The following is a 68,993-nucleotide window of genomic DNA, read 5'->3' on the forward strand; positions in this document are numbered from 1 at the left end:
GTGTTTTTAACTGTTTTAGTAATTTAAGAAAAAATATTTGCACAGTATCAACAACACTGGCAGCAGAAAATCTGAACTCGAGGATGGGCTCATTGCTCGCTGACTGTTATTTACAGAATACATCTTACAGACACGTGAATACCTTGTCAGGAGAATAATGTCCCTGATTTGTAATTAGGAAAAACAGTGGAGCAGGTGAATATCATTAATTCCCTTGCTAAGAAAAGGAGGTGGGTCAGCTAATAAATTAAATAATTTATCAAAGTGGTTTTTTTTAAATTCAAATCCAGATATTGGCATTTTAACGTTTAAGAGCCATTCCAGAGGGACAGTCACTGCATGCTCCCGCTAATGTGTGTTTCAACTACAGCAGTGTGTGGTTTCTGTCTTTTGAAGCCCTATCATTGCACTAACAAAAACTCTGACCCTTCAAGCATTTGGCCTCCATTGTGAAAAAAAAACACGATTTATCTATTATCGCCTCTGCTTCATAAAATAACTCAAGAATTATACAAATACAGAATTCAAATGACTAATGGGAAGAGGGTGATTTATATAAAATGGCAAAGATAATGATCTAAAACGGGAAAAAAGGTTAGATTTTTGGACCTTTTCATCTACTCAAAGTTCTTTTAATGTAATGTGGAGGAGTATCGGTCTTTGCTTTCCACCACAGTATAATTAGATGAATAGATTTTCCCCTCTTCGCACTTAAACAACAAGGCTGAAAAGACTTGAACTTGCAAAGGTTATTGGCAACATCTGTTTTGATTTAAAGGTGACCAATAGGTTTTCAGATTTCGCCGTCTGAATACTTGCCAGCGTGAGTCTGAGCTGCTTTACATCTGTGCATAAAAAAAAGTCCAACAAGTGTGACATAGTGTGACAAACGGCTCAAAACTCACACAATCCCTGCTCTGCCACATTTTATGTAGTTGCCATGTGTGCTGCTGACCTAGAGGGATGAAAACAGCTGGACACGTCTTCAGTCTGTATAATAAACCTTCTCCTTAGTCTGTTTTCTTTAAAAACGACTTTAAAACTCCAGGAATGCATGTCAGTGTGTATGTTGGGCTCGGAGAGTGGGTCTTGGGTATGAATGAGCCACAGGGGAAGCAACACTCACAAAGAACGACGCGCTGGAGAAAAACCCAGCAGATACAGAGACTTCTGTGGCTCTGCTACTATACAGGGTTATACAGTGGGTAACATGAACATTGAATGTTCCTGCTGCTATATGCAAATCAACGTCAGTTGTTTCAAAATATTATTCAAAAGATTAATCAAAAGTGTTGTCCAAAGGCCAAGGAGCACCAAAAAGGCTGTAAAATAACAGGCACAGTTTTACACTTGAAAGCAATGAGCAATGAACACACCACCACGAATAGTCCACCGACTATGGTTACTGATAGAAGGAGGAATGAAAAAATGTATCGGGACATTCTGGATAAGAATCAGAACCTACAATGAGTGAGGATTTTCTAAATTATTAATAGCCTCAAACACACAGTAAAGGATACTCTGTATCCAATAAAGAACCCAACACCGGGGTGCACAGAAGGACCCCCAGAACCTTCAAGATCTGAGGACAGTTTGTCTGGAAAGAAAGAAAAATAAGGACTCGAATTACAACAGAACAATTCAGTTTCTCCATGCAGGAGATGTCTTGAAGTTGTAATTACAAAAAAAAAGGCTTTTCCACAAAGTCATCAGTACGTTTCTGTTAATGCATTCACTAATTATTCCCTGTGTCATTCCAGTTTTATATATAGCTTCATATCTGGAGTGATTGGCCTTGTTTTCCTAGTCTTGTTTATGTATGTTCTTGTCGACATTTGATGTGAATATTGTGTCAGCATCAGTATTAGAAACATATTGTCTAAGAAAAACATTGATAGGTTCAATGATTATTTCACCCGCTATATGTAACAATGACCAGAACTCAGATTCAGGTCCTGTTTAACCAACCAACCAACCAACTCTGCTCTTAGTCAGTAAAGAAGCAAGAGGAACAAAGGGGAGACAATATCTATTAACTCCAATGGACAATAATGGCCCTGTCATCTCAAAACACAAATAAACTACAATTTACAAATAAACTTATTAAGAATGCCCCAAATAATTTGTAGATTATTCCTGATTTAAATTCTGAGCGTGATCCGCTCCATTAGCAGATGAGATGTGTTCCTACTCTGGACTGTTCTCAGGCTTCTGGTGATTTTGACATGACGGTGCCAGTGTCTGTTTCAGTGAGGCGTAGCCTTTGAAGAACTGAACCTACTCCTGGTGCCTTTGGAGGCCAGGCATACCAAAGAGAGCAGAGCTATAACAACTTTAGTCAGCGATATATCTCTTTCAACCAGAACAGGGCTGGCTGGAAGTGGTGGTTTATGTTAATCAGGACGGTTGCATTGGAAATAACTGTAGTGAATAGAGTGAGCTGCATGAACCCCCGATTTGAATTTCACCTGTTAGCTTTAATGCCACTGAGTAGGCTTTTTTGTGAACTAATAAACTAAACCAAATTTTATGAAGTAGAACCTTCTGTAACACCCAACCTGAACCTGCCAGTCGCAACATGCAATGGACCAGTCAACTGCACAGTCATGCAAATTGTTGAACACTTTAGGTTTCAGATGAAGGGCAAGGCAAGGCAAGGCAAATTTATTTACATAGCACATTTCAGTACAGAGACAATGCAAAGTGCTTTACATGATTAAAATATAGGAATAAAGTCACCTTGGTGCAGATTTTTAGCTAAGAAACTCTAAGGTACACCATAAACAGCCAGAATCATTTCTCAGAATCTCACTTCCTTTGATCCTTTAAAATTTCTTCTTTCTTTTCGTGTTTTAAATGGATTTATTTATTTATTTTACATTGTTTGTGTGTTCATTTTAATTTGTTTGGGTAACCCCTTTTTTGGTATTTCTTTTGGTCTCTCTATTTCAATTGAAGCCAAAACCGTTTTTTTTTTGTACTTTTTCAGTAATTTCTGAAGTAATCAATTTTGTAGGAAAAAAAGAAATCACAGATTTTTTTGCAGTAATTAAAGACGGCTTTTGAATGAAACCAACGAAAGGATAGTTCAGGATTTTCAATGTTTCTGTGGAAAGGTCATGAAACGCTAACATGTTACCTGGAATGGAGCCTAGTACAAATCCTGATATGGTTTTCCTGGAGGTTGAAGCTAATGGCTTGACCAAGAGGGCATTTGATCTTGGCTCCTGTTACACTTGCCAATGGCTTTAGCCTCTAAGATCAGCTGATCTATTGTTTTTTCTTTGGAAAGGAAATTAAGGTCTTGTACTAGTTGTGCTGATTTTCCTGCATGAACTGAAGAAGTGTAAAAAAGCAAATATATCATATCAGTTTTTTTTTTTTTTTTTTTTTTTTTACTTAAACACAACCTTACTTTAGTATGAAATAGCTACTCTGACCAGAAATGCTGTACATATAACATTCTCGGTGCATGTGGAGTAGTGATCATTTCCTGTGCAAATAATCATCATCATTTTCATAAACCAGGTAAAGTTTTTTTTTAGATTCTAGTCTTTTGAAAACCATAGGAATCTGCTTTGGTCTTAGCTTCTACTGGAAGCATTTGGCTGTGACCTCCAGAAAAGACTAATATGGATTTATACTAAATGATGAAGCCACAAAAGCTATTTGTACGTTGGTATTACCTGTTCTTAACATTTTAACATAACCTTTATTTTCAGATTCTGACTGTACAATTAGACTAAAAGGTGTAGTTATCAGAACTGTCCAGGAGAGGGAGACAAAGGGCGGTTCTTGTTTCTGGAGTAAATGAAGGCAAATGATAAGAATTGTAACGTTTAGGTATCTGCAAGCGATAAAACAGCTATTTCCCATCTAATATAGTTACTTATTTACTTTCTACACAGGCTTCGATCATGCCTCCCCTCCTTGGCCCCGTTGTCGCTGTTCTGCTGCAGCTTGTGGTCTTCGCATGTGTGACTTGTGGGGCGTACTATGGACACAATCAGCACCCTCAGCCATTCCAGCATATGCAGCACCTTCAACACATGAACATGGGCAAGGGGGGTTTTCCTCAACAACAGTACCTTGGCAAAGACGTGCCGTACATGCAGTATCCACACTACAGGAAGGAGCAGCCCCAGATGCCCATGCTCAAAGGCAAAGAAAATCCTCGTAAAGGGGGACACTACAACGGTGGCAAAGACAAAGGTAAGAAATCCTTATGAACGCAGTAACACGTCTGCCACGTGCACATTCATGGACAAATACATGGCAGCACCTGCAGAAATGTGAAGAGCATGATGGGGGTGTGGTGGCCTAGTGGTTAAAGCAGGGTGCTTGACTTTAAGGAAGGCTGCAAGTTCTCAGATTTGAATCCCAGAGACGGCCTCTCTTGGTCCCTGAGCAAGAACCTTAGCCCCAGAATAGTCCTCGGGCACATCCCTCTGCAGAGCAGAAGATTTATTGCAATGACTAAAGTTGTAATGAGAAAAAAGGCAAAAATGATCAGTATTGCAAGGTTCAAGTTACATTATATCTGTACATTATACAGAGTATAATTAAACATGTTTTTTCTTACAACCTGTTGGCCTTAACCTGATCAGTTTACGGATATGGCCACTGTGAGATTGATTGAAGAATATTGCTCAGTTTTGGATGAATGTAAACTTGACACTCACTGCCTAGCTTAAATATTTAGTAAACGAGTGCTACAACTCTTCATAAAAAGCCCCTTTCAAGAGCAGACCCCTTCAGCAGGACATCTAGTCCCCAAATAAACTGATAACATCTCAAAGATCTTCACACAGATGAGTTACTATGTTTTCATGAAGGCCTAGCCATGCTCCACAAGAGTTGATTCTGTGTGTTCTCTCTCCCAGGGCTGAAATTACAGAATTATGCTTTCTGTGCTTGTGGTCCTGGTTTGGGAGTTCCTGCAGGTTATGCTTGACATGTGTTTGCTTGTGTGGTGTCCAAAAAAAGTTGCGATCAATTAGCAATTTGCCATGGCTGTGGTTGCTACACAGACCGATGCTTGCAATGGAAGGAACTCATGAGAACGTCCAATAGTTTTGCACTTGATATCTTGGTAGTTATGAAATTATCTTGCCCCCTTAGGACAATTTTTTTTTTGTTCTTGTGAAGTATGAATAGGCTTTTACTCTACAGATAGCAATCCCAATCTGGAGAGAATACTGAGCTCAAGCCACAGAGTACTACGATTATTTTCCCAATGTCCCAGAATCAGACATCTCTGGACAGCGTCAAGCGGTCACAGTTTGTTCCCTGATTGGTCATAGACGTTTTGGTCATGTGAGAAGGCTTAACCGCTTGATCATAATGTTGTTGGAGGTCAGATTGGCTCACGGTCTGTACAGCACTGTGGTCTTTCATGTGATAAATGTTTTGGTGTATTTTTTATAGATATGTACTCTCTATATCTAACATCTGTATAATTACTTACAGGTCTAACAATCCCTAGTGGTGTGGAAGGCGTTACCCAGGGAGAACAAGGCCCAGCAGGACCACCGGGACCAGAGGGACCTCAAGGACCTCCTGGACCTCCAGGAATTGGACTGCCTGGACCTGAGGGCCAACCAGGACCTCCAGGTCAACCAGGATTACCTGGAATGGGGAAACTGGGCTTGCCTGGACTGCCTGGAAAACCAGGTGTAAATGGCAAGCCTGGCCTTCAAGGAAAAATGGGAGCAAGAGGTGAAGAAGGTCCAGCTGGTCAAGCAGGTCCCCAGGGGCCCCCGGGTCCACCTGGGCTTCCTGGAATAGGCAAACCAGGAATACAGGGATTACCAGGACAACCAGGTGCCAAAGGAGAACCAGGCCACAAGGGTCTGCCCGGACTGCCGGGATTACCGGGACCAAAAGGAGACAAAGGGATGGGCCTGCCAGGACAGCCTGGTCACAAAGGACTTCCTGGGCCTCCTGGACCCTCTGGACCAAGAGGGCTGCCGGGTTTTGGAAAACCAGGGTTGAATGGTTTACCAGGACCACAGGGACCCCCAGGACATAAAGGACATCCTGGAGAACTAGGCCCCCCTGGGCCCACGGGGGAAGGAGGTAAACCTGGCCCTCCAGGTCTACCTGGCCAAGGAAAGCCAGGTCAAAATGGTCTGCCTGGACAACCAGGAAGGACAGGTGAGACGGGCCTTCCAGGACCACCAGGTTTGCCAGGAAAACCAGGTCTTCCAGGATTTGGTAAGCAAGGACTCACAGGACCAAAAGGAGATAAAGGAATGAGTGGACCACCTGGACCCCCAGGTCTCAAAGGAGATAAGGGTCATGGTGGATTGCCTGGAATGCTTGGACCCCCCGGACCAAATGGTCCACCAGGCCCTCCAGGACCAATCGGACGACCTGGAAGTATAGGTGCACCCGGTCCTAAAGGAGATTGTGGAGATGGAGGACCTAAAGGGCTCGATGGGGCCAAGGGTGAAATTGGTCCTCAAGGACTACCTGGCAAGAATGGTCTACCTGGGGAACTTGGGGAACCAGGTCCAAGAGGTCTGCCGGGACCAAGTGGTCCTAAAGGTGCTGATGGACATAAAGGTTTACCTGGTATGCCTGGTCCCTCCGGAACTCCTGGTTTAAGAGGACAGACTGGATTACCTGGAGAAAGGGGTATTCAGGGACCCCAGGGAATCCCGGGAATAGATGGTACAGCTGGACCAATTGGGCCTCCTGGTCCTACAGGGCCTAAAGGAGAAAATGGTCTTCCTGGTCCACCAGGCGTTGCAGACATTGGGAGTCCTGGCGTGCCTGGTCCCGTAGGAGCCCCAGGAAGAGAGGGACCATCTGGAGCTCCAGGGCAGCCAGGTCAACCTGGTCCCCCTGGACCACCAGGACCACCTGGTGAACCTGTTTTTTCTCCAGAAATGGCTGGAGTACTCTCTCAGATGGGCCCAGGACTAGACGGTGTTAAAGCTGGTAGTTACGGGAAAAAGAGCAAATATGGTGGAGGTGGGGCTGAAATAATGGGTTCCAGTGGGCTTGAAATGCCTGCATTTACTGCTCTAGCAACTACTCCTTTTCCTCCCGTGGGCAGTCCAGTAGTTTTTGATAAGCTCCTGTACAATGGCCGCCAAAACTACAATCCCGAGACTGGAATTTTCACCTGTGACATCCCTGGCATCTATTACTTTGCCTATCACATTCACTGCAAGGGAGAGAATGTGTGGGTGGCTTTGATGAGAAACAATGAGCCTGTGATGTATACATATGATGAATACAAGAAGGGTTTCTTAGACCAAGCATCCGGAAGTGCGGTACTACCTCTTCAAACCGGGGACACTGTGTACATTCAGATGCCATCAGATCAGGCCTCGGGACTTTATGCTGGACAGTATGTGCAGTCATCCTTCTCGGGGTATTTGCTCTATCCGATGTAAATTTGCATACTTCAGAGTGAAGGAAAGGACAAATATTTGTATAATTAATGATGGTATTATAAGTTATCTTAGACTGAGCATTCATTAATGTTCAGTCTGAAATGTTGCTGTCATCCACAGAGATGAAAGCATAAGATTTGTACTGGATAACCCAAAAGTCATTTCAAATGGAAGAACCAAGACTTCAAGAAAGCACCTGCAAAAAAGTTGTATTTCTTAAAAAAAAAAAAAAAAAACTGACACAAATGATTACAATTTGTGCAAGATGTAATATGTAAAAAGAAATACAGAAAGCTTTTTGAGTGTATTAACAAGACGTTAAGGTGAAGTGCTCTCCGTTCATTACACCGCTGCAGCAGTGTCAAATTCAGTCCTTGCACAGTGTCAAAATTGGCAGCTAACCCATTCAGCAGGTATTGGAAAACGTTAGCATAGATTTAATTTAATTTTGCATTCATACCTTATGTCTCTCAGCGTATGAATGTAAAAAAAATCTAAAATGACCTCATGAGGACGACTATGCAGGTAGTTTCCAGCATTTTGTATAAATCTTGTTTTTAAGGTTAACACATTCATTATTGTGGAGCTTGCAAATGTCTGAGCTCTGGGAAATGATTTGGATAATTAATTTCAGTGAGAAGTATACAAAGGCTAACTGAATGACTGAAAAACGATACATGGAGGAAATGCATATACTGATACAAGTGTGTTAATCATAGTACGCGTGTATAGAGGAACATAAACCTTAGATGGTAAAGACAAACATGACAACTTTTTAAGGCGTGTTGACAGCTTTCATAGGAGATGAGAAAGACAATATAATGTTATTTTTACTATAAAGTGTTTGTTGATAATTTTGTCAATTTGCTGCTGTGAAAAACCCATTAGACTCTAGACACGTTGTTGCTCTGAACCGTAAAGCCACTCAAAAGACTACATTAGACCATTTCCACACAATGAAAACATCACCACAAGCAGCACACACGTGTACTGTCCTTGTTTGCCTGCAGTCTTTTGTGCAGAATAGTATTCATTCAGTTCTTTACAGAATGTCATGTAACTATTAAAAGGCAGCGTTTTAATTGTCCCTCTACCTGATAATTCATCTCATTTGGGACTAATAACGTTAGTTGGGCTAGTTAATTTTGTTTCACTTCATGTCAAAAATGAATAAAGAAAAATGTTCCTTTGTAATTCTTTTTATTAGCTTTAATTGAAAATCCACATTCGTATTAGAAGCACATCATTTACACTCCATTTCCCATTTAATGGATTAGGATGTAAATGTCGAGAGCTTAAAGAAGAGTAACCATTGTGACAATGTTGTCCCTGTAATCACAAAGTTATTGTGTTAATGTTAAAAGTTTGTAATGACAGTTTTTTTTTCTAAATAAAGGTTGTTTACACACAAAAGAAAGCATCAGAGACATTCTTCCTTTTTACGGTTTACAGGTGTAATGTAAAGTATTTTTGTAGTTTTTGTTGATGATTTTTTTTTAAATGTAAAGAATTGGTATGCATCAGTGAAATCTAAGTGTTAGATCACTTGTTTGTCTGTTTGATTGCACTAAAAATATTCATTGTTTAGTTTTTTTTTTCTTCCCTGCTTGGTTGTTTATAGCAGCCAAAATCACATCTGAAAAGCAGAGGATGAAGAGGTCAGAAATATTCTCCAAAACAAAACAGGGGGATTTTTGCCACATTATGCGAGTGTGTTCACAGTGCATACCCAGCTGTGGCTCTTGATGTGGGCGACATGGCCCTCTGTCCAGGCAGACTCAGCATGGGAGGGGGTGGGGGGGGGGGGGGGGGGGGGGGGGGGGGGGGGCAGTGCAATGACAGACACTCACAGACAAGTCTTGTTTTTTTTTTGTCAATAGCACCAATAACAAATTCACCTTATCCAGTCCAGTCAGTGGGAAAGCGTGACTCTATGATATACATATTGTAAGAAAAACATGGGATGAAAGATTCTTGACCAATTTATGGGGCTAATTCAGCACTCTTGATCGTCTCTAGCTCAAAATCGTAAATATCTATACTGGTGAGACCACTATCGAATAAGTAAATTATATGTTTAAACAAAACTGAACATGAGATTTGGGAAACCATTATTCTGCTTGATAAAACACGGGACATTAGTTTTGTTTTTAATGCTTTCTTGGCAATAGGACCACTTTAGATGAGACGGGAATGAAAGGATGGAAGGCGAAGTGACTGTCAAAGTTACATTGACTTACTCCACCATAATTAATGATGTGTTTGATTAAATCTCAGGAAAAAAATATTTCTTAGTTTCCTCATTTAAATAGTTGAACACATTTAGCCATACTATCCATTTAAATTGATTATTACAGATTATTGTTAGATTTCAGTATTTCAGACCAGTTTATTAATAATATTAATCCATCCATGCATCAATTTTCTAACACGCTTATCCTTATTGGGGTCATGAGGGGTGCTGGTGCCTATCTCCAGCTGTCAAAAAGCCCCTCTAATAATATTAATATTGAAAATATTTTTATATATTTATTTTTTTGCCATATGAGCTTTGTCATGGTGTTTGTGTTGGTTGGGTCTATCCGGCCAGGCAGCCAGGGAAACATTAACTTGACACTAGCCAGCTGAATTTCGCTTCGCCTAGCTTGTGAGTGGAGCTAGGCGGAGCGAAATACATCTGGCTAGGGTCAGGTTAGGGAAACATCTCTATCCATGGCAATGGGCAAATTTCCCCCCACAGGCAACACAGAGGACAACTGCTTTGGAACAGATTATAAATGTTTAAGATTTTGCTCCAAAAGATGAGAAAAAAATGTGCCAATAGGAGTGTCAATCAACAGAAAAGAAAATAGCAGATGATCAGGGAATAGATCTTTCATAAAAACATCATATGAGAGAACACCAATCCAATGGAATACAATTCAGAGCTAAATTACAATAAGAAAAATTAGGATGTTGTCTTCTTTGTTAATGAATGAAGTTAAATATTTTTCCTGAACCATCTGAGGAGTGATTAGAGCAAATTAATTTAGTCTCATATAATATATCTTTTTGGGGAATGTATGTTTGGAAATGAGAGATCAGACCAAAAAGCTTGCTCATGGTAATGGGAAAGGCAGACTGGAATCTGCAAAATCCAAACTAAATTTTACCCTTACAAGTGGAAATGCCACTTCAGTTGAAAAAGATTACATATACTTTCTTCATACTGGTTTCATTTAATGAGACATAAGGACGATCCCCCTTGTCAAGACATTTTGAAACCATGTTGGGAAAAGAAAAAAAGGAATTAAATTATTTTGGCCGCACAGTAGATAATATTATAAAGTATTTTGAATTATTGCAAATAGACGTCAGTCAAACAGTTCTTGGATCAACAGTTCATCCATCTATGGTGCCTGGCATTGATACTGAGCTTACCCTGTTGGAGGATGAAAAAACAAATGCAAACATTTCAGATCTGTGTGCAGCGCAAGCATATTTACATAATAAACACTATCGGTATGTTCAAGTTTAAACCAATGCATCAAAAAACTCAAATGACAAACAAGGCGTTTCAGTCATTGTTCCACAATTCAGTTAAAAGCAGGTAAAAGAATCAGTAAAGGAGTTTCAATCTGCACAGGAGGAATGTTTGTAATTGATTTAGAATTGAGGAGCATTGTCCATTGAGAAGTTTAGTTTTCTTCGATTCTTGTTCATCATTACATTCATTGAAACGTAATCATTCAGAAAGCCGACCAGACCTATTGTTAGAAATTCAACAATTATTGTACAGAATTCAAGCAATGGGATTAATAGCTTCCTTTATATGGATACCTTCGCATGTAGGAATAAAAGGGAATGAAATGGCAGGTAAATATGCAAAACTATCCACAAAAAATTGTCAAATTAATATAATAGTACCATTCAGTAAAGGAGAAATCCAGTTGATAATTAAACAAAAGATTAAAGAAAGGTAGCAGAAACACTGCGAAGAAGAAAGTACTGGCAGGGGGCTTTATAGCATTCAAAGAAAAGTTGCCGTTATGGTGAAAAACGAAATGAACTAGAAAAGATTAAACATTCAGATCCATATTACGCTTTGGTCATACAGGATTAAACAATACATTATTTAAATTAGGGAAACATGCTACAGGGGAATGTAATCTTTGTCTTCAAGAAGAAATGGTGGAACATGCTTTTTTATTTTTCCTTTGCACTAAATATACAGTACAGAGAACTGAACTAGTGCATAATTTACAAGACAATGAGTTACGACTGGACAGAAACAACCTTTATTGACAACACTCTAGTTTGCAATGTTATTCTTATTTTGTTGAGACAACTTAAAAAGACTACTACTAGTAACTGTGGTTTAGTTACTCAAAAAATAATATAATTAAGCGTCAGTGAACAGTCCAACAAAAATTAATTCATGATATTAAAATTTAAATAATACATTTTACAAAAATCTAAATCATATAGGCTGAAGCTATAAGTGCCTATCCTTTAGTTCTTCATTTTCAATAATCATTAAAACTCTTTAAGTTTTCAGTGTTACAGATATTTACAGAATACTAAGAATAAAAAATAACAATGATAATATATTGATATATATCCTCACTATTACTATCGTCATTCAATTTTATTCTACTCTGCAATTTAATAGAGTATAATATATATATATATATATATATATATATATATATATATATATATATATATATATATATATATATATATATATATATATATAATTTTTTCAGGTATATTTTGTAGTGTTGTATTATTCTGAGCCACATTCCGCTCCAGTAGATGGCGGTAATGCATCAAACGTTGCTGGGCTACCTCCGTTAAATAAAAGAAGAAGAACGTGATGTTTGCTTTTTTTTTTTTTTTTCTTGCCCATCAGAAGAACAGACGTCAAATTATCACCTGGGAGGGGCCAGGTTGGAGATGCTGATGCTGCGATCCGACTGTACGCATGCGCATTGTTATCTCCCGTATTTCATCACATCTTTTTGTGTTACTGCACCGACATATTCAGCCACCGTGCTTGTCCAGAGAGGTAAGTATAAATGCGCGGCGGTATGATCAATCGTAACTCGACTCGTTTATGACGCATCTGTTTCCCAGCAAAATACAGGAAATAGCCAGATAGCAGCTAAATGCGCTAACAGGGCTTTAATCATCGCCCGTGTCATCGACCTTAGGTGTTCGGCCTTTAACTTAGCATGATGTCGGCTACAGTAGAGTGTGCTGCGGTTGATTCAGAGTTATTACCTAAGATTGCATCCACCAAATGATCACAGGACTGTGGAACATGCTAGATCATGCTGGTTGTCGTGGATGTTGTCCTTTAAAGCAACTAAGGCGCAACCAAAAGAAGTACTCCTTGCAGAAAGTAGTTACACCTCTTTTTCGAAGCAAACAAAATATTTTGCGTATTTTATTGGGTTACTATGTTGTAGACTAGAAAAAAAAGCTTTGCATAATTGCAAACTGGAAATAATTGATTTAATTAAAAAAAGTTACATTCAGGAAAGCTGGGCATTAATTGAGCCTCTTTTACTAAATGACCCAAGTCACCTAAATAGGAACCAGTGCCATCATCTCCCTTCCTAATACTAAATAGAGTCCATCTGTGTGTAATCTGATCTCAGTCTAAATCCAGACTAAGGAGCACATCAGACATGTCAGAAATAAAGCTGTGGAAAGGTTTAAATGAGGGTTAGGTTATAAAATAAGATGCCTTAAACATATCCCAGAGCACTGTATAGTCCCTCATCTGAATTTGGAAAGCGTATGGCTCAGCCACAAATCTGTGAGGAATTGACCGTCCTCCTAAACTGACGGGCCGGTTTAGCAAAAGCGTCAATCAGAGAAGCAGCCAAGAGGGCCATGGTGGCTTTGGAGGAGATGCAGAGATCCAAAGCTCAGGTGGGAGAATCGGTCGACCTGACAACTATTAGTCATGGCATCCACAAATCTGGCCTTCATGGAACAGTGGCAAGAAAAAAAATGTTTCATTTGCAGTTTTGCACGTATGAGGCACGGCAAATTTATGAAAGGAGGTGATCTGGTTGGATTGAGACCAACATGGAGCTGTTTGGCCGACATGCATGACGTGATGTTTAGAGAAAATCCAACATTGCTAATCACACCGAACACACCGTTCGTTCCCTGTGTGAAATGCAGTGGTGGCGGCATCAGTTTACATACAGCCTGAGTTACGATGGAACGGTTTAGATCAAAACATATTAATATAATATTAATATGTCAGAATGGCCCAGTCAAAGCCCATACCTAACTCTAACTGAGAATATATGGCAAGGCTTGAGCTGTAGGAAAGTAACGATCTGCGGCCGCCCTCACATTTTCAATCTAACCAATAACCAAGAATAGCTGCGGCTGATTTTTGTGTAACGTTGTGTATCGTTTTTTTTTCGTTTTGTTTTGTGGTACAGGATTGTGCGACCATGACATCTCGTGTCGGCCCCAGAACAGCCAGCACAAATGGAAATGACTTCAAATACAGAGAGAAGGTGGCCCCACATTACCAGATGAGGCAAGCAAATGGTTTCTATCTCCAATATCGACCTTTTTATTTTCACATCCAAAGAGCCGTCTGAATGTTGGCTGTTCTATGTTTGCAGTGCTTCCCTGAAGTCAGAGGTGCGGAAGCTGAACTGGGTCCACCTTCTGATCTGGTTGCTAGTGGCCGCGCAGGTGACTGTGAGCCACTTAAACCTGGTGTCACAGGACACGGTGTCCATACCGTACCAGTGGGAGTACCCCTACCTGCTCAGCCTCATTCCCCTGCTCTGCAGCAGCCTGTCACTCCCGAAGAACAACATCAGCTACCTGGTCATATCCATGATCAGTGCTGGGCTCTTCTCTGTGGCGCCGCTCATTTATGGCGGCATGGAGATGTTCCCCGTGGCCCAGCAGCTCTATCGCCACGGAAAAGCTTACCGCTTCATTTTCGGCGTCTCCGCCGTGACTGTTATGTACCTCATAATGGTGGTGGCTGTTCAAGTGCATGCGTGGCAGATATATTACATGAAAAAGCTTTTAGATTCGTGGTTCGATGCCACTCAGGAAAAGAAGAAGAAGTGACGGCGCAGAAGCAATCTCTACTGGAAAATGTGTGTTTTTATTCTATTTATTAAATTGTCTGAGTTTCATTCAGGTCTATTTATTTGGTCAGAAATATCACACAGCAAAGTATATTTAGGATCCTAGAACAGCAATATTTATCAAAAGCAACAGGTTAAGCATGCGTCTTTTCTCAGCAGTAACCAATGGAATTTTTTGCACCTTCTTCAGTATTAAGCCGGCTTCTGCTTTCCTCTAAAAACAATGAAAGGCAACTCAGGTTACAATTATTTACATTTGAGGGCGTCACACATACACAACAATAAAGACGCAGAATGTGTCACTGTATACATTTTGCTTCTGAACTCTCGCTGCGTTCGTAACAGGTGGTGTGCATTTTCTGATTTGATGACATTACGACTATGTTACCAGTTATGTAAATTATGATGATGTCTCACTATTATTTTCAGCAAAATTAGAACCATTAAAGAAGACATGTGATCAACCCGTCTGCGCTGGTATTCTAAGCATCATCATGTTTGTAGACACAAACAAACAAAAAGAAAATGTGTTGTATATGTTCCTGATTGCATCTTATGTCTCATGAGCTATAGTTTTGGACGGTGTCCAAAACAAACAGTGCACGTGCATTTGGAAACACTGAGCTAAAATACGAAATAGACTTGCTTTAAGTAAAATTGAGGTGTATTTCTGATCCTGGTAATATTTCTGGAGTTGCTTGGGTGATGTATATAGTCAGCGTTTGTTAAACCAGGGGTTCGCAAGACGATTTTCCCCCCAAAAGGTCTCGCAAGATGATTTGAATGCTGATGTGCTACAAAGATTCTGTATTTCTTTACTGAATGAAACTGGTACCAAAGTATAACTTTACAAGATGTTCTACATTCGTCATCTTAAAGCAGGAGGAAGTCTAAACTTTTTTGTAAGAGTTCTTATAATACTATAATACTATGTTATTCTCATAATTTTACACTTTAGACTCCAAATATTATGACTTCATTTTTATATCCTCCCCCCCCCCCCAAAAAAAATTATAAAAATAGTGCATTTACCACAGTGGAGTGGTCAAGCGTGTTACAACCTCTTGGCAAATTCTGGTGGTTAATTGGACTGTGTTGTTTTCTAAATTTTGACAAATGCAACATTGTTTTACTCTGTCACTTAGATTGTAAGCTTTTACGGAACAATTACTGTAATATGCTTTTTGGATGTGGGCTTACACGCCTTTAAACAGAGGGAGAGTACAGCCGGAGTTCCAAAGAGCCATATTCTAATTAATTACTGTCTCTAAATACTAATATAAGTCTCAGATTCATCTTTGTGCAGTTTATTATTTACTATATAAAAAAAGCTTTTGTGGTAATAAAGATTATGATTTTAAAGTAATGTGACCCTGGCAATCTCCTGAAATTAAGAAAGGAGTCGTCCCAACGCACTTCGCTCCAGGCGGTCTGCGGCTGCGCAGAGAGAATGCCACGTACTGGTTGACGTTAACAGTCCGGATGACACTTCCTGATGCTGGTCCCTGGGCTTAGCTAGGTCCGCTAACACATCGGAATTGCACGGTTCTGGGAAACCTGTGGAAGACAGCGTGGTTGAGTCTTCTGGTTCAGGTAAAGCAGCGCCTTGGGTTTGAGGTTTAGCTAGAATGACACAGCAGTTTCTGTGTCACCGCTGTCTGTTAGCTGCTAGGCTAGCTGGTTAGCGGCAGCTGGCTAGCGTTTCGTTCGCTAACCATGTAGCTTGGTTCGCCCAGGGACTGATTCAGCGAAATTTCAGTTTCAGATTACCCGTTTGGGCCATTGTGTGTCAAACTCAGACAGATATCGTGTTAATATATTGTTGTGTTAAATGAACGAACTGTCTTACTTAGCTGTATGTGCTTTGTCAAATACAGAAGCACAAAAAAAGTCGCGTCTGTTTGTGTTTTGGTTGGAACAGCGATCAAACGTTTATGACATTTGTAGGCTACTAGATGTAGAGTTTCTAAGGTGATTGTTTAAAGCATGTTGTTCAGCTTGGGTGGATCGTGTTGTAAACACTGACACGCCAAGTGCTGGAAAGGCCTGGCTTGTCAAACTTTACCAGTCACAGCAGCGCATTGATGATAATGTGCGAAACAAAGTTAGGTGGCTGCTGCTGCTGCTGTTGTTTTTGTTTTTTTGTGCGTCCGGTAAAACGCCGACCTGCCGCTGTTGCACCACTATATTAAGCGTTAAATCCCGGGGATTTGTGGTCCATGAAATCACGGAGGAAATCAGTTTCTGGGTGTCGCCATTTGATCTGCCTGTGTGCTAAAACGTTAGCCACAACCCAATCCTTAGCATCTAGCCAATTACTCATCTGGCCAGGACTGCCGAAGCAGTGGGATTTCTGCAGATAAATCCACAGTAGGGCTTTGTTCGGCTTAAAAAAAAAAAAAAGAGAAAAAACTCAGATGCAGAAACGACAGGAATATGATATCCGGCACATCAGGTAGCAGTTGACGCTAACTATGGATGGCCTTCATATTTATCACAATATTTGATGTATTTAAGGTGATGATGGCGATAAAAATCACCCAGAAAAGTGCAATAAAGAATCCTTCTTCTTTTTTTAGGGTAAAAAAAAACAGTGCAACTATAAGCTGCTAAACATTAAACATGAAATAGAGTCATGTGTTTATGATTATCTTCTTAAACGTAATCATTTTTTTTTTATCACTTTAGGGTTCCATCAATTAAGAGTTTATCATTACCTCTCCACCCATCCATAATATTGAGTATTAAAAAGCACATTCTTAAGTTCTTATGGGTACTCTAAGCAGTAATAATAAATATACTCTTAATATTTGCTTTGATATTTTTACTTGGATTCCCTTCTCTTCTCTCTTTTTGTCGTTTTTAAATCTACTCTGAGATCTGGCTCTTCTGTTATGATCTGAAGCTTAAGGTAGGGAATTAGTATACAAATATATGGGTAGGCCTAATCAAAATCCATCCAAATGAAACACACAGCCAGCGATGAAGAGATTTTGTTAATTAGGGGATACAGGGAGAAGGTTGTGTGACGTTTATTAAAATAGGGACCGGAATAAGCCGGCAAAATATAAATAAATAAGGAAAAGTAATCCTAATTATTATAGTAAACCATTGCGGTCGATGTGAAATTAAGGTGAAAGGCTGTTCTTATCAACAAGATTGATAGTTTTGGTCAAAGTCAACATGAACATTTGTAATTGCCGGTGACTATCTCTGCCACTTCACAGGCAGATGTTTGACCCTTGGACCCTTCAGTTTGCTGAATCTCTCTGACACTCATACGGGTAGATAATCGGTCCATTTTAAAAAGAAATGCTAGGCACAATAGCGTTCACCATTTTTCCTAACATATTTCAGTCTTGCAAGCCTCTTCTTGCAGTCACCCACCTATGACCTGCTAACCTACTTTTGAGGAATTCCCGCTCCGTGTTGTTGACTTCGTGATTGGCGTCGCACAACTGTTTTTGTAAAGTCGTCTTGCACAAACAGGTCGAACACCACGGCCGAGTCTGAAAGCATATTTTATTTGTTCATTTTTATTTTTTTACAGGAATATGAATGGTTAAATACAGAAGGAATTTAATAGTTTTTTTTATTTCATCTTTATTTGACAGGGACAGTGCAATCAAACATAGTGAAAAAACAAAGCATGTCACTAAAGTGCTGCATATAAAGTTCATAGCTAATGCTAACTTTCAACTCCTGTCCCTGGTTGGGCTTTTATATAAAAATATAATTTGCATGCTACACTACTTCAGCCTAAAAGATAAAAACACGATCAAATTGTAAAACATGGATATCATACATATATCAAACATTTATTAGTTACCATTAGCTTAAAAGAATTGCCCGATAATAAGGCTTACATGCTGAACCAGTGTAGCTATGGGTTTCTGTCAGGGACTGTCAACTAAACATGACTATTTATTAACAACACGTAGACCCAGTGTCTTATCCAGTGTTTTTTTCCCTCACTGCCTGTCTAATAAATATAGTGACTAACATCTTTTTTTTGGACATTTTTAGGTTTATTTTATAGTAAATGTACTCAGTTGTAGGTTGTTGCCAGGGACCAGGCAGTAAAGAACAAGGACAAAGGTATATAAAAAAGATATTCTTTGTTTAATTTTTCCAAAGACAAAAGTTAACTAAAATCCATAGAAAAGCAAATCTAGAAGTAGGGCCCAACGAAAAAGAGGTCAACCAAAGCAAACTGAACACACAGGGGAATTTATACACAAAGGCTAGCCCACAACAAACGAGGAGGGAAGGGGAAGACACTCAGACAAATAACCACGAATAAACCTAAAATAACTAACTCAAGCCAACTCGTCATTACTGCAACACAATATGAAAGACAAAAAAAACATAAACATCTTAACATTTCAGAGGTCTTTGGTAACTTCTCCAGAGTCAAGCCCCCCTGCTTCCAGCAGCCTGATGGATTCCTCCACTTCTTGGTGCTGCATCGTAAAAAGTCCTCTCCCCCCCCAGCAAGTTCACTCTTAGCAAAAAAATAAAGACAGTTAATTATCTAAACAAACATACAAGTTGTTTTACCAAATGTGTGCACCCATATTAGCAAACAACTATTTAAACCAACATAAAAAAATTTTTTAAACTGTAATTAAATAGACTGGTGTAAGAGAATATAACGAATTAAAAACAGTTTAATGGTAGTTAAGTCTGTCTATGTTCATAAATATTAATCTTAACAGGGCAAAAGTTAAAAAAACTTCTGCTGGGGAGATAATGACTTTAAAAGCTTTATTATTATTCTTATTTCAGCTATTTTGAATGTCTGAACGTGGATTTGAAATGTAAAGTAAGGGAAGCTTAACTGGGCCCCTCTTCTTCCTCGGTCAGGCAGTGGGAAGACGGTAGCGATCAGGCGGCACCATGAACGGCCAGCTGGACCTGAGTGGCAAGCTGATCATCAAGGCCCAGCTGGGCGACGACATTAGACGCATTCCTATCCACAATGAAGACATCACGTACGACGAGCTGGTGCTGATGATGCAGCGCGTCTTCAGGGGCAAGTTTCAGAGTAACGACGAGGTCACCATCAAATACAAAGACGAAGGTGAGTCCCTCCTCTGTCCGCCCACGGGGGTTAATTCTGCCCTAAATGCATTTTCCCACAAAGTCATTCTCTCCTCTTTCTCTTTACAGATGACGACCTCATTACCATTTTCGACAGCTCTGACCTCTCCTTTGCAATCCAGTGCAGTAGAATCCTCAAGCTGACATTATTTGGTAAGAGCTTTCTCCTGCTGCACGTTTTTTTTTTTTTTTTTTTAGAAGAACAACAGCACGTTCTCTCTGCCGAAGCTGTTCCAGCGGCCGGTCACCGGAGGGCGATCCTGCTCTTGTTTTCCTCACCGCCGACTGAGGTTGATGCACTGCCCTCTGACTCAGTTTCTGTGGAATTTCGCTGTCTCCTAGCATTGGTTGAACAAACAAATAGTGGCAAGTCCTGGTCAGATTTCTCACAAAAAGCCATTTTGGTTTTTTAAATCCTAATTTCGATGGTGAACCAGCCCTGTTCGTTGCAGGCTTGGCTCATAGGAGAGGCTCTACCCGGACACGTCAGTCACGGCTTGTGGTGTTTGTCTATAGTCATTGGTATCATAGTAATAATTAAATTTATATTCGATCATCGTCATGTCTATGAACAGTTTTCTGCTTATGACAAACTTTTCAGTCGTCTGAAGCAGCAGATATAAGTTTAGTAAAGAAGTTTTAATTTAAAAAAAATGTTTGTTTTTTTTTTACACCAATTGCTGCCTCTGCTGATACTAGTGTAACTGTTGTTACAAGCTAGTTTTTTTTTTCTTTCCTAGAACAGTGGGGGAAATTATTACAAATATAACCTGAGCTTTGAAAGTATCAGCTTAACTTTACTGCAGATCAGATGTAAGGACATTTTCCCTGCAGCCGGTTGTAAAACATCAATAAAATATCACAGACACAATCACTCCACAAAACCATCAAATAACAGTAAAAAAAAACAAAAAAAAAACAGGGAAACTATGTATATAAATGACAGTAAAGAACAGTCAGACTAAAATGATAAATAATTTATAGATTTATCTGAATACTGGCCTGAGTAATAAAAGGGAATGACCTAATGCAGAAATTACCGTCAGGAGCCTCTGCCAGAGCGTCATGCCTGAGTTACCCGGTTCAGCCCTGTCCACAAACACGGGGGAAACCCATACGAGGAAGTGATGGGGAATAATGTCTACTCTGTTTAGTCTTTATAGCGCTTCTTCCTCAGTCACTTCTCAGTGGGAGGACGAGGGTTGAGGGTGGGAAGAAACATGGCGTTGCAGTTTCGTTTTTGGACGTTTCCACCCACATTCTTTCATGATGTTTAGCCAACGTACACAGCAGCGGCAAACACCGGAGGAACGCCCAGAAACACTACAGAAAGGACAGATGTCCCTGTTTTTAGACCGCTCTAATCCTGCAAACCAGCGTAACCAACCAGCGGTTTTTTTTTTTTTTTGTCACAAAGCACAACATCAGCCGAGTCAATTCGTCATTTAATTGTGTGCATAATATAATAAAACAACAAAACAAGACAGTGTTTGCCTGGGATCTTGTATTCTATATGGTTCCTTCATACAAGGCATTGTGTTGTTTAGTGGGATCTAACTTATGTTACGTTGGCCCTGTTCTACATCACAATGGACCAAAATAAAATAAAATAAAGCGGTCTCAAAGAAAAGTATTTTTACTTTTTTTACTTACCGAGTTTGCACATTGCACACAATTGATACCAAATGGAAAACTTTTAAGTTTTGATTTCCATTGTAGGAGGAAATAAATTGAGTAGCCTATTCCAAAGAAATTATAAAATTTTTGGGTCTTTAAATTATATTTGTTGAGGTCTGAAAAAGGTGTTAAAAAGCATTAAATTTTACTTTTAAAATGGTGCAAGAACCCTGTTCAGTAGTTGACGTGAGAAGACGTGAACTAGATGAAAACCTGTTCATTAATGTGAAGTCTGTAAGCTCCCCTCGCTGTCATTGCCGGTCCCTTTTTGTTTTCTGACACATTGCAGAGTTTGGAAGGAAGCGGCCTTTTAAACTCTGTCCCATCTATTTCTGTTTAGCGCCTGTTGTTGCTGCTCCTGAGGCCTGGCTCAACTAAATATTAAAACACAGTTAACTAACAGGAACTTTAGACGATTGAGAAGCTGCACATGAGTTCTTCTTTTCATTGGTCTTCTCTGGTGTTTTATCGTCAGTGAACGGTCAGCCACGACCTTTGGAGTCCAGTCAAGTGAAGTACCTGCGCAGGGAGCTCATTGAGCTCAGGAATAAAGTCAACAACCTTCTTGACAGCCTGGAGCCGCCCTCAGAGCCCGGACTGACCTCCACAGCGCCTGTGAATGGTGAGCATCTCCCCTTCAGGCGATACGTCCACAACCTGGTAGATTCTTTTCGGCTCGCCCTCTCTGGTAGGACTTGTCAGAGCAGTTTGGAGGAACTCCTTAAATGTAGCGGCGGCCTGAGTTGTGTCCCACACAGGCGCCAGACTGAGACAGTTTATAGGAGAAGCTGCTGAAATAATTAATTACTTTTTTTTTTTTTTTTTATAGAATATTTGTCTGCAGCAGCTTTGTGGATTTCTCACAAAGCAGTTTAGTCTGGTCTGATTGTGGTCAGGCTAACCCACATTCATGCATAAGAGCAGAATTGAGGCTCTTTCCACGTCGGAGCTGCGACCAAAGCGTCCGTACGAGTCCATTCTGTCTACTTTTGTAACTCTGTCTGATGCTACCAATTACTGTTACTTTCCTGCATTTAATAAGGACTCAAATACGCTCTGTTGTTTTTAAAATTGCTGAAAGACACGGGTGAAAGAGGGGGTTTTGCGTAAAACACGAGGGAATAATTACTTCAAATCAAGCCAAAATGTTCACTGCATGCTTCGAGTTTTTGGTGCATTAGCTCTTTCCAAAACGTGTTTTATTTATTTATTTTTTTGTTCTGCCCGTGCCTCCCAGAATCAGCGGATAGACGTGAAGGCAAAGTTGTGACGGCAGACTCGACGGTGAAACAAGCTCCTCCGGTCAGCGCAGCCAGCATGTCGGCCTTTGACCCGCTGAAAAACCAGGACGAGGTCAACAAGAACGTCATCTCTGCTTTTGGCCTGAGCGAGGACCAGGCTGCAGGTAGCCGCACGCCGCGCAACCCCCGCCGAGCGGGATTTTTCCACCTGCAGATCGTTCCATCTTTGTTCATACGTTGCACGTCTCTCTGTTTAAAACTAATGTTTTAGTCGCTCCCCCTGCTGTCGCCGCAGAGGAGCGCTCAGGGACTCCTGACAGCATTGCTTCCTCCTCTTCTGCAGCGCCTCAGCCAGGAGTGGCCCCGCAGCCCCAGGCTGCCTACGCCGGGGTACAGCAGGGACCCCCCGCCGTAGCTGATGGTAAGAGGTTTTCTCCCAGAGATGCTCTTGATAAACAGAAAAAAAAAAAAACATATACTTCCTCAGAGGTAGGAAACTGGCCATTAAAGGAAGCACAGCAGGTTTCAGGTTGCTTCAAAAGTAGCATTACACATAATATTGGTAGGTTAGCTGATGCCTAGCTTGATAAATCTGCCTTGCTTACACTCCTAATTGGTAAAATCTTTATCATTATTGAAGCTACTCTAGAGATGCGGTAAATGTAAAGTCTACACAAAATGCCTGGTTCATGTGAGGCAAAAAGAACGAGCTTTATTGGTTATTTTGGAGAACTATGTTTATAATCTGTCCACAAATGGCCAAAAATGTTTTAGCCTCCATTTAGATAGATTTTATTTAAGTGGTTTAAGTCCAATTATTTGATATTTGTACCAAAAAGATTGCAAGGGATCCATAATAGTTTAGATTTTAGAAAGTAAATGAAATTGTTCAAAGAAAAAGTAACTAAACTTCCAAGCAAATTATAGTTTTTATGTTTTTAATCTTTTTTTTTTTTTTTACTTTCCTTATGACTGCATGCGTTTCCAGCTTTGTTTTTGTGAGGAATCCACCTCCTTGATCAGTTCTGAAAAGGAAATCCCCACCGTAATCCTAAACAAAGCACAAACAGCAGCATCTGGGGAGGTTATCTCACGAACGTCTCCCGCTGCTCTCCTCGCTCTGAAGCCTCGGACAGCTTTGGTGCGAGCCAAAAGCCTGATTAGGATGATAGATGAAGGGATGTGCAGCATGTTGGAAACAGACTTTTCCAGTTGTTTTAAACTGCGTGTTTGGTTCTGCTGAAGGAAGAAGGAGTCCTTCTCATGTTGCTCGCGTTCACAGCTCACACCCCCAAACCGTAAATGTCGGCCTTCATTTAATTAAAGGTCAGGCTGGAGGCGCAGAACTTAACCTGGCTGTGTAGGAACGCTGGAAGGAATATCGATTTAAACGGATTCAAACAAAGCCTGCGCAACAGAGCACTGTGTGGGATTTTATTTTTATTTTTGTTACACAAAAATTAGTGATGTCACAGTTTCTTGTCATATAGGTGAGTAAGTTCTTACTGAGCTGAACAGACAGTGACTGGTTGGATAGTTGTGATCTTTTTCTGGAAACCAAAATCCTCCCAGGATTGTTTTTTTTTTCCCTTCATAATTTTCTTTTTAATAATTTCCAGAGTTTTCACTGCTGGAACCAGAGCCGAATGACATTGTTTGGTTACAAATCTACCCCAGAAAGAGGCCCTGTTAGTGAGGCAGCACTTTCTGCATGGACCATGAGCTAAAGATGGCTGCTTGTGATGCTCATCCTATATTATTGCTTAAATATTAAGTATTTTGTTTTAGTCCTCTAAGGGAAGCATTGTTTTTTTTGTTTTTGTTTTTTTAAAGCCATTTGAACTAAACAGATTTTTAAATAACTTATCTCTTGGATTTATTGAGGCGTGTTTAAACTCACCTCTTTAATCAATTTAAAGTCCAATAAGTTTTAGATTTTTCCTGCATTGCGCTCCAGGCTGACCTCTCTGTGAACGCTGGCACAAAAGAGTTTATTCCTGTGACACATTGGCAGCAGTGATTAGAGATATCTTCTTTTTTTTTTTTCTTTTTTTTTTTTGGCTACAAATGCCAAAACGCCAAGCCCAGTATGGTAACAAGCAGTTTGTCTTCATAAGCTTTATGCTCCTCGCGTCCAAGGCTGCAGATGGTTGACGCACTAAGACAATAAACCCGCCACCGTACAGACTCTGCTCTTTTACGCTGTGGTTTCGCCACTTCGCCCTCTTACTACGTTCTGTGGTTGCAGCCTGACAGCCTGGAGGCAAATCGGACCAGCCAGTCTGTGCGCAGGGTTTTATACGGTACAATACGGCCGTCCGGATGCCAACAGGACACTTGTGTTAGCCAGAGGTTCACTTTTAATGGAACCTTATCCTGCTTGTTAACGCAAGAGTGCTGTTAAAACAATTTGTGAACAACTAGTAAAAATGTGCCCTTTTCTTTTCTTTTTTTTCTGACACAGTTTGAACAGTGGAAATAATTTCGAGCCGGGCAAAAATATAAAACCAGGCACATCTTTTATCAGATGGACAGATGTCTGTTGGCTGTGAAATGCTCTTTTTTACAGTACCGGGGTTTTGTTTTGCTGACTCCCACTGTCCCCGTGTACATGGGCTCTATGATTACAGTGTAAACGTTTCTGTAAGTTTCAGTAAATTCAATGCTCTGATCCGTCCGTCTCTCACTCTTAAATAACCCTGGTCATAAATGGACTACAGATGGCAGCGCAAGGAAGAAAAAAAAAAAAAAAAACGTTCACACATGGCTCCACTTACAATAAGGATCATTGTGGGCATGTGGAAAGAGAAAGCAGGTGACTCTTGTCTTTTTAAAAAGGTTGAGGTCATGGGGCTGCAGTGTTGTTCAGCCAAGTATTTGGCTACAGACCCTCATGAGAAGTTATGATGATATATTTTCTTATTCTTGCCATAAATGTATAAGGAAGACGCTAGCATTGTTGCAAATCTAACATTTGTTTGAATAGAGCTCGATCAGAAACACCTGCACTGCAAAAACGGATCACAAAATCAGTAAAATGTTCCTAATATTTGTGTTTTTGTCCTAGATTTGAGCAGGTAAATAATATTATCTGCCAATGGAATGAGTATTTTCACCCCTTAAAATAAGATAATTAGACATCCTGCACTTGAAATAAGATGATAGAGATGAGTTGTTCCTATTTTAAGTGCATAAGTCTTATTCCACTGGCAGATATTCTTATTTACCTGCTCGAATCAAGGACAGATACACTAAGGGGGACCCGCGCAAAGAGACCCGCGTGCGCTCATAACAGGAGATGTCACAGAGCAATGCACTGTTTATGGGTGTATTGGTAAATGTAATTATTTCTAGAAGTGGTCAGTAAAGTTTGTTTAAAAAGAAAAAAAACCTGGGTAGCGGCCTGCGTCTCATCTAAATATTAGAAAGCTGCTGAGCAATAGCAGCCGACAATATTAAGACCACATTACAGAGATACTAAATAAGGTAAGAAGAAAGCAGCACAGCTTTTAATGGTCTTATGAAGCGTTAGCTGCTGCTACTCTGTGTGGATGTGCAGTGAGAGACAGGAGAGTGACGTAAAAGACAGATAAAATGTGACATGACCGTTAAGACGTGTTTGAAAATATCCCAATTAGTGCCACATATGGAAGTGGCACTAATCACATTTTATTTTTATTTTAACACAATTGGGCCGTTCACACTGTAATGACAAAGACGAATACGAGTAAAAAAGATCAGATTTGGGTCTCATTTCACAGAGCAGCACTCAGAACATGCTGGGTCGGAGAGGCAGGCAATCGGTTTAAAAAAAACAACTCTTGGTTAGCATCTAACTGAACAGGAAATGCATACAAGACAGATGCTTACAAATATTAAAGCGAACTGCAAATGTACGACGCTAAGGACAGGAAAATATGTGATGCCTAAATAATTTTTTCCCTTAATGTTTTGAAATATTAAGTATTTCTCCTTTTAGCCTCATATAAATGACGGATTGACTGATCAGCGAAACTTCTATTGTGGTTACGATCATTTCATTGATTTAAGAATGTAACAGGTCTGACAGGAAATCAGCGTTTTCTCTTTTTGAATCCATCTTATAGGATTAAAATCTTTTGATTAGTCAGGCGTCTACATTTTTTGATATCAAAGTTTGAGCTGTAATGGAGGGGACGAGCTACGCTACGACCGGTTTTATTTGTTTACCTCAGCCTCATTACCTGAATTCGTAGCGCGAGAGAGGGGACTTTTTGAAGAAAAACATTGTTCTATCTGCTAATTAACATTTGATCGTAAAGAAATGATTTTATTTACAGTTCCCAAAGAGAAATCGAGTAAACTGTGCAGCTGTGTGCTTTACAGCACCAGCGGTAGGAAACCGGCCATAAAAGCGCTGATCGGTGCCGCTTAGTTGTGACGGTTTTATTGTGCCGAGGTCTGCTGCTTCAAAACGTACCGCGCCGCCTCGTCACCGCAGTTATGAGCCCGGCAGCAGGATTGGGGGGTACGAGTGCGTCCTCCGTTAGGGGGGAAAGCTCCGGTTTGCCAGGTCTCTGCGTGCGAGTTGCACGCATGAACATTTGATGGAAAACATGTCGAATGAGATCAGAAAAACGGATCGTGTGTTTTTATTTTGTTTAAAACCCAACTTGAACTTGTGGGCTAAGCAGCACGTTGTTTATTTTTGTCCTTCAGGACGTGATGGTGGTGATATTTAACAGTGAAGTCTCAGGCCGCCGTCCTCAAACACATAGTGTAGCTGCTGTGATGCAGAACTAAGGCGCTTTCTCTTTGCAGACGGTGTGTTTTTAGCTGCTTTCTGCTCCCTCACTGAGAATCAGATTGACCGTTTTCCTTCCTGAAGAAGACGTCTGTAGGGCTAGAAAACAAGCAGTCGTCCCACAGCGCTTGCTGTTAATCATTTATGTCGTATTTTCTCATGTTTGCATGAAGAGTTGGACGCGTCGTCTACATACATATAACATGATCGGCACGTAGCACACAGATGTATGAGAAACCAGCTGATCTTTCACAAAGTATGTAAGGGAGCCAAGAGGGTTTCAGGATGTGGAAAACAATTGTCTCTACTTATACTGTTAATAAATGTTTGGTAACATTTATTAACAGGTATTTGGTAACACGTATTGTTCTATACGTAAAGAGTTTCTGATGTGCTCAGTTAACTGAGAGCTGACACTGACCGTCTGAAATTGATGATTATAAATAAAAAATAAAAAAAAAGTCTGGTCTGAAGGGAGGATCTGGAACAAGCAAGGCCTATAAAACCGTTCTCACCCCGTCGTCTATAAATGTTGTTTATGTATCCTAATGTATTTTATGGGCAGTTGTTAGCTGGATAATTGTTTTAATTGTTGACTTAAATGCTCTTTTCAATCTGCAGCAATTGGCTTTGAAGTGGAACTGGGAAGGGTTTACACCTTGCCTTGAAAACTGAAGTTAAAGCAACCAGATTTAGGGGTTGATGCCATATATGGGGCATGGTTTCTAGCTTTAGATCCAGTTTAAGGTATTGGTTTTGTACACTGGCTCACAGCGGTGTAATAATAGTTTGTCCCTGCCTCTTCAGGTCAGATGTATCAGCAGTACCAGGCTCCAGGTGGATACCCCCCTCAGCAGCCAGGGGCGCCACCGCAGCAGTACGGGATGCAGTACCAAGGTAAGAAGGAAGGGCTTTAGGGAAAATGGACAGCTGCTGTATTCACTTAAATTCAATCTTTAGTGAAGATTAATACGTTCTCCTCCTACTTTTCAGCTGGATACAGTTCTCAGCCTGGAGCCCCCCAGCCTGGCCCTCCACAGGCTCAGCAGCAGCAGCCCCAGCAGCAGCAGCAGCAGTTTCAGAATTACCCTCCACCCTCCTCCCAGGCTCCAGGCACTGGTCCTGCCCCAACTCCTGGCTTCCAGACTGGGCAGCAGCAGCAGCAGCAGCAGCAGCAGCAGCCCCAGCAGCAGCCTCATCCATCTCAGGGAGCTCAACAGTATCCACCAGGAGCCTTCCCTCCCCAAAACTACACCTCCCAGGGCACCCAGCCTGCCAACTACAGCATGCCCCCTAACTCACAACCCGGCTCAGGGTTCCAGCCCCGCCCGGGATTCACCCCGCCGCCAGGCACTGCCGTCACTCCTCCACCCGGCGCCGGTAATCCCTACGCCCGCAATCGGCCCCATTACGGCCAGGGCTACGCTCAGCCGGGTCCAGGGTACCGGTAAAAGGAGGGCAGCAGGCGGTCATGATCCCCCTCCCCACCCCGCATTATGTGGCTCCAACTGTTTAAGGTGTCTGCAGGAAAAGGGGTTTGCTGCTCTGCGTTCCACCGGCACAAATATCAAGTCCAAATATGTAAAAAAAAAAAAAAAGAAATTAAAAAAAAGAAAACACAGGCAACCCCTCCTTCCCTGTCTGATGACTAGTTTGTACACACCCCTCTGTTCTGGCCCTGACGTATGCTCTGCACCCTATTTTCCCCCCCCCCCCCCCCCCCTTCTCCTGCCGCCTCCTCCCGCCGTTCTGCCCTCTCGTGTCTGTCATCGTAACAAAAGTTCCCAGTCTGTCAGTATGCACACACCTAGGAGAGCAAAACCTGCCGTCGCACAAACTCTTCGTGGTCCTCTTCTTTATAAGGTGTCGTTCTGCCGGTGGGATCAGAATTTGTGATCAAATTCTTTAAGAGCTGTGAGTTTACCATGTAGGACACTATCACAATGAAACTTAGCCCCATTCTGTTGTTTTTTTTTTGTTGTTGTTGTTCCCCCCCCCACCCTCTGTTTGACTAACTGCACCAACATGTTGGTATGAATAATGTGTCTGCCCCATGTTGGGAACACTAGCTAAAGGTTTAGGTAATAAAGAAGGCTTCTGCTGTTCAGTTTCTTACTGTTTATCGCCTCCATCACAGCTTGTATTCCTTTCTGTCTTCTCACGGGTTTTTACTAATATATCAAGTCAAATTCCTCTCAAAGTGACATTAGTTGTTTATGTAAAAATGTTAACTTTTTCTTTTCTTTTTTTTTTCTTCCTCCTCTCTCTTGAATCTAATAAAGAATTGAGACCCAGTTTGAGTCATTTGTCTTTTCTTAAAGTGCCGCTTTTTATTCTGCAGTTTTTTTAATTTATTATTTTCTTCATCGTTTTCTGTGGTTCGTGACTTCGTGTCTGTTGAGTTGGGTTTGGCTCGTCCTCTCCTCACCCTGCTTTGGAAAAAGTGCAGTAATGCTGGTATTGCTGCTTTGTTTTCCTGTCCGTGGGTTGTGGTTGGCTGGGACTTGTGACGCGGGAGTGTGTGGTTTGGCCTGCCGTGTGAAAGCGTCTGAATACACGAGTTTATTAATAATTTAGAGGAGCGTAAGCGTTGAAATCTCCTAGCAGCTGTTAGCTGAATGGTCTTTGTTATAAAAAAGGAGTAAAGTTCTCTTCATGTTTGCATGCTTTCCAGCGCTGATCATGGCTGTTCTCCTGTGTACTGACACGTATAAATGTTCAAAACATTTGATGTTCAAAACAATCTGATAAATCCTGAAGTGGAAAGGCGGATATAAGAATATCAAAATGACCGTTTTCTGATGGACCTCAGCTAGAATTACACACAGGATCTTTATTGGCCAGTTTGTAGCTTTTTTTTCCCTGGATAAATTTAGGATCAAAATCAAATTTAATTACTAAAATCTTGTGACTCATTATCACATTGGATATAAAGGTGTTGTGTTTCAAAATTTAGTAAAAAAATAAAATAAGTCAAAACTAAATCATGATTGTTGCAAGTATCGGTTCTTTATCCAACAGACCAACACAAAACAGCAAATAACAGAAGTGGAAGAAAACTTTCTTTTACAAATCTTTAGTAATTAATATTGAGATTAACTTGCATTTACTCCATTTACTAACTGATGAAAGCTAGAGGCAATGGGTTGCATTGGAGTTTATTTAGGGGCGTCAGAGTAAAGGGGCTGAAAACAAATCTGAGTCATGTTTCAAGTATCGGTCTCCTTTCATTAAACAAATAACAAGCATTTACAAATCCTCTCATTTACTAATAAATACGACAAACAGCTCATCCTTAAGCCTATCATCACGAAGCTTGCGTTTAAACCGGACTATAAATTGTCGTTTTAAAGAAAAAGGCTCACCTCACCCTCATTTTGTATACTCTGTACTAGTTTAACTGTATATGAAATAATCCGTTTCTGAGTAATTCATGGAAGTGCTCAAATTGTGTGTGAGATTTAATGGAGCATTATTTCTGAAGTTGTTTTATGACTCCTGGTTCCTGTTTATTGTGGCTCTGATTCCAGTTTTGGTGACACCGACTACATCGCCGTCACCAAAACTGGACGTTGAGGCTGGAGCTGCCAGGCAGGAGGCCTGGATGAAGTCAAAGATTTGTGGATGGACATGAAAGTAGTTGGTGAGAGGGAAGAAGAAGCAGAAGATATGGTTATGACAGTAGACTGGAGACAGACGGAAAAGAAAAGGGAAAAGCTGAAAGAAGACTGTTTTAGAAATGACAGATAATGATCTAAAGTAACTGGGACAACCTCCTGGGGGTGGATATTACATCTGAGTCACATGACCACACATATGACTTTTACTGACAGAAAACTCATTTATTACAAACCTATCAGTGGTTTAAAGTATTACAACTAACCTATAATTACCCTGGGATGGCCTGGCGATTTGTCCAAGGGTGTACCCCGCCTCTCGCCAGTGTTGAACTCGAGTCCGAGTCATTAGCTAAATTTAGAGACTCGTGACTTGACTTGGACTTGAGCACTGATGACTCGAACTTGGACTCGGACTCCTACATTCAGATCATTCTGACTCGGAAATTGAGAAAAAGACTCGACTTTTTTTTTTATATCATTAGACTATAATTTTAATATGTCATTAGAATATTATTTGGTGTATGATTTTTAATATCTAAATTATTAGTGCAATGTGGTGGAGTGTGGATTTTTTTTTTTTAGTTTAAAAACATGTAGGCTATGCTTTCTTTAGTGTGGAACTTGGACTCGACTTGATCAATAGTGACTCGACTCAGACTTGACTCGGATGAGTAGTGGAATTGACTCGGAATCGACTCAGATTTTTTTTAACGACTTGGACTTGACTCAGACTTGAACACTGGAGACTCGAACCTGGACTCGGACTCGAGGCATAGGGACTTGACTACAACACTGCCTCTCGCCCAATGACCGCTGGAGATGGGCACCCCAACCTTGCACCGATAAGCACGTTTAGACCATGGATGAATGAATAACTTACAAAGTCAAAAACCCAAACTCATTTTTTTAAACCAGGGATTCCCAAAGGTAAAGTTGTGGCCCCACTGAGAGTTGCAAATGAACAAGTACACACTCTCGCCCTCCTCTTAAGAAATTTAAGTAAATGTAATATTTGTAAAAGCTTATTTATGCTATAAATCTTACAATAAAAGCACTTGGAAACAGACCAGATGATATAATATAGCCTTGTGTGTTTAACCTAGTAGTAACGGTCGGGCTCCCGAGTCTCTTGTCTTGTTACTGAGGGGCTCAGAAGCCAAGTTTGGGAACCCGAGTCTGAAACTGTCCCAATAAAGAAACGGCAAGCTGGAAGTATAAAAACAAGATTTATTGCTGGTGTCATAAATTGCACAATAAACAAGTAAAATGAGGAAAGGACACTTATGAGGAATTTGAAGTTATTTACACTTTGAATAATGATTTTACAAAACAACTATATTTAAGACGTACATATTTTTTTGACTTGCATTTGCCTTTAAAACAAAACAAAAAAAAACAAACAAAAAAAAAAAAAAAATCTGAAATGCTGCTTCTACATTACATACTCCAGAAATGTATTGACCCAGAGAAACATATCATATTTCACATCACACACATATACGAACAGACGTTTAACACTGTGCAATCTGCAACTGACTTTAACCCACCGGGGACCGCAGCTCTATTCTGCATGTATTTGAATGGTAAATATTATGTAAAAGTATTATTTTCTGTACATGCATGACCACAGTGCGGGCTCTCTGACAGAAGCGAGGGACTAATTTTTTTTCCTCAGACGTCTGATCGCACACAGACTGTTCATTAAAAGCCCTTCGATAAATATTATCGCGCGAGTCGTTACAGTTTGGGAGCCAGCTTCCCAACGGTGTCTCTATGAATGCTGAATGTTATTTTGGTTCTGTCAGGACCTACTGCCATTCATTGTGGTATTTTTTTATTTTTTATGTTTTACTTATTTTCATAAATAGAGACATCTAGTAAGGTTTTGTGAGACCCAACAGTCCGCTAAATGTTCACACCTAAAAGGTTGCCAGGAAAAATCAAACAGACGTAGCGATCCAAGGAGATGGGCTCGTGTCCCTTCAGGCCCGGTCAGGCATCTCATCTTTGCTCTCACCACGGATAAAGTCATCATCCAAGGCAGACATGGGGGAATGGGGGGACTTCACCACTTTCCAGGTATGGGTGTGCCACACTCATACCAGCCAACGTACGTCACATGAGACTTTCCTCCGATCTCTCCGAAGCTGACCGGTTCCTGCCTCAACGCTCTGAAGAACCCTGAAATCCAAACATGGATGAGATGAGCGTCCTCGTTACGGAAGATAACAGACGGACTGGTAATGGGTGGACAAAAATACTTAATAAATCAGAGTACAAAATAACAACTTTTAAGCAGGCATTCAAAATACTTTTAATCAAGTCCACATTTCTATATTAAAAACTTTTTTATTGCTCTAATGTAACATTCTAATCTTAAATGTCTTGTTTCAATAGCTGTAAGTGGAAACTCTTCATAAATAACAGAAATTGAATTGAATTGAATTGAAATGAAGGCATTAACATCAGTGTTTGGTTCATTTTTGTTTCTTATCGATTTAAAATTATGAAATGATGGCAAAACGTCCCGCTTGAATCGTGTTTGAAACAATACTTGGTGCACCAGTGGATTTTCTCTAAGTAAAATTATACAACAAAACACAAATATGTATACACACCCCAATAATATAGGGGTTAATGTCCCTTGGCAAGTTGCCCATTTTTTTTGTTTTTTTGTTGCTATTAACAAGGTTGGATTTATTCAGACCATATTTAGCAGGTTTTCTTCTTGACAGAATTGGTGAACTTGCTATAAATTGATTAGTTTCCTGGCCCAAATTTAACATTCAGGCTCAAACAGTCAATTTCAATTGGGCAGAGAGCGCTATCATTTTAGAAGCTCGGTTTTTATCCATATCAAAACCTGCTTGGGATCTCTTTTCAGATAAAACACACAAGCAATCCAATCATGAACCATCAAGCCGTTGATTTGAAGAGAATTTCAGTAATTTGGTGATAAGACACCTTAATTATTCAATCCACATAATGCAGTGCTCCCATATCACTGGCAATAAACCCCTCTGCATCATTTTAAGGGGTTGTGTACCGACTGTGAACCACGGTGAACATGGTTCACAGCTGGCACTGTGTGGACAGTGGCACCGGTGTTCCAGCTTCTTCCAATAGATAAACCTTCAGTCTTGGTGATATCTGGGCGGATCCTGAGCAACCTAACCAATAATCTTTCATCTGAAGGCAAATGGTTGTGCAAGATGTTTGATACTTGGAAACCGTTGGGCAATGATCCTAAGAAAATTGTCCGCAAAGCATAACATTTGGCTAACATTTCACGTCTGGAATGGCCTTCTCAAAGCCTGGAGAAAATTAATGGACTGTTCTTAAACCCAGGTATTTGGCAAGTAGTCAACCAATTCAAATAAACTCTTATAAAAGTCTATAAAATTATCCTTTATACTATTGTTGCAAAAATTTTCCTAAACTGCTCCTAATGCAGCCAAGATGCAGGTTGATGCATATTCATGTCCCTGCCACCTAGTGGTCAGAGTATGAACAATGTGCAGTTGTGATTTTACAGTATTTAGCTGTATGTGAAAAACTCTGGCGATGGAGGAGATCGGCTGTTACAAAAAATGTGATTTCCAAGAAATATTTAGCAATGGCAGAATCTATCAAATAATCTACATCCGCGAGACGGTGAAATTGGAGTAAATATTGGCATGCTCAATTATGCTCTATGGCTCTAATTTGCATCATACTTAAATTTGACATCTATTATGCTATGTTTAAATGAACTTTACTCTTTTTTTTTGGACAGCAACAACTTATTTAAGTCATTCGTTTTTGTATAATTGTAAATGATTTCAAGTAAAAAGGGGTTAAATGTCCTGCAAGAATTGTACCACAGGCTTGATGGGGGCAACAAAAAAAAGGTGTGTGGTTGAGGGTCAGATATTAGTGGAGATGTATGATTCTATTTAAGTCTGTATGTATAACTTAGAACATTTCTAAAATAAGTGCACATCTGTGCACAAAAAGAATAGGAAAAACAACAGTGCAAATACATAATTAAGAGCCAAAAAATGAAAATAACATTCGTGCTCGTGATGAATAATGCTGACGAGGAAAGAGCTTGACCAGAACCGTACCTTGCCTGCTTGGCAGCTGGTCAGCCAACATCTGGGTTCCAGTCCGACCGTCCAGGAAGGAGTCCACAAACTGACAGTGATCTTCCCCGTACCCCGTTTGATCCCCGATGTTGTAAAACTTCCCTGGAATTGAAAGAGGTGTGCTTTGGTCACTCCAGGAGGGCTGTTGCATTCGTTCGATGTGCCAAGTCAGATGGTTAAAAACAACGGGTTCGCTTTCCAAGAGAAATTCTGATATATCAAAATTGCAGCCTGTTTTTTTTTTTATGCTGTTATCCAAATTCAGGTTTCTAATTCAGATTAGGTTCATAACACGTGTGTAAATACCATTGAGGGAATCACTCAGGTAGATCTTGTATCTCAAGGAGTTACAGAGTTGGATTCCCACAAATTTTCTGTACCAAGTCCTCTTTATGAACTGCTTCCCGTTGCATTCGGAATAGGCATCGGCTTTAAACGGGAACTGAGTCCAGATGGCGTCTTTTCCTGTGGTGGTGGGAAAAGGCAAACCTTTTAGTGTATGCTTTTTTTGAGGGGCACTGGCTCTACATAAAAAGGAACAAAGTATTTACCTGAGGCCTGCTCGCTCACGCGTGGATCCGCTGCAAACAAGACGAAGAGTTCAAATTAAAGCGTGGCCATAAAATGCTGCGCTGAAAAACCTGAGACGATTGCCTCTGACGAGCTGCTGAGTTAAAGTTCTGGAGTGTTTATTAGTAAGACCCCAAGGAGGGGTACAACTATTTAAATAGCAACTGGTTACAAGCCAAACCCCTGATATGAAGAAAAGCATATCACCAAAATCAAAGCAAGACAATCAATCAGAAAAATAAGAAACTGTTCCTTCTTTTAAGTGATAGAACATCTGGATCTGTCAGATGTATTTAAAAAAAAAAAAAAAACTTGCCTGATTCTGTGTTAAATGTGACAGGGTCACTGGACGGTCCGGCTCCCAGCTCATTCTTCGGTGTAACTTTGAATTCATAGCTGCAGTGAAACAGAATAAATGGCGAGAAGGAATTGAATTAGTCATCTACATAAATAAAAGGAATTAAATGGCCTAATCTAAACTGTGAGTCCTTTCTCATCTTAAACCCATCCGTCTCCTGCGCTGGGATACATCACGTTCTAATGTCTTTGACAGATGAGCATGGGCTCGCTCCTAAACCGGCGCACACACACACACACACACACACACACACACACACACACACACACACACACACACACACACACACACACACACACACACGAAATGCTTATTCCACATGCTGCATTCAGATGTGCTGGCAAAGACCCGCCGAACAAACCCAGCCCGGCGGGGAAGGGTTCTGGTGAGAATCCAGAGTTTCTAAGATCTAGTTTAAAACTCAGTGACCCACTTCATATCCAACCGTATATTTTCTCAAGTTCGGGCGTCAGTGGTAACACGTTTTCTGTGCACAGACCAAACTCACAGCAAATAAAAGCACGCCGGGCGCTCTGCGGTGCTGTTTAATGAATTTCAATCCACATTCAGCCTTGTCAGCGTAAATCTCGTCAGGTGGATCTAAACACGTCTGACCGAATATGGGAGATGGGCGGATAAAGCTCGGCTGGGTACCTGCTGTCTGGTGTGAGATTCTCCACCGCTGTGTGCGTCTGGTTGGTCGTCAGGATGGACACTTCCTGTCCATTCGGTCCTGTGGTTGTTGACACTACCTCATACTCTGGCAAACAAGTCAAAGAGACAGTTTCAACACTTCGGATGGAGTCAGTTTCAGAAGAGCATTTTATTCCTGCAGGGAAAGGAAAGCTGGTCAGAGCTGAGGGGAAGATGGATGGAGCTAAGAACAGGGAGGGTCACCTGTGCTGTATTAGAATGGCCTAGTCAAAGTCCAGAAGTAAATCCAATTGAGAATCGTTGGCAAGAAGTGAAATACTCCCACTTGTAGAACCTTTATTCAGGGGTTCCCAAACTTTTCAGCCTATGACCCACAAAATACGAGTGCCAGAGACTGGTGACCCCCTTTAGGTAAGGTGATGGAAGGTTATTTTTTTTGTCTTGTTTTTAGAAATTACGAGAACACAGCAGTAATTTCATGATAACTCTTTTAAAACAATACTGTCTGCCGCTTGTTTTAAAACCAGGAACGTTGAGCATCTTGTAAAGTTAAACTTTCACAAGTAAGAAAATCTTTCTAGCACATCAGCATCAAGTTATTGTTAGTACCAGGACTTTGAAACAAACGAGCAAATGACTATGTGACTTGGTTTTTCGTAACGTTATGACTTTATTGTCATAATTTTCACAATTTTTTTTTTATTACGACCATTATAGATTAAAGAAAATAAATGATTGGCTACAAAGGAGTACATTTCCATTCATTTGCACATGTTTTGGATGAAAAGACTTATATGTTTTCTAATATCAAAAGAAAAAATTGATAATTTTCCTTTTTTTTTTTTTCTTTTTTTTTTTCCTTTTTTTTCCCTTTTCCACACTTAAGGCATACAATTGCTACATTACAATAGTACATCTCAGAAATTGTAAAGTAAGACGTTTGGATTATCATTTGGATCATCTCACGACCACCCGGGGGGGGGGTTCTGACCCCCACTTTGGGAACCCCAGCTCTAATTAACTGATCTTGGACGATTATACTAAGAACAGACATCTGTTTCAGTGTCTAGTTTCCCAAAGCTGGAACAGACAAAATACTCAGGGCTGTGATTGTTGTGAAAGCTAGCTGTCCAAAGGCCTCACTCAGGAGGCTGAATACTTTTGCAAGCCACTTTGTGTTAATATCACCTTCCAGCCTTCACCATCGGCTTGTCACTAAAGGGCTTAATATCCAGTGAAAGCTCCCGCTCTGTACCTCTGGTTTCGTTATCAGATTTCTCCCAGTCCAGAATGACGAAGGACGGGCAGCCTTCCACGGTAACCACAGTGAGGTTGGATGGAGGCGTGCGAGGAGGCCCGGTGACATTCACATCACTGCTTTCATCATCAGAGAAGTAAGCCAGGGAGGAGGTGATGGAGCACGGTTCATCTGGCTTCTTGTCCGTCTTGTAGATGACATGAGGAGCTATAGACGGGAACAGGAAGAGCATTAGTGGTGGCTTTTAATGCCGGTTAAAGCTGTCAATCAGTCCCGATGAAGCCTCACCTACGAAGCGTTTCTTGCCCATGATGTCTACCTCTGATGCAGGGAACGAGCTGAAAACGGAGGAGTTATCGTTTAGATCAAAACGACTGCCTAAAAAGGAAACAAGAGATGGGAGTTGGAGTTAGTTGGGCGCAGCCAGCAGTCCCTGGCAGCTCCAGGCGTCTTCTTATTTTACAGGCCTGGCCTTTGTCTACAACAACCCAGCAGAGCACCTGCTCTGGCTTCCACTCAGATCTTCAATACTCGCATTTGTCCCCCTTCTTTCGGTAGCTTACAAAAACGTTTAAATGCACAGCCCTGAAAATCTTTTTGGTTCATTGTCTTGTGCGGGAATCATTTTAAAAAACTATGTAGCTCTTACTGTTGACTGCCGGGGCCACTGTGGTTGTCTGCTGTCTGTGTTTAGGCTTTGGTTTGGGTGTGACCGGCAGGAACGACTTCAAGGTGGACTCCTTGTCTCCTTGTTTCAGATCCATGGGTTTGTCTGAGGACAGGGAGCAGGAAGGGGAGAACAGATCAGTTCTTGTCTCACATCATCACAGTTGTGATCCATCTGCTCTGGCCATCCAGTGAGGAAGTCAGTGGCCTAGCCTGGCTCAGGGGGGTAGATCCACACACGGTATGTTGAGTCATGTCCTCCGTGTGCCTTCAAGGATGAGACGGACCGGACAGAAATTGTCCGCTGAACCCAAGGATGCTTTTATAGAAGCCCATTACACTTGCTTTGCTGCCCCTAAGCATAACAAAATGGTTAACAGGGACTGAGGTCTAAAGATAAATGCCCCAGTTCCATCTGCACACACTTTGGACTAATTGGGAAATTACTGGGTAGTTTCCAGCTGTGCAACACGTAGAAGCGCCGTAGCTTAGATCCTGGAGAAAATGTGGACTTTGGATCATTTAAAGAATGAAAGCATGTGGGTATAATCGACATCAGTGCTTATTTTAAGGCTCAGAAAACAACAATGGAGAAACAAGACTGATTTGTCTTTTTTCTGGAGCAAGAATCCAAACTTAAAGGAAAGCTGGAAGAACAACCAAGAAACCAGTTGCTCTAAACTAAATGTCCACACGGAGGGCTTAAAACGTTTCGTATTGGCAACACATCAACCCCCCTAGACTCCTCCAACCCTAAACACCGATCTCCAGGTCCTCACTGTCGATGAACAGCTGGTGACCGCCATCTTGCACAAAGCCAATCCAAGAATGCTCCACTAAGCTAAAGGGAAATGCCTCCTCTCTTTTCCAGCACCTTTTGGACTACGGTTGCGCTCCTCTGAGTACTGCAAGGGGTCCACAATAGCTTCAGTCCCCAGAAAGTGACCAGAAAAGACCTGAAGGATTACAGACCAGTAGCTATAATGTCTTTGCCTTTCAAATACAACGAGAGGATGTTGTGTTTTTAACTATCGGTGTCAGAAAAAACAAGCCCCTGCACTTCATGATACTCTAACTAAATACTTCAATACTGCACATCCACACACCAGAATTTGAACTGTTTATAATGTGTTGCATAATTCTCAGGAGTACTTTTTAGTCTTTGGACCACAACAGGTGCTTTTTAATGATAATAAGTAAGGTAAGCAGGTTTTAAATATAGTTCTCCTTCTGAAACGTGTTTTATCTCCTATCCTCTTCCTTGGCAACACTAAAAACATCTCATACAGCAGTGAAGGGATGGCACTTTTTAACTATACAGATGACATTGCTCCGCCCTTACCAGCAGGCCTTCAGATACCTGGGAACAACAACAGACACAGTGTTTCTCATGGGAAACTGAAATTGTCGCCTGTGTCTCCACATGTCGGACAAATTTAAGACTCTCAGGGTCAGTTCAAGGCAATGTGAAGGTGGCTGCATCAGGCTTTTCTTCAGCAGGGTCAGAGAAGCTGGTCACTGTTGGTGGGAAGATGAATAGAGCAAAAACGCTGGGCAAATCTGAAACAGAAACTGTGAGAGGCTGCAAAAGACTTGAGACCGAGGAAGAGTTTCACCTCCAGCAGGACAACGATCCTAAGCATGCAGCCGGAGCTGCAAGGCAAAGGGTATCGATCAAAGCACATTCAAGTGGCCTAGTCAAAGTCCAGGCTTAGATCTAAGTGGCAACATTTGAAAATTGGAGTTATCAGAGACTCCTGATCTAATCTCAATGATGTCAAGCAATTTAGCCAAAAACAATGTACACATATTTTAAAGTCTGTAGATGTGCAAACCTACGCTTCTACGGAGTAACGATTTAAGGTGATAAATGCAAATAAATGCTACACTTTTCTGAACTTTGGTGGTTAAAAAAAAGAAAGAAAAACAGGGTATTGTTTTCAATTTACGCCTATATGACACTTTGTTTTGGTAAAATCCCAATAAAATACTTTGTAGTAGTAATAGAAGAAAATGTGTAAACATTCATGTGATATGAATACTTTTGCGAGGCACTGTTTAAAATCAAAGCCCGCTTCTAGCCTGGTGACTTGTGACACGGGCATCAGCCCCCGTCAGGCCTGCAACCCTCATCCCGTCATGGGCGAAGAATTTCCACATTACTGCCAAATAAATTCAACACATTATCAACAACCACTGGATGCAATATTAAGAAGTCATCCTCAATTTGCGTGTTTTTATAACACGAAGATCTTTTGGCAGTCAGTTGAACTGTTTTCATCTGCTTTCTCTTTCTTAAAAAATGCACATCAGTGTGAGCTTGACTTTACAATAATAATAAAAGAAACTGTTTTTTTTCAACCCCTCACCATTATCACTCGTTTTCCCCACCAGGTTTGGTGTCTTGTTGCCAGGAACAGGGTGTCGCTGAACTGCAGGAAATTGTGGGAAACAAGAGGCTGTTTGAGGCTAAATTCACAAAGGAAACAAAGTAACAGATGGCCAACACACAGAATCTGAAAACAAGTGTTGCTAAAGGCTTAAAAAGTGCAACAGTGATTAAAGAATGTCAGTCTTGGGAGAAGAAGCGGACATTTAAACAGGCAGAAGTCTCCAGGAATACTTTGAGCTGGAAAAATGAGTGTAGAGCACACACAACAAGCAACACTGAAGCAAACAGGCACATGTGTTAAACGCCACAAAGCCACTTTGTGCTGAACAATGACAGAGCACTGCTATAACTACTAACTCATTAAAATTCCCTTAAGCCATGAAACTATAAAGCAGCACATAAACAAGTTTTCAAAATGTCTAAAAAAGAAAAAGAGAACACGCTAGAAATGAAAAATAGGCCCAATTCCACAGCAAACTAACAAAACAAAAAATGCTGGCCTTATTGAACGCAATAAGTCATTTTTTTTGTTTTAATAGTGAAATGATATAAATTAGTGCACAGCATAAGAGGTTAGGAGCCTATATTTTGTTGTATTTGTAAATTAGTTAAAGATAGCAGAGAACTTCTACTGCCTTTGTAATTTGGCATTTTGGATCTTGGAGATTTGTCGAACGTCATTTAGTTGATAAGATACAACAACGTTCTGGGCTTTGAGGCCACTACACGTTTTCACTGGATCAGTTTCAGCTTTTTTTGCCAAAACAAAGAAGAGTTGATAACATTGAAAAAAATAAACAGAGCAAAGGGCTGCCAGCTCTCAGCTGAAGGCAAACATCTGCTCACACATGACGTCCAGTGGCATAGTCATGAAGTGATTCAAATGTCCAGGTCCAGACCAGCCGAATGAAAAGCTTGGTCACATGTGGGCTCCAGGGTGTAGAAAATGTGATGTCAGTTGCACATTTGCCTAATATGTGATAATAGTGGTATATAGTTTCTGCAGCAGGGGTATGTGGTTTGCGGCCCCTCTGAAATAGTGACACGTCAAAGACTTCAGGTTTAGATTTGAAACAGCAACAGTGGTGGAAGTGCTGGTTTCTATCAGATGATGTACTATTTTTCTGGTTAAAAGACACATATTCAGTCAAAACACAAAGACTTTAGGTATATTGTTCTGGCAAAAGAAAAAAAAAAGAAAGAATGGAAAAAGACGATCCACCACTGCACAAAATTCGAGATATAAAGAGACAGTGTTAAATTAATTTAAAGTGATTTTTCAACTAAAACTGTGACATGTGGAAAATTATAGACAAAAAAATATGATTCTTAAGGATTATTGTGTAGATAGCATCAGAGAGAAAGGCAAAGGTTTTGCTGACGCTTGGTCTTGATTGCTGCTGTTGGACTGATGCTGTCAATCTGGGGAGGAAAGATCTTAAAACAACTCTACTTTGGACGCCAGTGGATGAACAGACTCAACAAATTTATAGACAAATTTAAGGAAAAACTTCAAAAAGCATCCGAGTACTGCTTCAAAACCAGGATAAAGAACTGAAAGTGGACAACAAACCCTCCCCCCAAAAAAGTCCAAAGTATGCATTTTATTGAACTTGCCAAAGGCTGTGTTATTAAATGCAACTCTTGGTGAGTATTTAGAAACCTTTACTTTTAAATTTTGTTTGAAAAGATGGAGAAGAGTACATGTTTGTCTAACATATTAAGAAAATGGGGTGCCCACACTTTTAATGCATAAACAGGCGCCTGCATGTGCAGGACTTGCACTTTTCTTTCTGTAGATCTGCTTCCAGTGAGCCTTTTCGACTCCTTGAAGACCTCTGAAACTGTCCAAGTTTCCAGCAATAACACACACCAGCTGTGACTCAACTCGGGACTGAAACACAATCTCTCTGTGCTGCTCCAAACAGTTTTAGGTAAGGCGTAGCCATTAACACAGTTTGTGCTGATGCGATTTGGATTAAAAGTTGAGATAAATCAAATAAGAGTAATTACCAGATCCTGTCTGGCTGTGGGGAAACTACGTGATTGACCGAGTCAAGGATGATTCTAAAAAGAGCACAGTAAATATCTTTAGATTAATTTCAGCTAGCTGGTTAAATGTGCAAATGGACGATCAAATAAATATGTGGGGGAGGCATGTCCATAAGAAAGAGTCGAAACCAAGTATTTATTTTCTCTTTTGGGGTAGTTAGGGAAATGTATCCCTAATAGCTAAAATGAAATATTATTAATAGAATATGTTTTCTTTTTTTTTTTTTCAAAGTCAGAAGTTCACATGCATTTCTTTAGTATTTGGTAGAATTTTCTTTGAAACTGTCTTGACTCGGTCCAAACGTTTTAGGTTTCCTCTCTACAATCTTCTCACAATGTTATCCTTGATTTTTGACCCATTCCTGCAGACAGAACTGGTGTAACTGAGTCAGGTCTGTAGGCCGCCTCACTTTTCAATGGGACTGAGATCAGCTCGTTGTGATGGCCGCATCCTAAACATCGACTGTTGTCCATGTGCCACTATGTAATTACTTTGTAATCTTATTGTATAATTAGCGTCATTTTCCGTTTGGATGAATGATCTGTGCCCAAGATTTAATTTCCTGGCTGATGTTTAGAGATACGTTTCAATACTACCACATCAGGTTCTTTCAAAACGTCTTAAATTTTTTTTAAAAATTAAACTGAGTGAGAGTCTGGTTGCCTCCGGTTCAAGCCTGTTTGCTGTTGACCCGGAAAACTGAGAATTTTCACAGGTATGTACCTCCCTTATAACGACATATATTATGTAAAATGTGTAAATTCTTATTCTAGCAAAACCCCAACAAAACATGACGCTGCCATCACTGTATTTCACAGTTTGAATGGTGTTCTCTGGCTGGACTAAGTTTCCAACTTTAGTTTTAGCAAACCACAGCACATCTCTTCAAAAATTAAGATCTTTGTTCCTGAGTGCATTTGCAAACTAATGGCTTTTTTTCTACCTGAGTGGTCTTTCAGCCCACGTTGATCATTTCACTGTTGGACGACACTCTATTATCAGCTTCAGGCAGCAACTTCACAAGGCTGACGCTCACAGCTCGCACCAAAACACAGACACAGTGCCCGTCTCCCATGCTCTTTGAACTTGAGTATATTTGTGGAGATTGTAGGAACCAGACTTGTGGAGGTGCAATATAATTTTCGTGATATCTTTGCTGACTTCTTTAGATCTTTTGTGATGTCGTACAAGAAAGCAGCACGTATAAGCGTCGCCTTAAAATACATCCACAGGTGTGGGAAGCTTGCAAAGCCATGATATCTTCATCATCTGGGCATCCCCAAATTGTTTAAAGACATTGCAGTCTTAGTGAATGTAAACTTCTGAATTTGTAGTACATACATCTTTTTTTTTTTTAAATCCTCTGTCTCATTATTAGGCTTTTACAAAATAGAAATGTTTTTTGTGATCCTAAATGACTCAAAACAGGAAAGTTTGCTCTGACTGTTTAAAGGTTTTTAAACGGTTTGTGTAATTGTTGGGTTTCAGTTGTACTTTTAAAACTTTTAAACAGTCCCAGTCAAGTATTAATTGTAGTGACTGCACTAGCAGACAAGGTTTAAACACAAAAATAAGCAAAGCGTGAGACAGCTGGTGCAAAAGCAAAGATCAGTGTGGCCAGAATATAAGTGCGTCTCTTTTGTAATTTTTCAAGGCGTAGCTTTACCAGGGTTTTCTCTTGGCCACACGACAAGTTTAGGAAAAGAATTGCCCCTGCGATCTGCCCCATTGGCTGTTGGAGGGAGAAAAAATGTTGGTTATGACAAAGACCAGCAACAAGTACAAATAAAGTAAATTGGGTGAGGTGGGGTACTATGTCTTTCTACTACTATTAAAAGGCAAATCAAAAAACTTGATAGATTTTTTTTTTTGGTTTCAGTCTGTTTTTACTGGATATACGAATGGAGAAGTCCAGAGCTTGAAGTTCTTGTAATTAATTTTACATGCCCTGGTCAATTGTCCACAGCTTAACAAAGAGACGAATCACTAGAATAGATAGAAGACAGAACTGTGGCAACTTTACTGTCTGCACTATGTTAGACTTGGCGTAGTAACTTTAAGACGTGGTGTGGCCGGCCAAGTAGCTGTGGCCAGACTTCCAGCTTGAACAAAAAGAAACCATAAATCATTTTAATGACCTTGAGCTGTGTGGCACTTCTAGCTCAGAAAAATACAACATGCACATGTTGAGTGTGGAGAGAGCATTTGTGTTTTCAACAAAAGGTGTAGTAGAAAAGAGCAAAACAAGAAGAGGCACGTTTAAAGGAGTTTGTGCGGCTAAATAAATTGGAAAGAGATTGTTTGTGTCCTCTCGGTCGTAGGTGAGAAAGCTGCTTGGGGGAAAAAGTGAACAAGTATTACCGCCAGGTGTTTTGGAAGTGTGAGTGGAGGTGGCTGTCTTGGATGAAGAGAATGGTCTGACACCAGAATTAGAGGAATGAAAAGTAGCCCGGACGCGATGCACCATGGTCTTTCTTCCTCCTGTGGGAACTGAGGACCTAATTGGAGTACGGGGAACTTCAGCAGTGGATGATCTGATGGTGCCCGAACCTGAAGGACCAGAGAAAGAATTACAGAGGTTCTACCATTTATCACGAAGAAGCTGAATGAATATTAAAAGCATTTAGGTGAAAATCAATGAACACCCTGCGGACAATGGAAGACATGACAGAGAGGCATTAAACAAGATCCAAAGCTTGCCAGACTGGTGTGGTTAAGAGTAGTCAAGTGTGAGAAAAACCTTGCTGCAAATGGACACAAACATGGAGACATTCACAACAATGGGGTGGGGTGTGCGGGCTGGCAGGATGGAGATGGAGACGGAGATGGGGAAACACAGTGCTCCGTGACGTGACAAAAAAAGCTGAAATGGTGATGCGACATGGACTTGTCGTGGCACTTTACCAGGATTGTAACTACCAGCCTTCTCTGCGGGTAGGCCGGGTCTTGACAGAGGTTTGCTCCCTTCTGGATGACTAGGAGCTGTATGAAAGAAAACGTACTAATTTACCTTGGATATCATTGGTATTGTAGTGCATTCTGAAGGGGGCATACCCTACTCTTCTTTGTAAAAAGACAGACCGCTAGTTTCATGGTGTGTACGGGCGTAACGAGATCTTATGTGATAATAAAAAGCCACAACACTTCTTGACACAGTAAAGTCTTTCTAAAAAGGGGCTATATGACTTAGTTTGGTATAGAACATTTCAACTTTTATTATGAGTTCTGGTTCTATGGGTGAGTGTTTTAAACTTAAAACCCAATTGCATTGACATTTGTCACTCTTATTTGGATGTACGGACTACAAATTACAAAAACGTAGTGCATCGCTTGGAGTTTTTCGAGTTGCATCCGTAGTTATGTGATTGGTTCTAACCTGTTGACACTGACCCTGTTAGTCCCGCCTTTGAAATTGGATTGGGCCCTACCAGCTCCTTTCCAGACTGCTAAGCAGTGTACACGGCACAAGTCTGGCTGGCTGGCCATGCTACTGTTTACTCATCCAGATTGGTGACGGGTGTCAATAAACTACTGAATATTTTTATTTAATCTTTTTGAGTAAATTGTTACATTTTGTAACACCAGAGAAACTTAATTTTTGGATCAAAAGAGTCTTTATGTAGTTGCGCCAGTGGCCGTTTCTGGTAATTGCTCTATCCTGTGTGTCCTCCAGTAGCGATAGTCAGGAAGCTAGCTGATCTACTATTGTAAACACACTATAAAGACTTCTTGTCAGGCTGGCCAACAGCACGTGTTTACGTTGTGGCATTCGGGGGCATTATATATCAAAAAGAAGGGACAGAGTGACAAATGAGATACAAATAATTTTTAAGTATATGAGCTAGCTAAGAGTTAACCACTCACAATGCTAAAGTTAGCATCGCTAAGAATCTTTCTAAACTAAGAGGTTATTGTTTAAAATATTGTTTGTGATTTTTGATGGCTTGTCAAAACAAACATGAGGATCCTTACCAAAAGCATTGCTAAATCTAATCGTGTCTTGTTTTTGTGGCTGGACATGTCATTACATTACCTAAATGATTTAGAAAACAAATATAGATTGAAATGCCCCCTTCTTTGTGCCATTTTGCATCTGTGCCTAACTGAGGAGTGCTAATGTCAATGGGTCTTTACCCCTATCAATTGTCTTCCTTGGAGAACCCTTGATGTGATCAGACCGGGTCCTGGTCTGAGGCCGAGACTGAACCCCTGGCTGCTGTTCCTGAGGTAGACCTTCAGGTTGAACTGGGTCCTTTTGCGGAAACTGTGGCTGCGAGCGTGATTGAAGGTTGGCCAGACTGTGTTGGTTCTTAGGTTTTTGATGCTTTTTCCCCAGGTTCTTGGGTCTGAGTAGAGGGGTGGACTTAGATTGGTCAAATATTATCTTTGGTTTTTGTGTTAGTTGGATTAATTGAGGTTGTGTTTGTGGTGTTGTTGGTGGATGTGGTGATTGGTTTTGTGGATTTTTCAAAAAATGAGTATCTGGCTGAAGTGGAGGTCGGGATTGGATCTTTGTCGGTGCTGGTTCTTCATAAACAATGTGTTGAGGTGCTGGCTGCGTGGCCTGATGGTGAGTCACAGCATAGGGCAGAGGAAGTTGTGTTTGCACTTTAGTCTGGGTCTTTGGTTGCAGTTGTGTCAGCAGCTGGATCTGGTGTTTGGTCTGGGGTGATGGTTGAGGCTTCACTTCAGAGGGAAGCATTGGTGTTGTCAAAGGAAGAGACTGGAAATCTGGTTCTTCTTCAGATTGTGAAAGTGGGTTAGTCTGTGGTACAGGCTGGATATTTATTTGAGGTTCTGGTATGGTTTGGAGGTCAGGCTGGGATGTTGTATGTGGCTGTGGTATACTTTCATCAAGAGGTTTCAGTGGAGGCTGGGGAGGTTTGGGCATTGGCTGTGGGTGCTCTGAGTTTGGCTCAGTTTGTGTTTTAAGTTGAGCCAGGGGCAATTGTTTTGGATAGTCTCCATGGTTTTCCAGTTTGTCCTGGTAGGATGGCACAGATGCCATGGTGACTGCAACGAGTACTTCAGAGTGGACCTCGGGAGCTAGAGGAACCTCAGGGAAAGGAGTTAAAACAGGTCTCGAGAGTTCTCCTCCTGGGTTGTGTGCAACTGAGAGAGAAAATATAACTGTGAAGTCATCATGCTGAAACATACAAGACAAAATCATTGGCAGAAATGGCCTAGTAAAACAACAACAATAATACAAACTAGCTGTAATTAAGTGTCAGCCTTTGGTCTGACACCTTAGCCTCGTGAGACCATCCTGATCTCGCGAGCTTTCAAGGTTTCACTCGCATATCAGTCTGGCTACTCTCCGTTAAAGAAAATTTGGAGCCGTTCACCAAACGAACGTCCAATCAGCGTTGGCTTTGAGGCGGGTTGAGGTGTGACGCAACGAGAAGCGCGACAGTTCAGTCTAAAGAACATGGCGGCTTCAGCCGATGAAACTAGCGTTAGCGTGGCTATCAGAGTATTTCTTTGCTGAGCTAACGAGCCTTTACCTGCAGCAGCAAGAGTAGCTTGGCTTGTGGTTGTGTTTTCGTCGTCGCTCTGTTACGAGCGACGACGAAGCATGTTGACGAGTACGTCATATGCTTCGTTGATCTGATTGGTTTATTTGTCCCGTCTATCACTAACATAGGCCAATCAGCTAACCAGTATTTTCGCCCCTTCCCAAAATTACTTCAACGGAAGGTTTCCAGATGGATATGCGAAGCAAATCTATCTGGCGGCGTCAGGTTACTGACACCTCACAAGGGAGACAGAAACACAATAACTTTAATTCTCCAGTTAAATAAGTGGGTGAACCAAATTAATGTATTTACAGTCTAAGATCCATGTTACTACACAGATTCAGCAAGAGGTTTGACTGCTGACGTGTGATGGCCAACCAAAATCATTAGCTGTGCCTCTGAAATGTTGTGACATATAACGTTTGAATAATTACTTACTGATAGATTCTAGGTTATTCAATCTACTCAGATACAGGCTCTGAAGAAAGAGTGGTGGATAGCCGTCTATAGACTCAAAACCTCGACTTTTAGATGTGTCCCTTGCCCTACACTCTTGAATCAAATAGCTAAACTACCTCACTACCGTGGAGTCCAGCTCTGCAGAGCTCTACTAATGAGCTCATATTGGAATCTGGTACGTTGAAGCAGAGACACATTTAAAAGTGGTAGCCTTCGAGGACAGGAGGACAGGAGTTTGAGACCACTACTATAGACCAAGCAGAATACTTTTTATACTCCTTGTCAACTTCAAGAAACATGGAAAGAATGATTATGTGGGCTTGTCCACTCTGATATTTAGCGAAACAGAGATATTTTTGGTGTTTTGCGTTTGCATCTCCTGTCCATATGCAGATGTCAAAAAGACGTCCTCAAAGAGGCTTTTCAAAACTTGTGGTTAGGGTTGGGGTTTTGGATATAATATTGATAGATTTCTTATAAACAATGACATAGAGGCCCAGTTTGCACATGCTTTACTAGGCCCCACTGTCACGGTTGGCCTCTTTATAGTTAAAGAATTGTTCAAATGAATAACAGCTCACCTTTTATTTTACCTTTAAAAAAAAATCAAATTAAATTAAATGTTTCAGCACAGGGTCAAAGTTTTATGACCCCAGGATCCAAATCTGTGATTCTGTGCTATTATTGTTGCTTTAAGTGCATGGTTATTGCACCAAGTAATAGTGGGCATTGGAAACGTAAGTTTTGACATACACAAATCAGCCTTTGATGAGTTTTGAATGAAAAGAAATATAAACATCTGAGTTGGTTTGGCCAGCACCAGAAGCAGAAGGAAAGGGGAAAAGAGATATCAAACATGGTGGACAGCCTCAACTGTTTTTTTTTAACTGTGCTCAATTTCAAAGCCACAGCTCGCAAATTACTGAAAGAAAAAAAAAAAAGGAATCTGTTGCAGGTATCTCACTGTAATTCCTGCAAAAAATGGGTGAGAAACATGAAGAGAAAATGAGAAGTCAAGAGAAATACAAGAAAGTATCTAGCTCCCATTTGTTATTGGTTTCAATAGTGACTTTAGATTGAAGTCATATAATACACTACAGCATCAAAACCAAAAGGTTGAGATCACCACCATAAAAGTCCTTATACTGTTGTTTTGCTTAAATGACAGCTAAACAGCTAAAATGACAACTTTCAATTTAAGTAGAGTCAGATGGGATCCACAGGATGACCTAAGCTTGTCTATGAAAACAAAAAAGCTTTAAAGTATCTAAACCTTCAAATTCTAGTCTGTCATCATTCCAATGATTGTACAATACCACAGTGAGAATCATGAAGGATTTTCATAAATAAATTTGAGTTTTTGTTTACCTATAGGCTGCTTGTTGATCACAGACAATTTGGATCCAGGGGTTGGCAGAAGTTCCTGTTTAGCAGCTGTTGTAGGAGCTGAGAATTACAGTGAGCATTAGTAGACCTGAGGAAAAACAAATTAGTGTATGCCCTGTATAAAAAGCAAACAATCAGTTAAGATATCCTGCAGAAAAAAAAATATAGGTGCAGAATTCAAGTAAAGTTCTTGGATGAAAGGTTCAGAATAGTTTTTGACCGCTGGTAAAAGCCTTTACCAAGAGTTGCCTGTGGGATTTTGATTCTGGAGGTGGACGGTTTGGACCGCATCCTGTTATTAGGTGCTGACAAGAGAGACATCACATAATACAACGAATCAGAGTCAGAAAAAAAAAACGGTTTTGATAAGAAATTGTTTGACATAAATTCAAAACAGTAAAATCCTGTCACAAATCACATGGCATACACCTTTAGCTGTGTAAAGCACGATGTATTTTCAAAAATGTTTGACTATGGTTTTTATGCTACAGAATGTAAACACTGCAACTACAAATAGCGCTTGGTGAGCATCAAGCATCTGTATATATTCTATTTTGTCACTAAATCAGGTTCAGCTTTTCCCAGGAAGTCATTGGCCGTCAGCTGCTGGCAGTCACACCTAAAGTCCTTTAAGGTCCTTTCCAGTGAAAGTGCTGGAGGGACCAAACTTTTCTTTGGCTTTATGGAGGATAGAGCAGCACATGACTCCTCCCTCCCCACCTGATGGCACATGCTGCTTTGTCAAAGCTGGCTCCAACGTATTTCATCATATGCACGGAGGACCAGCGGTGCCAGGTTTGTGGTTGCACGAAACTAAAGGAGAGCCATCCATCACTTTTATGAAGGGAACTTGATTTAAATTATAATTTACACAATATAGATTGAAATTGTAAAACGGAACGCATCACATGCCAAGTTAAAACTCGTTCAGAGCTCAATCTAAGAGAAGGGGTAAAGGAAGAAGCCCTGAAACAAAAAAGAATTGAAAATAAGACGTGTTACTCCATCTATCACTGTATTAAACATGGTTCAGTGCTTTCGACCAACAGTTGCCCAAGTTTCTACAGTGGCTTACCATGTTGAGGCGGAAATGGGAACGACGGTGGAGCTGGAGTGAAGGGTTTCTGAAGGACAGACAGGAAAGCAAAGGGTATTAGTTTTTAAAGATCCCAATAAGCCAGTGAGTAAATATTTATGGTCTCTTTATCTGCGATACACAGCTTATGAAGACTTTGTACATCTAGTCAAACTGACAAGAGTCCCAGGTGTGAGGCAGGGCATTCAAAGGTTTCCATCTGAGCTTCTCACATGACAAAACACCAATCCGTTTTCTATTCTCCCCTTATTTCAGTTCTGTGATTCTCCTTGAAATTTTCCACACTGCAGTTTTCCTCGCTTTGTGCTGCAGAGTGAGATACAGACTACTCTATCTGGCTTGCTGGTCCGGGCTGCACTGATGTAATTTCCATTTAGCAGTTCCATGGAAAATCAACAAGCCAAACAAGCCCAAGAATAGCATGGCCTCGCTGAAGTTTATAACAAGGACTCCATAGCAGAACATCTGCTCCAAATACACACACCCAGGTTTCAAATGTCATTCATTTGTCTGATATTTGCACAAAAGGAGTTGAATTTTTGCATTATGATTCTTCTAAAATGTTCATACACTGGACGTGTTTGGACAGGTTTTAAAAGATAATGTTTAAATATTTGGATTTATTTGGATATAAATGGGTCCATTACATACCGCGGGGCTGTCGGGAAACTTTGCGATTCTTCTAATGTACTTTTCTGAAATTGTAAAAGAGAAAATAAGTTAATTCAGTAACAGTACAGAAACTTCAAGAAATAAAATCACTTTATTTATATCCAACAATATAGTAAATAAACCATTTGCACTTATAACCACCCAAAATATCGTCATCCCATATTTTTTGCAACCTCTCAGCCATTCCCATCAATTATTTATGACAAACCAGCAAGTAACAAGTAGAAAAGTTTGGATCTCAGCCAGCTTTGCATTTGCAGTCATGTTTCCATAGCAGATGTCCAGTTATCACAGGAAGCTTAATGTGTTTTTAAAATACGTGCTTTATTCTGTATTCTGGGCACTGTAATCTGCGTCAAGATTAGAGAATATATTGAGCAGGCTAAATGTTAAATTGTGATGCAACGTGTGAACTCGTGACATTTAAAAAAACTTTTTATAACATTTATAGACATTCAAGACGAAGCACTAAGATTATGAAGAAGGAGAACAACTTCTTTATGTAAGTTTTCTTCACAAGATTAATAAGAACCGCAATGAAATGTATTACAAGCTGAATCACCGACGAGTTCCATCAAAACAAAGCAGTACAAGAGAAATTTATTTCCCAACATACTGAGAAACTCCCTTTGACTGTCAGAAAATGGCATAAAATGGAGATCTAGGAGCCAATTTGGACATTTTGCGAGAATGGTCTGAAACCTTCCATTTTCTCCTAATCATCTGTTTATGTTTAAATAAAGTTTTAAAAATCCAATTCCATTCGATTCAATTCAAAAATACTTTATTTATCCCAGAGGGAAATTAAATGTTGATGTAACTAATTTGGTCAAGGAGTTATTATAGATGGGGATGGTTGTGGGCAGGAAAGATCTCCTGTAGCGATCCATTTTACAACCAATCAGAAGAAGCCTTTGACTGAAGAGACTGCTTTCCAGTGACAATGTCATGAAGAGGCTGTTCAGGATTGTCCTTTATTTTCTTGGTTTTATGCAAAATCCTTCTTTGCATCATTGTCTCCAGAGGTTCCTGGTGCACTGAGAGGTATAGGAGCAACATGAAATAATACAACATACCCTGGAACCCTGCAGTGCTGACGTTGTGAAGCACAGGTTTGCTCCACGCCCCAGTGCCGTCTTTAGAAGTAGGCTGGACACCAAATTCATAGACGGTGTGCGGCTTGAGATTGTCAATGACCGTATCGCTGGTCGAGCAGGTCTGGTAGTTCCACTTCCTGTTCTTCTCACGGTAACGGACCGTATAGTGCCTGAGACAAAGAGAGCAAAGAACAGAACAAAAATCACACAATGTATGGAGAATGAGTAGAACCTAAGAAAACATACTCAGTCTGAAAGACATTTTGGGGATTTTTTTTCTGTGCTGTGTTGTGAAGTGATGCCACTGCTGGACTGTCCAGCAGATAGTCTTTAATTTTTGACTCAGCTGAATCTAAAAATGGTACAGAGATTACGACAGCAGTGCTGTTTTTAGCATACACAACTAAAAAAAGGTAGACAGCTACATGGGTCCCTGAAGTTAAAAACAGTGATCCAGCCAGTTTTTGTCCAATACAGCATCAAAGAAAACACAAACAAAATGGATCTATACCTGTTGGGAATACCTTTTATCTGCATCAGGACATTTCATGCATATTTTCTGATGCCAACAAATAACTAAATATAATACACTAAAAGTAAATCACCGCTTTGCTGTTTCGAATCTAGACATCGATTTCTTAAACTGCCTTTTACACGTTTGTGAGCCTTTTCACATTTTGTCACTTTAAAACCGCAACTTTCAATGTATTTCATGATAAATCAGCACATGATTCTGAAGTAGAGGCAAAGGAAAACATGGTTTTCAAAATGTTTTACAAATAATCTCAAAAGTGTGGCATGCACGTGTACTCGCCCCCCCCCCCCCCCCCCCATTACTCTGATATCCAGTGCAGTGACTAGAGCTGCAAAATATTTCAAACAAAACCTTCATCACAATCAATGTTTCCAGTGTAACAGTTGCAAAGGACTGCTTGCACGCAGGTTTTGATAGTATATGATATTTCAAATGTCAGGCATTCCTGCTCTAATCTGACCCTAGCCAGATGTATTTCGCTCCGCCTAGCTTCACTAGGCATTTAGCTTTATTAAATGTGTTTGCGGCTCTAGTGGCACGCGTTTTATTGACAGTGAGCTGACAGGAAGAGGGGGGAGACAGGCGGGTCAGAGTCGATCCCGGGCCGACCGCGTCAAGGACTAAAGGCCTCCTAACATGGTTCGCACTAACCACTCCGCCACGGACGCCGCATCCCCTACAGGCGCGCCCCGGAAAACAAAACTTGCCAAATCCGGTCGGGAGAAGGGCGAAAACATCGTTTCCACCAACAAAAGCCTTCAGAGCCGTTCTCTGATGTTCTTTTAATGAAACAATATTAGGTAGATTGGACAACACGGAAGAAATAGCAGCATCAATGTTAATGCTTGCTTCCTCGATGCGAGCCGCCATTGCTATCAAAACAGTCTCACGTCACGGTCGCTTCTACACTACGTCACATCTATGAAACTCCAGCCCTGCGTCCTGATTGGCCGGACAATAAAATTGGTTGGAGAAATCACTCTCTCATGCTCAGCATAAAGATAATATGTTGGGTCAGTTGGATGAACTCCAACAGCTGGTAATGTCCACACCAGATGCACATAAATCTGCAGTAGCTGAGTTTGCTAAAGCTAGTGGAAAATGGTGGGAACATTGTATAATTGTAAAAAAAAAAAAAAAAAAAATCATACAGTCCTAATGGAGACCAAGCAACACCCCAGACAGGCCATGGATGAATTTGTGCATAAGTTTACAGCAGGGTTCTGAAACAATACCGCAAGTTTTTAACACCTAACATAGTACTATTCAATCCCTCTTCCTAACCTGGAAAGAATACAACACCACCACAAAGTTATTAAGACATGGTTTTGCACTTTCACAGAAAGGCCTGGTAATAAATACTATTAATTAGAGAAGAAGCTTAGAAAGGTAACTTTAAGGAGCTATAGACATCTGCAGCTCAGTTGGGACACTGTCAGCACTGTTAGTTGATCACCCCACATAGCTGGACTTATGTTGAGACAGAAAACATTTGTTGAAAGAAAGCCATGAAAAGTTCAATTTGCAGTTTACAGCTAGTCTTATAGTAAATACAGCAAGAATGGAAACGACTAATATTACCCTAATGCCTACTATTAAAAAGGGTGGTGGCAGTATCATTATGTGGGAGTACATTATTTCAGCAGTGATAGAGAACCTGGTTGACAGGAGGATGGATAGAGTGAAATATTGGGCAATCCTTGAAATAAAAATGTGTTAAAGAGACAGAAAAAAGGCTTGAGACCACCAGAATCTCAACTTCCAGCAACTGAGGGTTTGCTATAAGAGTAAAAACATTTCTATTCCCAGGTATTTTGCAAAGAAGAATGGGGGAAATTCACATTATATTCTAAAGATGTCCAAGGCTCATGGAGGTATAAAAGCCCTGTAGCTGTAATCTAAGCCAAAGGTGGTCCTTGAGTCCGACTGAACATAAATGTGTATTGCCTTGTTTGGATTGTTATTTGCAAAAAAATGTTAACACTCCATAGCTCTGCATTACTTTCTGATGGTCTCCAGAGGAAGGTTGTGTTTTAGTAAAAGCTGAATTGAAAAGCGTAGCATTTCAGAAAGCGATGAAAACACTCACCCGTCTTCTAAACAGTCATTCATGATATTTCCTTCATAGGGCGTTTTCAGCAGCGTCCCCCAGGACAGAAGGACCGAGGTGGCCGTGACTGACCCAATGACCACCTGTAGAGGCTTCTCCAGTTCCACTTTGCCTGCAGACAAATCAGTGTAATACTCTCACATTCAGATCACTCAGGGTTATTTTGGAAGAAACCTTGCTGTAAACGTACCTTTGCACTGCTTTTTCACCTCATTGGCTGGAATAGGCTGGACAGCCACAACGTACTTGGGCTCAGCGTCTAAACACAGGGGAAAACATGAGGTTGGGTTCGGATAATCTCTTAGACTTTACGGATACAATGATCCCTTCCAAACAATCCAAACACATGTTTACATTGAAATTGTTGGATTAAGGAGCAACGGCACCCAATCTTACCAAACTCTTTCTCATATGGCTGTCCGTTTTCAGGCAGATGTATCATCTGTCGGGAGAACATGCTGCTGCCGAACCCCATGATGTAGCCCTCAAGCTTGGTGTCAGTGTTGGGCTGCAGAAACTTCATCACGATTGTGTCTCCTGTGGCGCTGATGCGGACTTTCATATTCTGACGTCTCACTGAGGAGGCAGTAGAGGACACACCGAACAGTTCAGCATTATATAAACTGAAGCAGACTTGCTTATTTTGAGAACTTTTGCTTATCGATGAGGAATGAAATGGGCTAAAACCAAACCATAACATGATGAAAAGGATAAATAGCGTCACATAATGCTCCCGGTACTTTCCAGGAATATACAGGTTCACTCTCTGCAATTTGCAGGATGTTTTTCAGGAAGTTATAGACTACTTTCTCTGATTGTGTCAAAAGCTTCCCAGAATTTGCAGAGTACTTTCCTCCAATCAAGGGATGAATTGCTTTTTAGAACTTAGAAATTGCATTTTTTGAAACTTTATATGTATTTTTCAGAACTTACAAGGTACTTTCCTGGAACGTTCAAGATCTAGGCTTTTATTATGAGCTCACATTAATGGGGCGCATTCTACAAACTTACAAGGTACATTTGAGAATTTACGTAATCCTTTTTGAAAAGCACCTGGTAAGTTACATTAAATTACCTGGTATTTCTGGGAAAGTTTAAGGGGAAATGACTGCTAAGTTCCATGAAAGCTCCTTAAAAGTAGCTGATAAGGTCTGAAAAGCAACCTCTAACATCCAGAGAAGTATGGGCTTCACCAGGTGGTGTAAGGAGGCTTTATGCCAAACGGACAATCAAAACTTCTCATTTCATAGTGAGCTTGTCTGGATTTTTTAAATGCAAATATAGACCTAGAAACTAGGATAAGAAGAACAAGAACTGCCACAACCTCTTAATCAGCACCCCCAACAGCTGTTTAAAAGAAAACAAGCAGAAAGATAAAATTATGACAAGCAGAGTGTTTGGATCCCACCTGAAATACAAAACCATTGTCCCAGGTCAGGACATTTATAAATGATTGGTAGTGGAGTCCATGACTCCCACCCTCCCTCCCTATATCAATGGCTCAATCAATCAATCAATCAATGGCTCAATGGCTCAATCAATGGCTCAATGGCTCAATGGCTCAATCAATCAATCAATCAATCAATCAATCAATCAATCAATCAATCAATCAATCAATCAATCAATCAATCAATCAATCAATCAATCAATCCAAGCAAGAACCAAAAAAACATAACATTGAAATGATAGACAAGGAAATACTGGCTTAAAAGGATAACAAATTGTGTTTAATGACCTGCATATTTATAGGTTCAGTTATTCTGCATTTAATCACTTCACACATAGCAAAGGACTACATGCGTTCTGCGAGTGTAAGAAAAATAAGCTAGTCAGATTCCTCCCTTAAAAACAGAAGACTACCCCTATGAAAATCATATCAAGTAATCATAACAACTGGAGATGTGCATGTGATTAATTTGGTGGTAAAATAAATGTCCTGTTTCAGATTTTCATCCATTCTCCTTTGATGAGTCAAATGAGGCCTGTGGTGCTTTAGATGAGCACATCACTAACTCACTCATCTGGTTGAAACGACCTGTCAACGAGCTCTTGGAGTATTTTTGGTTGGTCAGCCTCTCCTGGGAAGGTTTAGCACTGCTCTATTTCTTCTTCATTGGTGTATAATAGCTCTTACTCTGGTTCACTCGAGTACCAAAGGATTACCAATGTTTTTAAAGCATTTCCAGACTGGTCTTCTTTATGAATGCTGATTTTTTTTCAATGGCTGTCTTGATTTGTGTCTGTGTTTTATGTGTGAATTCTGAGCGAGTGTCTCACTAAAACTTCATCATGGTTACATAATGACAGTAAAGACTCTTGATTCTTGACCGATGGATGACAAAGACTTTCTTTCTAATCAGTTATTGAATTTCTTTATGTCAAAGTGGTTTGCACAACTTTTAGCCTACAGGTTTTTTTTAGGTGATTGCTTCATGCCAGATGTTGGATAGTAATTGGGACTGGGTGTGGCTGGTGAGAATAAAATACATTTTGAAACAATACTTGTTTCTTTTTTAAATTCACCTTTTAACAAGAGGGTCAATTACTTTTCAGAAAGAGCCAAATTGGTTTGCATGTTTGTTTCCTCTCTATAAATGAATTTCAATTGAATTTCAATTGAATTTTATTTATATAGTGCCAATTGATGAAACATGTCATCTCAAGGCACTTTACAAAGTCAAATTCAATTATATTATTCAGATTGGTCAAACATTTCCTATACAAGGGAACCCAGCTGATTGCATCAAAGTCTTAACAAGCAGCATTCACTCCTGGAAAAGCGTAGAGCTACAGGAAGAACCGTCTGCATTGTCCATGGCTTTGCAGGAATCCCTTATACTGAGCAAGCATGAAGCGACAGTGGAGAGAAAAACTCCCCTTTAACAGGAAGGAAAACCTCCAGCAGAACCGGGCTCAGTATGAACGGTCATCTGCCTCGACCGACTGGGGTTAGAGAAGACAGAGCAGAGACACAACAAGAGAGACAAAAAAGCACAGAAGCAAACATTGATCCAGTAATCTGTTCTACATTAGATGGTAGTAGCAGGTGATCTGTCTTCCCTGGATGATGTCACCGCTAACAGAACGTCAGACCAGGTGCAAATTCGTCAGACCAGCAATGCAAATTGGAGAACAGTAGAACTCAGTAGAGAGAGAAAAATAAACCCTGATGTCCTCCAGTAGCCTAAGCCTATAGCGGCATAACTATAGAGGTAGCTCAGGGTAACATGAGCCACTCTAACTATAAGCTTTGTCAAAAAGGAAAGTTTTAAGATTAGTCTTAAAAGTAGACAGGGTGTCTGCCTCACGGACCAAAACTGGGAGTTGGTTCCACAGGATAGGAGCCTGATAGCTAAAGGATCTGCCTCCCATTCTACTTTTAGAGACTCTAGGAACCACCAGCAGACCTGCAGTCTGAGAGTGAAGTGCTCTGTTAGGAACATAATTTATATTTGGACAACTGGATTTTGTATTTACTCAGGTTTTCTTTATCTGATATTCAAATTAGTTTAAAGGAGCAATAACCTATATTTCACCACTAGGTGGTGCTTGAGCACTATCTGTAGACCAAAACAAAATCCAAATCCTCCTTTCCCTTCTCACACCTCGCCTTCTGTGCACATTTTTGTACAGGACATAAAACAAAATAGCATCACCTTTCAGAGGAACATGTCTAGAGAAGAAGTAGGTCCCTCATAACTTTATAATTCTGTTAGCAAGAGAATGTTTTGATCTGCTGGGGCGCTCTATGCCATGTTGCTCTGACAGTGGTATTTTAGGGGCATGTGCACGCACAGTCCGGCCTGGCGATGTAAACAAAAGACTGGAGAACAACTCAGAGTGCTGCGGTGTGACTTCATACATTAGTCCATCTGAAATATTACCTTTAGTTCTTCCTATCTAAAATATTGAAATTTTACTTATTGCTCCTTTAAGGATCTAAAATGTTTGAGTGAGATAAAATATTGAAAAACAGAAGAAATATGCAACGGAACAATTACTTTTTCATAACAGTTTACTTAGTGTAAACTGCTATGTTCCTCAGTAACGCAGTTACTGAGGAACATAGACACTAACATGACAGACAACTATGCATATGCAGGCCTTAAGGTGCGTTGACATTGAGCGAGAATGTGTCCGGCCGAGCAACAGATTTACATCGTATCCCTGTGGGTGACACATAAGTGCGACGTGTCGCAAAGCGACGCTAAGCGAGGCCACAGCGACAATTCTAGCAATGCAAAATGTGCAATTTTGACGATTAAAGAGAACACAGAGCGACACGACACCTGCAATGGATGCGAAGCGACAGTTGTTGGAGTTGAAAAAGCTGAACTTTTGTGGGTTGTCGTGCTGCTACAGCCAATCAGGAAGTGGTTGTGACGTGGGGTGAAGGACTGCGGCGGAGGCGAAGCTGTTTTCATTCAACATGGAAGACAAGCTGATAGTGGCGGTCTGTGGTCGGCCCACGTTGTATGACTCAACCAATTATTGGTACGAACTCAAGTCCAGAAAGGAGCAAGCCTGGAGAAGATTGAGTGAGGAGGCTGCAGTGGCAGAGAAGTGAAAGTGTCACTAGATAGCGCCATTGTACTGCTGTATTTCTGGCTTGTTGCCCGCTGTGCAATGGGGTATTCCTCAAATGATGTCAAATTACTAAATTTAGAACAGGCAGTGCACCTGTTCTAAATTGTTTGTCCTTTGGTTGGACAAACTGTGTTGAGTGGGGTAGCAGACAGCTCTCTCCCAAATATAACGGTAACAACTAAACACTGTTGCTTCGGTGACTCTCCAAACGGCCACCGTGACCATATGAAAGGAGGTTTTTTTCATTCTCTTTCCTAAACCTCGAAAGAATGCAGAGAAATGCCATGGCTGGGTAAAAGTGTGTAAGCATGAGGGCTTTACAGTTCAGCTGTAACTTTATTCAGTTTATTTGATCAAAAGGGATCCGTTTTACATGATCCACTCATGCGGGTCTATCTAGCAACAAAAACACAGCAGACAGCTGTGAAAGAATCAAGAAGGGGGATTTTTGGTTTCAGCAGACAGACACATGACAATCTAACAACACAAAGCAAAGATTGTTTTCGTGAGACATTTACTTTCTGAGAACGGGTTATTGAGGGATCAATTTAGTTTAAACAGACGTGATTATCCTTTAGCCAAACGATCTATTCAAACAACCCGTGCCGATGTCTTAAATCTTCAGTTTTCACCCACTAACCGAATGATAATGTGACGAACCTCTTCTTTTTCTCTGCTAACAAAAATAAAACATCTCTATTTTTATGTGTAGATGGTTGGAAATGAGACGGAGCAGAGTGGATTCGTTCTCCCTGCTGTGTGCGCGCGTCTCCCGACACAGTGGACGCAGATTCTGGCGAGAATAACTCAGAGAACCAGCGCGATAAATCCATGGAGCTGATTAACGTTAGGTGGAATGTTTAGGTTTATGTTTTTGTTCGGGAGAACAAAGCAAATGGCTTGGCTAGGCCTAGCTAACATAATGCTGGAATGTGTTCGCTACCACACAGCCCAACCATACTTCTAGCAAAAGAAAACCTAACCTTTCCACTAAAAAAAATGCTACTTCCTCTCATAGTCGCTCCCCTTGGAGCATGCACGCCGAAAGATTTCCGTAATCTCACACTTAATTTTCCATAAACTATACTGTTGGATTGCAGCTTTCGAAAACACGTAGTATTGCTGTGCATTCAGGCCCGCCATACAGTAAATATAACATTATTTGCTTGGGTGGGTTTTTAACAATTTTTTGGCCAGAAAACCTTGACCTTGGTCAGGCTTGATAAAGCGCTGTACTGGTGCAAGACATTTACAAAGCCATGCATATATTGCTCTTATAGAAACGCATGAACAGAGTTACTTTTCAAAAACTGAGGTAGAACTAGAAGGCTGGGCAAAAAGTAGCAGAAGCCGTGCACTGCAAAGGACTTCAACTGCAGCTGACAACGCCAGGGGAGCAACAGCGGTCCAGAAACAAACAGCAGGTGTTGCGCTCGAAAACCAATCAAATTTATAGAGTTTCCAAAGCACAAAGTGGTTGAAAAACGGCACTTAAGGCTTCAGATCCCCAAAACACAGCCACACAAACAGCAGGAGTGACAAAGACGCACACAGTGACCTGCCCAACTAGAAAGGCGTCTGCCCCAGTCATCAAACATCAGTGGTGCGCTCCGATCAGCAGAGTGGGACCGTGGAACACCATCTCACCAGGATTGCAAAATGGTACAAAATAACTTAGTTTATAATTGTGTTGTTTACAGTTCAGCTTGGATTTTTTTGAGTGCGCAGCAATAGATTTGCTGTGTGACCTGAATCCGGATGCAGTGCGCGATTGCGCAAGCTCACAGCTTAGAGTGATCTCAACCTTTTTTGGCACAAAATGTGAAAAAAATGAGTCTCCTTTGTCAATTTCTTTTTGCCTCTGATAGAAAAATTGTCACTTTATACCAGATGTTGAGATAAAAAATCCAAGAACTGAGAAAAATTAGATTTGACAAGGGGCGAGAGTTATAACTGAGAGCTGGCTGCAGCACATGGAAAACAATAAACTTGCAGGAAGGCTTGGATGCTAAATGATGAGTTGTGGACCTAAAGTAGTTTTGTTCATTGTATTTCCATCACTTCTGTTTCCTTTTATCGTTATCTTAATATATATATATATATATATATATATATATATATATATATATATATATATATATATATATATACATGCCTGGATAAGGATCTGCACTGTGCTCTTCTTAGCAAATGTCCTTGGCTCAGACTGGAGGTCTAAATGAAATAGTGGAACTTTGTATTAGCGGCGCTGCCAAACGCTGCAAGACGTGGAGAAGGGGGAAAGCCCTGGATTTAAAAAATACCATTGTTGTTTTCCAGCTGTGTTTACTATCAAAGCGGCATTCATTTTAATTCTCCCGTCAATTTGTCACGTTAAAACACAACAAGGACTGCCTTTTAGGGCGAGAGACTTGAAACACACAAAGCGCCAAGAAATAGCTGCCAACCTGTCCACACCTTGGCAATTGGGCCCGCACAGCATTTAGGTTATGTTCTTGCTTATCAAAACATGTTTTGAATAATTTTCTACATGAATCCAGAGTTCTGGAAATTTATTTAGTAATTTACAAAGAAAAACAGCCACCAGATAAACAGCAATGATATGGTGGGTGTTTGGTGGTTGAAAATTTAAAGAAAGGGGGATACAATCCTAATGGAAACAAAACAACCACGAGAAAACAAAATGTGACAAACATCCACAGAAATAACTACAAATAATCAAAGTAATTATCAAGATCACTTTGTTGTGCCTCTTTTAATCTGCAGTTCTGGAAACAAGGATCAAAGGACAACATTCAGAACTTGTAAAAGCACCCGTACCCTTTTGTCCATTTGTCACATTTCGCTGGTTTTTATAAAGAGCAGATTGACGCAAAACAGTGCATATTTGTTGAGGTTGAAATGTTCACACTCAAGTGTGAGCAATTGCCTTCAGAACACACTGTAATTAGAGCCCAGCTGTTGTTGTTCTGTTAAAGCCTCACAGGTTTGTTGGAGAACATTAGTTTACCCACGTTTCACATACCAAAAGGTAAGGTAATATAAGAATTACAATGAAATCACGGGTGGCTAGCCAACATATTGGGGGCTCCTTATTCAAAAATAGAATAATAAATGTGCAAACATAGGGCTGGACGATACAGAAAAAAAGCATATCGTTAAAGTAGAAATCACATTGATCGATTTTGATAATTAACAAATTCAAAACATATATTTTAAGTGCTGCCCTGACCATTTTATGTTGTTGCCCTGACCTATTTTTATATAAAGAACACAAAATTTAAACTCAACCCTTTATTCAACCAACTTATTACCAAACTGCAAGTATAAAAAACCCCAAAACAAAACGCTGAACTCTTTGAAGGCGGAAGAGCTTGGTGACTGAGTGTTGTGATTGGTTGGGAGGATATAATGACTGTAATGTTAACCTACATGATAGGCTAGAATGCAAAATGAAGGAAAACTGTTGTATTGAACTTTTTATTGACCCTTTTTTTTCTATCATCGATATATAGTGTTGACTAAATGTTACATAAATAATAGAGAGCTGCTACAGTCAAAGTATGAGGTTTTCCTCAATGTTGCTGTTGGTATAGCAGCCATCATGAATTCAGAAGTCAGGTATCATCCTGTTGCATCCTACCGACTTTAGGTGCCGTTTCAGTTAAATTTTCCGACCCGGAGGTCGACAATGCCGACAACTGAGGACAAATGGAGTGCACTATTCATGGGATATGGTCAGTCACACCCAGGGTGAGGTGGCCAGCTGTGGTGATGCATGGGCACGGAGCCGCCCTGCCGAACTGAAAAGAGTTATCACTTTCTATGTGAACTGAAGTTGTTTAGTTTAGTCGTTGGTTGTTGCAAACGTGCATTTAATGTTTTAAGGTTGTGCGTCATGTAAACGTAGGCTCAGAATATGGCTGCAATAGCGTGCAATGATGTGTATTTGACATTTAGTATTGTTTCTGGAATATTTATTCTAATCAATGTGCAACATAGTTTTTTCTACTTTTGTTCCATTTTAGTAGAGTTATGGCCTTGCCTCCCCACTCTGCATGACACGCCCCTTCTTGTTTGTTCCCCTAAAGCCGGGCCTGCCCTTAGGATAAACAGGGTAGACAAACCCTCCACCACGTTAGGATGGATATTCAATGGAGGGGTGGCAAGACATAAAATGTAGTTGAAATATGTTTTCTATCCAATCTGACTGAGTGTTTTATATCTTATTTTGAAAGACCTACAGCCATGATTTTGATACAGTGAGACTGATTACTGAATGCATTTATGCATTTTAACTGTAATACAAATCGCTATACTCCCAACAAAAAAGAACAAGTAATTGAATTAAGAGAATCCAACTTAATTTATTTAGTTTATAAGTTGCCAAGTTAAACCATAGTAAATAATTTAAGGTGGGTTAACTTAATTCGATTACTTGTTACCATTTGCAATTCAATTTAAATTTTGTGTTAAAAAAAATGCTGCACCCTGAAACCCCATCCTAATGGCGAATCGTGGTGGTGGCAGCATCATGCTGTAGGGATCTTTTCCTCTGGGGTCCGAATACAAATTAGCATTTGTAAAAACTGCTTATAAACCATGGATCATTTTTCTTCCACACATCACAGAAAATCCCAACCAAATACATTGATATTTGGGATTGTCATGTGAAAGAATATGTCAAAAAAAAAAAAAAAAAGCTGATGGGGTATGAATACTTTTGCAGAGTGCTATTTGCACATTGGCACCCTGCTTTGAGTCTAGGGGAGATGGACCACCGAGGTGCAGTAATGGGGCGTCTCAGGTTTCTGTGCTGGGAATGAGGAGGTGGAGGAAGACTTGGCTCTCCTCACCGTGGAGATAGAGACAGATGTTTGACGGTGCTGCTATGTGTAGCAGTCACATTCGGTTAACGGCAATGAAGTGGGAAACTCTCTTGGAAACCCCATGTCAGTCAGGGAGAGATGAGGTTTTGAAATTATTTAGCGGGGCGATTTAACGACACATGGACCTGACCTACTTAAACCCTGATGGGAATAACTGGAGCCCAGCACCGAGAATATCTGCTGTAACTCAGCACACGTCTCTCTTTGACCACATCCTCGGATGGAATAATGACATATCCTGGCTCTAAACGTGGACATTGCCTTAAATCCTGGCGGAAGAAAGTTGTGCCTAGGATTCTCATACTTTACCCTCAAACAGTTTTGCGGCTCCCATGTGAGTCTCTATCACCATATCACCACCCCAGTGTCAGATTCAGCTGCGAGCAACAGCTGTTTCTTCTTAACCTTGTAGGGTTGCTTTATCCCTCTTCTCCTTTACTCGATCACTGCTGCCCTACATGTGTCTGATCATCACACGAGGCTCTGTTTGGTCTGGCATGGCTCTAGTTTGTGGACTTATTTATTGTGTTAGTCATAAAGCACCTTACAAAAGTATTCAAACTGTTTTTTTTTACCCCCACATTTTCTCGCTGTTCAACCATAGCCTTGAATATATTTTTCAGGGATTTTATGTGATAGTGCAACATAAGGTTACACAGAGATGTAAAGTGCAAGTATAATTAGGTTTTCACATATTTAGAAACATTAAGAGACTGAGTTTCTAGCCATCCCTCTTTAATTAACAACTCAAGTTTAATCCTAGTAGATGGTAAGTGACAGTGAACAGGAGTTCATCCAATCAACTCTCACAGACTTCCTTGTCCCTGCTAGATAAAGTACCCCCACAGCATGATGCTGCCTCCACCATGTATTAGGATGGTGTGTTTAGAGCGACATGTAGGGGTAGAACAGCTCTATTTATATTAAGACTAAATTACAGACGGATAGTCTTCTCTTTACTGCTGGCTCGTTCGCAGACATTTTTTGGGCCAGGTGCTCAAGCCAACAAAATAAGCATATATCATCAAATTTGTTTATGACATAACCCCCGAAACATATTAAGATATAGTTAACTTACCCTACTTAATCAAATAGGGTAACTCAAATGTAATAAAAACAAAAGATTGAGCAAAACAGTGCTCTGTGCTATGTTTAAATATTTTTATAGCCTTAGCCTGCTTTAAACTTCTCCACAACTTTATCCCTGACCTGTCTCGTGTGTTCGTCAGACTTTACGATGCTGTTTGCTCCCCAATATTCTCTTAACCAGCCTCTGAGGACGTCACAGAGCAGCTGCACAGATTACACACAGGTGGACTCTATTCAGTCATTAGCAATCATCAGGCAACCTCTGGAGACAACTGGTTGCACTCAGAGAAAAGGGGCTGAATACTATTGCACGCCACACTTTTCAGCTCTTTATTTATATATAAAAAAATATTTAAATCATGTATAATTGTCTTTGTATTTCACAATTGTATACCACTTTGTGTTGATATTCCACACTAGATTCCAGTAAAATATATTTGTGTTTGTGGTTGAAATGTGACAAAATGTAGAAAAGTTCATGGGATAGGAATCCTTTTTGCTAGCCACAATTAGCCTTTAACCAGATACTATGGAACCTCCAATGGGACATTGAAAAAAAAAGAGTAAAAAACTTAGTTGACGTTCCTTATACTTTGTTGCAGAATTATGTCAGGGATGTATGCATAAATACATACATATCTAACCTAATTACGCTATATTTCTAATTTGGACTGCCATACAATGACGTTGCTGATTGCTTGGCAGACGCCACCGTTATGTTGTTTCAACACTTATGAGGTCCTGCGGTCTATTAAGTAAGGCGCACTTAAAAGTATCTGGTTTGCATATTTTATTCTTACCTTCAATGTTACAGGCTTCTTATAATACTTGTTACTTTTATTTGAAAATGTTTTTGGATGACTACTTTATCTTGAGTGAAAACAAATCAATATATTGCTACTCTTACTTAAGACACGCAAAACCCAGAATACTTTCACAATATTGTATTTTTATTCTTTGACCCACGAGCAAAGGCATTTAACCCAGATAACAAAGCCAGAACACAAAGAGCCTCTTAAATCTTGCAGCCAGTGCTGCACACTGATATTTGTTTCCAAACCAACTTTAACCTAGCAGGCACTAATACAGCTTGGTCAACGTTTCTGACTGCTTTTTACCACCTCACCTAGAAATGCACTTACTGGCACTGACGCCTTCAGAGGGCTGCAGAGAACAGAGTTGGGAAAGGAAAGCTTTATCACAAGTACTCACATGTGAGAAATGAGAAACTACAGTAACAGGACAGTGAGACAATGTGGAAAACATTTGTGGAAACTGTGTCTGCTTTCCAAGAATGTAGCAAGAATCCTAATCAGACAGAGAAGGTTTAATATGCTGTAATCTACTTCTTATGGAGAGTGTGTTTTATGGTGTCCTACGAGGCGAGGTGGATAAGAAAACACTGCATAACGTCTCATCTTCCAACTAATTAAGAAAAACGTTTTCAACTGCTTAAACATTAAACTAGAAAAAATAAAAGCACATGCATGCAGATATCATATGAAAAGTACTAGAATATAACATAGAAATGTAAAAATACTACAATATAACAAATAAAAGCTTAGAGAGTCTTCAAAGGTCAAAGAGAGACAGAATGTTTGATCGTATTTACCTGCAGTTACTCTAACTTGCATCCAGGACAACGCTCTCCAGGAATATTGACACCTCTGATAAAGATCTCTAAGGAATCCTTGAATAAATAATTTTTTTTATTGCAGCAGCATAAACTCAAACTGAAAGGCTAAGGAAAGTCCAACCTTCAATTTCAGCACATTTATCATCAGTGCAACATCTATTAACACCCCTGCCTTCAACAGACCCTTTTGGCCAATGGGACGATAAACAATAAGCCTTCCTCTAAGAACATTTCTCAAGCTTAATGTGTACAGAGAGTGGGGATCTTTGATCATTTCTCTTTAAACCTTCCTCTCATGCTCTTTTCTCATCCTTCTTCAAGCTCAACTCAGGAGGTTTTTTTGCAACATTTGGTCTGGTTCTGAGATGGATATCACAGAAGGCCGATTCTGTGCCTGGATTTGAACGCATTTGCACATTTAGGACCATTAAACCTGCGGAAGGGAAAGAACCATTGATGATCCCTTTTTAGTTTCCCGTGAGAGGACGCCAGATTTGTGTGAAAATTCTCCTGATAGTTCAAAGAGTCCTTGATGCCCTCTGTCTAACATGGAGCCAGAGCCTTTGGATAGATCCTACTTAGCTTTCCAGTTATTCAGCCTTTGTTTCTTGCCAGATCAGTCTGCAATGTTTGTTGCTGTAAAGGCTCAATCCTTCATCTTTTCCATCTGGCAAAATCACACAGTTCTGGTGAAAAGACTCAGTAAAAACTCTGTAAAGTTTAGCAAAAGTTTCACTGTTGTGATGGTAGCACAAAACAGACTTTTTTCCTGGAAAACGGTTCATGTAGATAACGTCTGATGGTTATTATGGAGACTTTTTTTACCACTCTGCTTCCAGTTCTCCAGCGGTCAGCTTTGAAGTTTTGTTTGAACTCTCTTACCATCTTCTCA

At 40.5% G+C, this 68,993-nt stretch overlaps 4 protein-coding genes across 10 annotated transcripts in view; 3 read left to right on the plus strand and 1 right to left on the minus strand.

Annotated features, from left to right (window-relative positions):
• The window catches only part of col8a1a (collagen, type VIII, alpha 1a), an 18,884-nt gene extending 10,065 nt beyond the window's left edge, over nt 1-8,819 (plus strand). The window contains exons 2-3 of the mRNA XM_021317474.2: nt 3,909-4,212; nt 5,470-8,819. Coding sequence (XP_021173149.2) covers nt 3,918-4,212; nt 5,470-7,406 — 2,232 coding nt within the window. The 5' untranslated portion in view covers nt 3,909-3,917 and the 3' untranslated portion in view covers nt 7,407-8,819. The remainder of the gene's footprint in view (nt 1-3,908; nt 4,213-5,469) is intronic.
• A 3,459-nt stretch (nt 8,820-12,278) lies between these two features.
• On the plus strand, nt 12,279-14,991 carry jagn1a (jagunal homolog 1a). The gene is made up of 3 exons (XM_012864220.3): nt 12,279-12,456; nt 13,856-13,956; nt 14,045-14,991. The coding sequence occupies exons 1-3, from the start codon at nt 12,373-12,375 to the stop codon at nt 14,505-14,507; spliced, it is 648 nt and encodes a 215-aa protein (XP_012719674.2). The 5' UTR covers nt 12,279-12,372; the 3' UTR covers nt 14,508-14,991.
• A 976-nt stretch (nt 14,992-15,967) lies between these two features.
• tfg (trafficking from ER to golgi regulator) lies at nt 15,968-29,625 on the plus strand. 4 transcript variants are annotated; one of them, XM_012864397.3, is made up of 8 exons: nt 15,968-16,120; nt 19,394-19,610; nt 19,700-19,783; nt 21,783-21,929; nt 22,545-22,712; nt 22,892-22,969; nt 28,139-28,228; nt 28,325-29,625. In XM_012864397.3, the coding sequence occupies exons 2-8, from the start codon at nt 19,427-19,429 to the stop codon at nt 28,780-28,782; spliced, it is 1,209 nt and encodes a 402-aa protein (XP_012719851.2). In that variant the 5' UTR covers nt 15,968-16,120; nt 19,394-19,426; the 3' UTR covers nt 28,783-29,625. The 4 variants fall into 4 exon arrangements, with proteins under 4 accessions (XP_012719851.2, XP_012719848.2, XP_021173076.2 ...); XM_012864394.3 differs by having other exon boundaries at nt 15,969-16,120; nt 22,820-22,969; XM_021317401.2 differs by having other exon boundaries at nt 15,969-16,120; nt 19,398-19,610; nt 22,820-22,969.
• Nucleotides 29,626-32,158: 2,533 nt separating this feature from the next.
• On the minus strand, nt 32,159-56,476 carry LOC105927601 (target of Nesh-SH3). 4 transcript variants are annotated; one of them, XM_036132812.1, is made up of 22 exons: nt 56,297-56,476; nt 56,091-56,159; nt 55,880-56,012; nt 53,235-53,425; nt 52,138-52,181; nt 51,466-51,514; nt 50,630-50,695; nt 50,373-50,450; nt 47,164-48,141; nt 45,934-46,011; nt 45,391-45,579; nt 44,696-44,761; nt 40,954-41,016; nt 38,568-38,690; nt 38,207-38,296; nt 37,916-38,125; nt 36,661-36,766; nt 35,965-36,044; nt 35,630-35,659; nt 35,385-35,543; nt 35,058-35,180; nt 32,159-33,132 (listed from the first exon to the last, which is right to left on the minus strand). In XM_036132812.1, exons 1-22 carry the CDS (start codon nt 56,460-56,462, stop codon nt 33,017-33,019), a joined length of 3,207 nt encoding a protein of 1,068 aa, XP_035988705.1. In that variant the 5' UTR covers nt 56,463-56,476; the 3' UTR covers nt 32,159-33,016. The 4 variants fall into 4 exon arrangements, with proteins under 4 accessions (XP_035988705.1, XP_035988706.1, XP_035988707.1 ...); XM_036132813.1 differs by lacking the exon at nt 44,696-44,761; XM_036132814.1 differs by lacking the exons at nt 45,934-46,011; nt 47,164-48,141.
• Nucleotides 56,477-68,993: the final 12,517 nt, after the last annotated feature.

The sequence above is a fragment of the Fundulus heteroclitus genome, unplaced genomic scaffold (assembly GCF_011125445.2).
Source record: "Fundulus heteroclitus isolate FHET01 unplaced genomic scaffold, MU-UCD_Fhet_4.1 scaffold_545, whole genome shotgun sequence".
In the NCBI taxonomy this organism is placed as follows: Eukaryota; Metazoa; Chordata; class Actinopteri; order Cyprinodontiformes; family Fundulidae; genus Fundulus; species Fundulus heteroclitus.

Coding starts and splice junctions, on each gene's coding strand:
- jagn1a (XM_012864220.3), top strand. CDS start 12,373: ATGCGCATTGTTATCTCCCGTATTTCATCACATCTTTTTGTGTTACTG. Junction 12,457..13,855: donor CACCGTGCTTGTCCAGAGAG/GTAAGTATAAAT, acceptor TTTGTGGTACAG/GATTGTGCGACCATGACATC. Junction 13,957..14,044: donor GCCCCACATTACCAGATGAG/GCAAGCAAATGG, acceptor CTATGTTTGCAG/TGCTTCCCTGAAGTCAGAGG.
- tfg (XM_012864394.3), top strand. CDS start 19,427: ATGAACGGCCAGCTGGACCTGAGTGGCAAGCTGATCATCAAGGCCCAG. Junction 19,784..21,782: donor CCTCAAGCTGACATTATTTG/GTAAGAGCTTTC, acceptor TTTTATCGTCAG/TGAACGGTCAGCCACGACCT. Junction 22,970..28,138: donor ACCCCCCGCCGTAGCTGATG/GTAAGAGGTTTT, acceptor CTGCCTCTTCAG/GTCAGATGTATCAGCAGTAC.
- LOC105927601 (XM_036132812.1), bottom strand. CDS start 56,462: ATGAAAGTCCGCATCAGCGCCACAGGAGACACAATCGTGATGAAGTTT. Junction 51,515..52,137: donor AGTTTCCCGACAGCCCCGCG/GTATGTAATGGA, acceptor TCTGTCCTTCAG/AAACCCTTCACTCCAGCTCC. Junction 33,133..35,057: donor CCAGCTGCCAAGCAGGCAAG/GTACGGTTCTGG, acceptor TTTGGATTTCAG/GGTTCTTCAGAGCGTTGAGG.